At 43.2% G+C, this 72,089-nt stretch overlaps 2 long non-coding RNA genes across 2 annotated transcripts; both read right to left on the bottom strand.

The window, feature by feature from the left end:
* Positions 1 to 8,516: 8,516 nt before the first annotated feature.
* On the bottom strand, positions 8,517 to 38,009 carry LOC132831432 (uncharacterized). Its single transcript, XR_009646495.1, has 3 exons — positions 37,938 to 38,009; positions 12,608 to 12,677; positions 8,517 to 8,584 (listed from the first exon to the last, which is right to left on the bottom strand). It is a non-coding gene; the product is annotated as an uncharacterized LOC132831432 (long non-coding RNA).
* Positions 38,010 to 51,395: 13,386 nt separating this feature from the next.
* On the bottom strand, positions 51,396 to 59,028 carry LOC132831163 (uncharacterized). The gene is made up of 3 exons (XR_009646479.1): positions 58,962 to 59,028; positions 56,459 to 56,563; positions 51,396 to 51,482 (listed from the first exon to the last, which is right to left on the bottom strand). It is a non-coding gene; the product is annotated as an uncharacterized LOC132831163 (long non-coding RNA).
* Between the last annotated feature and the right edge of the window lie 13,061 nt (positions 59,029 to 72,089).

The following is a 72,089-nucleotide window of genomic DNA, read 5'->3' on the forward strand; positions in this document are numbered from 1 at the left end:
TATTAAATTGAAAAAGGAGACAGACGTGCAGAGATTTTTTTGGAAGGCATTGCTTTTTCATTCAAATATCTCGGATGTTCAAGAGGTCTATGTAGCTGTTCATTGGTTCTCTTGTCCAGATACTAATTTATAATTCATATCGCTTTTATTGTGCCCAGAGTTTTTAGATTTGTATTGGATTAAGAAGTAAACGAGGAGCTATTAAAATGAGAACTTGAGTGAATAGAAAGCACAGTAAATTTATATTACCGAGGAAACAGAGAGTATTTGCTCCAAATAAGCAGACATTTTTTTCTTATGTCGAAAGTGTGGTGGTGGAAAAGTACAGCCGACCAGGCAGCATCCATGGAGCTGGAGATTCATGATAGAACATAGAACATAGAACAATACAGCACAGAACAGGCCCTTTGGCCCACGATGTTGTGCCGAACATTTGGCCTAGCTTAAGCACCTATCCATGTACCTATCCAATTGCTGCTTAAAGGTCACCAATGATTCTGAGTCTGCCACTCCCACAGGCAGCGCATTCCATGCACCCACCACTCTCTGCATGAAGAACATACCCCTGACATTCCCCCATACCTTCCACCCTTCATCTTAAATTTATGTCCCCTTGTAACACTCTGTTGTACCTGGGGAAAATGTCTCTGACTGTCTACTCTGTCTATTCCTCTGATCATCTTATAAACCTCTATCAAGTCACCCCTCATCCTTTGCCGTTCCAATGAGAAAAGGCTTAGCACTCTCAACCTATCCTCGTACGTCCTATTCTCCATTCCAGGCAACATCCTGGTAAATCTTCTCTGCACCCTCTCCAAAGCTTCCAATTCTTTCCTAATGTGAGGCGATCGGAACTGCACACAGTACTCCAAATGTGGCCTAACCAAGATCCTGTACAGCTACAACATCACTTCACGACTCTTGAATTCAAGCCCTCTGCTAATGAACGCTAATACACCATAGGCCTTCTTACAAGCTCTATCCACCTGAATGGCAACTTTCAAAGATCTATGAACATAGACCCCAAGATCCCTCTGCTCCTCCACCTTACTAAGAACCCCACTGTTAACCCTGTATACCGCATTCTTATTTGTCCTTCCAAAATGGACAACCTCACACTTGACAGGGTTGAACTCCATCTGCCACTCCTCAGCCCAGCTCTGCATCATATCTAAGTCCCTTTGCAGCCGACAACAGCTCTCCTCACTGTCCACAACTCCACCAATCTTCGTATCATCTGCAAATTGACTGACTCACCTTTCGACTCCCTCTTCCAAGTCATTAATAAAAATTACAAACAGCAGAGGACACAGAACTGATCCCTGCGGAACTCCACTTGTAACTGGGCTCCAGGCTGAATATTTACCATCTACCACCACTCTCTGACTTTGACCAGTTAGCCAGTTTTCTATCAAACTGGCCAAATTTCACTCTATCACATGCCTCCTGACTTTCTGCATAAGCCTACCATGGGGAACCTTATCAAATGTCTTATTAAAATCCATGTGCACTACATCCACTGCTCTACCCTCATCCACATGATTGGTCACCACCTCAAAGAATTCAATAAGGTGATGAAGGCTTATGCCTGAAACGTGGTTTCTGCTGCTCCTCAGATGCTGCCTGACATACTTTGCTATTCCAGCACCACCAAAGACATATTTCACATGAACACACTCCGATATTGTCAAAGCATGTCAAATTTACATTCAATATGAATAGGTGAATGGAAAACAAAAAAAAAGAAAATTCACGAATGAACATTAATTAGAAATTTAATTTGATCAAAGGTCATAACAATAATTAGACGAATTGCAATTTTTAATAACAAACCTAGGTAATTAGCTGACTAATGAATAATTGGAAGTGGCATTTATTTATTTCACAAATGAAGAAAGCGACTTGCTTTACACGTTTGAAATACTGCAGAATGACAATGTATGTGTTCGAAATGTTTGAATCAAGCTCTTTTGAACAAAAAAACCTGATCACTTATGATCACTTCGCCTTTTCACCTTTAAGACCACAACATTCTCAAATATTTTCCACGAATTTAGAACCAGCAGAACTAGTTAATTTCTTTTCTTGAGAACTCGAAGTGAATAAACAGCAGATACTGTGAATTAGTGATTCAATGCGAGCATTCGACTGAAGACAACATTCCTTCTTTCCAAAAATATATAACTTACAAAAATCCAAAATTTATTGTTATTTTTGAATGAAACAATAAAGAGATGTTAATTCTTTATCATTTGACTTTGTTGCATGAAAAATCCTTAAGTCTTATTGTGATTCCAAACATGATAAATCTTAGCATTGAAGTGAAATATAATTAAATGAATTCAACTATGTTTCCACAGGTAAAATAAAAATTGATATTAACAATGATTGTGACATTGTACCCTGCAAAATCTTTACACAGTTCACGTACTGTGCCGTAATTCCACACTTGCACAATGTACTGGATTGAATGAATATTAAAAATTATTAGATAACAACAACAATTAAATCAGCAAAGTCTATCAATGTATTAAGTAATAACGAGAAACCTCATTTTGCTATGGGACTGAGCGATGTCTGGAAATGAACTGGAATTAATTCAGTGAAAAGTAATTACAGTTCCTTGTATTTTAAGGCTGAGATTAAGGCTGATCATTCTAATGAGCAAACATCAGATATTTGCAATGATGTTGGGTGGGAAGTCATTGGTTCTGTTGTGAGATAGGTGACCTGCAAAATAAATGCATTTTCACACTGTAGTATTAGTACTAAGAAACAATGGATTAAATTTAAATGTGAATCTTACTATATTTGTTCAAAAGGCTTTCTTAAAAATTGTGCCATTATTGAAATGACAATGTCTTGATAATTAGTGTTGTCCATGAAGAAGTAAAACGATTCAATATTTCAAAAGCACTTTGCTGTGATGTTGATTGAATATTTATTAAGATCAGTAACCTGAGGAATAGGAAGGACCTAGTTTTATGGACTGAAGAAAACAATGAGCCATGCAGTGATTATTGCACAAGATTCTTGTTTTGTAATACAAAAATATACATTCTACAAGAATTGTGAATTTCCATCCACTGAACTCCTTGTAGAGATGAGTTACATTGATTTATATGATTAATATGATGATGAATGTTTAAACATTTGTGTCAGAATTAGGAAGAGAATTAGTAGATCATGAAAGTAAACAGGAAATTGAACAAACAATGTAGTCAACAACATGTGGGATATAAAGCAATTTTAATCATTTTGTCATTATTGTACAATGATGAATAACGTCGGAATAGAAACGACAAAAAACAATCGACCTGATCAAAGCTGTTCTTTTCTTACAATGAAATGAAAGCAATAATCATTTTGTAGCACACGTGATTTGAAAAAGCAGTCCTTTGATATAAAACATACCTTTTTTCAAAAATGTAGGAATTTCACAAATTTGAAATGAAGCGTTTGTTGAATTTGCAACAAAAATGGTTATAATTTGAATTGTCTGCTGCAAACAACAAAAAGCTTAAAAATTGTTAGAATGACAAAACTTTTGTTCCCAATGTTCTTGTATTACAGTCAATGTCCATGATAAAGTTGAATTATTGGTTGAAACAATATAAATCATCGTTGACGACTGGACTGAAATATAAGGTATCAATTGCACCTACTGCAGGGAATAGTAGTCAAATGCTTACTGTTGTTATTAGTCTCAGGAACAATAAGGTATTTACTTAGTAATCAGGTGGTGATAAGGAACTTTGTGTTGCTTTATGAGCACTGTTTTGTGTTAACATTGATTTCAATAAAATTGAGGAATTTACATGAAATAGGAACAGACTGATATTTGGGTGTGAAGGATCTTGTTTAAGATTAGACATCTTTAAATATTTACTAGAATTGCTGAGCAAAACACACTTAAGACATCATGCAATAAATGAGGTAAGTGAGAAATATGTAAAGTCAATTTTCAAACGAACACACCCTGATATTTTCACAGCATTTCAATCTTACATTCAACATAAATAGGTGAGTGGAAAACTAATCATTTCACACAATTCACAAACAGATCAATAACTAAAAATTGATAAATAATAGCAAGTGGCATTTGTTTATTTTACTGAAGAAGAACGATATTATTTTCTAATAATTGTAGCACTGGAGAATCAAGTTCTATGTGTTGCCCGAACTAAGCTCTTCAGAACAAAACAAAATCAATGAATATAATTCCTTTGTATATTTCATCTTTATGATTGCAACATTCTCAAATATTTTCCAAAGAATATTGATTGAGTGGAATTAGATACATTCTGTTATTAGTGACCTGAAGAAAGTAAATAACAATTACTGTGATTATTGGAATTAACAACAGATGGAAGCATATCGAATATTGATTTGAAAGGCAATTCAATTGATTCTTAGATATTTTCGAATCAGAATTCTGTACAAGGTGGGAATTGAAACTGTGCCTACTGGTGTGGTAGCAGAGACAGTAACAGAGCTGCACAAGATTCCTTCATAATGTTCCCAACCATAATGGGCAAGGCGACAATCACATGCTTGTTACAAATTCTAAGCTAAAATGTTGTGTAATTACTGCAATCAATAATCTTTTTCAAAAATCCTGTTAGATAAATTTATATTTTGAGTGCACTTTGCTCTGATGTCAATTGTATATTCATTAATACTAATAAACTGAAAATTAAAATGTAAAAGGTGGCTTTAATAATTAAAAAACACTCAGCAAGAATTGATTTTATTTTTAGAGTCATGTCTATTTAATTAATGTAATTTTTACCATGATAAATGTTGAGACATTTATGTCAGAATTAGGAAGAAAATAATTAGGCCAGGAAAGGGAGTATTATTGTGAAGGAAAGGTCGTGTTAATGACGTTTGGTCCCAGAAGTCATTTTGTACCAAATGACTGATAATTGTGTGATTATTTTTCATTGAAAACTAATGTTGGAAGAAAAAGAAACTATCTCAACATTTATATAGCAGTTGTTTTTTCTTCTTATGAAATTAAATAAATATTGTTTTGGAGGTCATAGGATTTGAAAAATAGAAACAACCGTTTAATGTGAGATTTGAGCTTAAGAATCGTTCTTTTCACCCCAGTGTAGTGTTTCCAATAAATTAAAATTTAGTGTTTGTTGAACTAAAGAACAAATGGATGTACCTACATTGTTTTCTTGCACACATAAAAACTAAAACAATTTTAACATGGAAATTATATTGCTCTGAAAGTAATAATTTCACACAAAGTCAGTGTTTGTATTGAATTGAAGTGTCATCATAGCTGCAGGAGTGTTTTCCACTGAATGAAGACTCAGAAGGCAGGCAGAACTCTGGGAAGTGGGAGATGTTTATCTATGCTGCAACCAGTTAACATAGAACATAGAATATTACAGTGCAGTACAGGCCCTCCGGCCCTCGATGTTGCGCCGATCTGTCATACCAATCTGAAGCCCATCCAACCTACATTATTCCATGTACCTCCATATGCTTGTTCAATGACAACTTAAATGTACTTAAAGTTGGCGAATCTTCTACAGTTGCCGGCAAAGCATTCCATAGGAGTAAGTGAGGACTGCAGATGCTGGAAATCAGAACTGAAAATGTGTTGCTGGAAAAGTGCAGCAGGTCAGGCAGCATCCAAGGAACAGGAGAATCGATGTTTCGGGCATAACCCTTCTTCAGGAATGAGGAAAGTGTGTCCAGCAGGCTAAGATAAAAGGTAGGGAGGAGGGACTTGGGGGAGGGGCGTTGGAAATGCAATAGGTGGAAGGAGGTCAAGTTGAGGGTATAAGGCCGGAATGGGTTGAGGGCGGAGAGGTCAGGAAAAGATTGCAGATTAGGAAGGCGGTGCTGAGTTCGAGGGATTTGACTGAGACAAGGTGGGGGGAGGTGAAATGAGGAAACTGGAGAAATCTGAGTTCATCCCTTGTGGTTGGAGGGTTTCTAGGCGGAAGATGAGGCGCTCTTCCTCTAACCGTCATGTTGCAATGGTCTGGCGATGGAGAAGTCAAAGGACCTGCATGACCTTGGTGGAGTGGGAGGGGGAGTTGAAGTGTTGAGTTGGTTGGTCCGGGTGTCCCAGAGGTGTTCTCTGAAACATCCTGCAAGTAGGCGGCCTATCTCCCCAATATAGAGGAGGCTACATTGGGTGCAGCGGATACAATAAATGATGTGTGTTGAGGTGCAGGTGAATTTGTGGCAGATATGGAAGGATCCCTTAGGGTCTTGGAGGGAAATAAGGGGGAGGTGTGGGCGCATGTTTTGCATTTCTTGCGGTTTCAGGGGAAGGTGCCAGGAGTGGAGGTTGGGTTGGTGGGGGGTGTGGACCTGACGAGGGAGTCACGGAGGGAGTGGTCTTTTCGGAACGCTGATAGGGGAGGGGAGGGAAATATGTCCCTGGTGGTGGGGTCCATTTGGAGGTGGCGAAAAAGCATTCCATACCCTTACTACGCTCTGAGTAAAGAAACTACCTCTGATATTTGTTCTATATCTATCACCCCTCAATTTAAAGTTATGCCCCCTTGTGCTCCCCATCACTATACTTGGAAAATGCTCTCCCTGTCCACCTTATCTAACCCTCTGATTATCTTATATGTCTCGATTAAGTCACCTCTCAACCTTCTTCTTTCCAACAAAAACAGCCTCAAGTCCCTCAGCCTTTCCTCATAAGACCTTCTCTCCATACCAGGGAGCATCCTAGTAAATCTCCTCTGCACCCTTTCCAAAGCTTCCACATCCTTCTTATAATGAAGTGACCAGAACTGTACACAATACTCCAAGTGCAGCCGCAGCAGAGCTTTGTATAGCTGCAGCATAACCTCATGGTTCCAGAACTCGATATCTCTATTAATAAAAGCTAAAACACTGTATGCCTTCTTAACAACCCTGTCAACCTAGGTGGCAAATTTCAAGGATCTGTGTACCTGCACACTGAGATCTCTCTGCTCATCTACACTACCAAGAATCTTACCATTAGCCCAGTACTTTGCATTACAGTTACTCCAACCGAAGTGAATCACCTCACACTTGTCCACATTAAATTCCATTTGCCAACTCTCAGCCCAGCTCAGCAGCTTATCTATGTCTCTCTGTAACCTACAACATCCTTCCTCATTATCCACAACTCCACTGACTTTAGTGTTGTCTGCAAATTTACCAACCCACCCTTCTACGCCCTCAGCCAGGTCGTTTATAAAAATGACGAACAGCAGTGGACCCAACACCGACCCTTGCGGTACACGCCGGTAACTGGACTCCGGGATGAACATTTCCCATCAACCACCACCCTCTGTCTTCTTTCAGCAAGCCAATTACTGTTCCAAACTGCTGTATCTCCCACAATCCCATTCCTCTGCATTTTGTGTAGACTACTGTGGGGGACCTTATCGAACGCCTTGCTGCGATCATCCCCCAAGGCCAATCTCAGAATGTAGGTCCATGACACACTGTAACGTGTACAGTAAAAGCAGTAATTGTACACACTTGCTGTATTACAATGGCCACATGCAATGTGGTTACAGTCCTTCCCTCGTTATACAGACACCCGATCCTGTAGAACACCTAATCTCAGATGGACATTGTTATGGATAGCCCCAGCTTCCTATTGTTTCATGATGTTTAAAAGGTCCTAAAACCTCCTGGCATTGGTATCTCTCAATGTATCTTATTTCTTCAGTTTACAAAGTTAATTATTACACTCCTTCCAGCCTCACACTCTGCCTTGTCCACAATTCTCAAGAATCTGCAATTAGAAGTTTTTTTAATGTTTTGAACAACTTTAAAATAGTAACTGTTTCTGACAAATGAACCCTGTCTGTTGCCATGATAGCTGCTGTGAAAGTTAACTGGGCTGTATCCTGCAGCTGGTGTTTATTCATTCACTGGGACAATTATTCTTTCATTAATGAAGGTCAGGGTTGGTCGTTTTTCTGTATCTGGCATGTTCTTATTACTGTCTGGAATATAACTGTCTGGACTGGCATACTTATGGACTTGGAGTAGGATTTTACAAAAGATTATTTTCTTTCATCAAGATTGGAACAGACTGTTAGTTTATCTCTCCTCCACCATCTTGTGTTCTAATTCTAAAGCAGGTTGCGTCTTTTTGTTTGTCGGACATTTCGTATGAGCCAACATAGGCCATTCTATTCCAGATGGGGCAGGGCACCCCTACAACAGCAAATCAACCAGGATTTCAGTATTAAAATACAAATCTGCATTCGCTACCATTAGGGAACAATACCGTGTAATATGCTTACGTCACTGAGACTTAATTCCACACTTAAAGCCAAATATACGGGATTTCATCAGTGATTAAATATTAGATATAAGGAAAAATTTGTCTTAAAACAGGTCACTGCAAACTAAAATAATTAGAAACTTCATATTGCGATCTGTAACATGTAGAAATGAACATTAATGATTGGAGTCTAAAACAATTAGACGTATCGTCATTTGTAATGCCGAATATTAATCCAATGATTTCTGTGAACATTCAAATGAGAAGGCATCAGATATTTCCTGTGAGTGTTGGATGAGGAATCATTGCTTGGTTCATGGTTGTGTTGACCTGAAAAAAAAAGTCCATTTTCCTTTGTAAAATTGGCACGAAGAAATAATGGTATAGATTGAAATGTGAATCTCATGATATTTGTTATTAAACTTAAACAGAATTATTGTGTGATGTTGGTCTAACAATGAATTGGTAATTTATTTTAGAACTCTGACACATTAAATGATTCAATATTTCCAAACGAGTTTGCTCTGATATCGATGACACAGTAATTAGTATCAGTGAGCTGAAAACTAGAATGCTGGGATGATGTTTTGGAAAATACATTCGATATGCAGTTATTATTGATCAGAACTGTTTTGTCATTCAACATTCTCAGATACTCCTGCAATCTGTACTTGCTGTCTCAGCTTTTCTTACAATACATAATCCATTCAATTTTCCATGTCATCAACATTCAGACATTTGTGTCAGCATTACAAAGAAAATAAATCGATAAGGAACATGGGTATTATAGCGAAATACAGTCAACAGCATTTATAGAGGAAATGTTTCAATCGTGTCTCTGAGTAAACACGTGAAAAGGTTTAATGGGGATCTGTTCACAATGTACTTAGCTACAATTACATTTTCTTAACATGATGACTGGAGGGAACTTATCAGAAAACTCGCCTATATTTAGGAATTCCTTCATCTCGATACATGTTACTATCAGCATCCTCAGTCACAAATAATGAAGTGTGATTATTGGCATGGGAACATGTGGTGTGTAAATTATAAGAAGGTATCTCTTGCATATCTTTGGGATGATGTGATAGCGTAATGTCTGCTGTGTTTACTTATCCTGAGACCAATATGATACTGAGAAAAGGTTTTTCACTGAACAATTATTAGGTGGCCTTGAAGATCATCTTATGGCTTTATGTGCAGTGATTACTTTGATTTCAAGAGCTTTGATATATTTTTTCATGATTAGATTACTTACAGTGTGGAAACAGGCCCTCTGGCGAAACAAGTCCACACGGACCTACTGAAGCGCAACCCACCCAGACCCATTCCCTTACATTTACGCCTTCACCTAACACTATGGGTAATTTAGCATGGCCAATTCACCTAACCTGCACATTTTTGGATTGTGGGAGGAAACCGGAGCACCCAGAGGAAACCCACACAGACGCCGGGAGAATGTGCAAGCTCCACACAGTCAGTCACCTGAGGCGGGCACTGAACCCGGGTCTCTGGCACTGTGAGGCAGCAGTGCTAACCACTGTGCCACCCAATGGTTAATAGTTTTGTGACAAATGTCTACATGTGGTCATTAGCTGGATTCAAAGCATTCAATGTGTTGGTGCAAAAACCCTTCATTGTTGACATTTTCAAGAGAGGTATATAATGCTCAGGCATTGGCTGGAAGTCAAGGTGTAAGAAAATTTGGGTCATCCTGGAACTGATTGATTCTCGCTGCTGTTTGACTTAGTTTGATTAATTTTGTGTTTGTCCCGATTTATCTGGTTGTAGGTGAATTTAGAATGTATAATTTCTGTCCAAGGGTCACTTCACATCACTGGAGACTGAAAATATAGTTCACATACCGTGATAACAATGATTTGATAATTAAATTGTGTGTTTTAACAGATAAAATGGTTTATGTTTTCCAGTAGTTGTTAGATTTTGATTAGATATTTATTAAAATAGATAAACTGAGAATTGTAATCCTGTTGCAGGATTATTGAATTGTTAAAAGGTACATATGTAGAGTGTTTTTGGAATGATTTGGTGGGGCCAATGTTGGATTGGGCTGTACAAAGTTTAAAAAATCAAGCACAACCAGGTTATGAACCAACAGGTTTATTTTGAAGAACTAGCTTTCAGAGCGCTGCTCCTTCATCAGTTGGTTGAAGGAGCAGCACTCCGAAAGCTAGCGCTTCCAAATAAACCTCTTGGACCATAACCTGGTTTTGTGTGATTATTTAACTTTGTTTTTTGGAAGGAATTGTTTTTTTTCTTTCAAATATACAGGCTGTTCAAGAATTCTATCTAGCCTTCCATGGCTTTCTTTTAGAGACCACACATTTATGGTATTAAGTATCTCGGCTCTATCGTAAAAATTAGTATTGTGACAATTGAAGGAAAAATAAATATACATATCATGCGCTTATTGTAAATTCATGAAAAATACAACTGCTGAATATGTTTAAAGCAATTTTTCTGATAATGAAAAGATAGTTAGAATGCTCTGCAGCAGATGGAATCACCAAAAAAATTCATTCACTGTGACTATTCAGCTGCAGGCAGCTCCCCTTCATTTCACAATTGTACAACTTCCAACAATTCAAAATGTACTCTGATTGATAAAGGGAAGAACAAACACATGTAAGTTTTTTTCTCGTGTTTACAAAAAAAGTCACGATTTTGAATATTTTTAGCTTTAAATTATTTAACCCTTGCTGAGATCAGAAATACAACAAACCTTTACGTTGAAGAAAAATATAATCAAATCATATCAAAATATACGTCGATATTCACAATAATTGGGAGATTGAACACTGCAACATCTTTCCATCAGTTGATGTACTGAGCCATAATTCCACTTTTATATCCCTTACTGGATTGATCAGTTATTAGATATTAGCAATAACTAAATTATTAATATGCTGTCAGTGAACTGAATATTAAAGAGAAATCTCACATTGCTGTTTGAACATACAATCTGCTGAAATAAACAGTAATTATTGGCGAAATGTCATTAGATATCTCTTAATCAATGAGGCTATGGTTACTTTGATTGTTGAAATGAGTGGCATTCAGATATTTCCAATGAGCATTGGATGGAAAATCACTCTTTTTGGTATAGACGTGAAAAAAAATTATTGGAGTATTGTCAATAAGAAATATAGTATTAAATTATGATGTGTATCTCACCTTACTGAATTTTTTCAAGTTTTCTAAAAGGTTTCTAGTCCAATCATCAGTTTAAAAGGGGTCATTTTCGTTCAGCAGATCAGTAACTGCAAACATTTTCAACACATCTCAATCAAATCTGATAATTCAGAAAAAAATACCAAAGCATTACCTGTGTGAATGACAAACTATATCTTTAGATAAGAGTCAAGTTCATTCTCAACTTATTTTATTCCTATTTTTGACACAAGTGAATAAATATTGATTAGATTAAATGTCATATGTGTTAGATATGAGTTTTCTCTCAAAGAGCTGTGCAACACAGGAATGGGCCCTTTGGCCCATAACGTTGTGCTGAACATAATGCAAAATAAACTCACCCCTTCTGTCTATCCTTGGTCCATATCCTTCCAAATTATCTAAAGAACATTTAAAAAAGCCCTAATATATCTGCCTCCACCACCAACCCTGGAAGTTCATTCCAGGCACCTACCACTCCCTTTGTAAAAAACATGCCCCTTGAACTGTCTCCCCTAACCTTAAACGCATGTCACTTACTTTTGACGTTTCAACTCTGGGAAAACATTTTGACTGTCAGCCCTATTTCCGTATCTCCTGATTGTATAGACTTGCATCAATTCTTCCTCCATCCTCCGCCACTCCACAAAAAAAAACAACATGAGTTTTTCTCATGTCTCCAAATCCAGGCAGCATCCTGGTAAACGCCCTCTGTACCCTCTCCAAAGCCTCCATACCCGTCCTATGATGTGGCGAATAGAAGTGAATACAATACTTTAAGTATGCCTTAACCAAAGTCTTATAAATGTGCAACATGCCATCCTGACTCGTGTAACCAGTTCCATGACCAATAAAGGCAAGCATGCCATTTGCCTTCCTGACCACCCTATCTACTTGCATGGTCACTTTCAGGGAGCCATGGTCTTGAACGCCAAGATCCCTTTGAACAACAAAGCTGTTCAGGGTCCTGCCATTACCTACTTTTCCTTAATATTTGAGCTCCCAAAGTGAAACACCTCACAGTTGCATGGATTAAACTTTGCCTTTAATTTCTCTGCCCATATCTGCAATTTATCTTTTTCCTGCTGCATTCTTTGACAACCCTCTACATTATCCACAACTGCCCTGAACTTTGTATCGTCAACAAACTTATGAACTCACCAAATTAGATTTTAATCCATGTCACTTACATATATTTGTCCCGCAAACAGAAGGGTTCCAGTGCAGATCCCTGTGGGAAAAAGACAGAAAATGAGGAAAATGCAGAATTCTTGAATAAATGAAGTTTCTTTCAATGACAAAACTATTCTGATGAATAATCTCTGAAGGTATGATTTTTGTTTTGAAATTAAACCAATATTTTAATTCTCAGTTTACTGATCTTAATGAACATCCAGTACAAACTGCTTTGAAAATATTGAATCATTTTAAGTGTTGAGTTCCAACATTAATTATTCTTTAATTGTAATGTCAACTATCACACCATCATGAGAGTTGAATCTATTATTTCTTAGTGCCAGTATCATGATGAAATATTTACACTCGTTTCAGGTCAACACACCTGCAATCAAGCAAAGTTTTCTCACCCAACACTCATAGTAACTATCTCATTCTCTTTCATTTGAATTCTCATATTAGTTAAATGATTATTAATCAGTCTTATCAATTAAGAGATGGCTAACTAGTTTTCACATCAATATTTCAGTTCTTTCCAACATATTGCATAATTACATTGCAATAAGGGGTTTCTCATCATTCTTAAATTTGTTATCAGCTATTTTTGTTTCTGATTTTCTGTATCCACAGTTTTTTGCGTTCTTGTATTGATTGTATTTCATTTCAATGCTAACATTTCTATATTTCTGATTGTTACAATAAGAGCTAAATATTTTTCATGGTAAACATTGGATTAATTTCACGTGTTTCTTGTGTATACAAACCACAATTAACAAACGTTTGCTCTATTCTTTTACAATAAATCTTGAATTCTTAGAAATCACAATTTTGTGAAAATGATGGACATTATCTTTCGCTTAATAGTCACATTGAATGACTAATGCTTTATTTCCAAGTCATGTGCATTACAAAGCAGTTTAATTTTGAGTACATGAATAAGTGCTTCAAACATATTTAATTACTTGATTATCATGAGATTTATATTTAAGATCATTGTCGTTTCGTTCCAACATTTTTAGAAATTACTAATTCCTTTTATCGGTCCATTACAAACTGGAATTGTCTAATACAATCCTAGTCTGATTATCACAATAAATATTTGAGCAGTTTACCTGTGAGTAACCACAGTAAGTATGTGATTATAGTCCTGCCCTTCTTGCATAGGAACATTATGTAGAGCTCTGGTAATGTCTGTACTGAAAGACCAGGAGGTATGGATTCAATTCTAACCTTCAACAGAGATGTGTCAAAGCACATCAGAGTTGATTAGAAAATATCTTAGTGTCTACTGAATTGTTTTTCAATCCAACATTTTCTCAACTAGTATCTGTTGTTCATTGTAATGTACACAATATCGTGAATTTATTTGCTTCCGTTCACTGACTAAACTATGAATGTTATTATGCTGCTTCTAAGTACCTCTCAACTTTTAATAACTTTGCAGTCATAAAGATTCTACAGTGTAAATTATATTTAAGGTAAGTGGGAAAGATTTAAAAGGGATCTGAGGGGCAACTTTTTTCACAAAGTGTATTTGGCTCACATGGAATGAGCTGTGAGAGGAAAGGCGGTGGCTGGTACACTTATAACATCTAAAAGACTTTTGGACAGTTACATGGATAGAAAACGTCCAGCGGGATATGGAACAAACACAGGAAAATGGGGCTAGTTTAGTTTAGGGAACCTGGCCGGGCTGCCTGAATGACCTGTTTCCGTGCTGTATCAAGCTAGCATTATACAATTCAAACCTGACTGCGATGGGTAAAGGAGAGAACAAACGGGTGTTGATTCTATTTTGTGTTCATAAAAAAGTGACATGAATTTTAAATAATTTTGTCACAAGGAATAGTTCACTCTTATTGTGATCAGCAGTACAATCAATGTGAGCATTGAAGTCAAATATAATTAAATCGATTCAACTGTGTTTATATGGTTATAATAAAAATTGATATTCACAATCATTGTGACTTTGTACACTGCCATATTTTCACATTACTTCATGTACTGAGCCATTATTACACATTTATACCCCCTACTGAATTGAACAATAATTAGATGTTAGCAACACTTAGATTTTGAAAATCTATCAGTGCACTTTGAAGACGGAGAAATTGATGTAATTTTATCCTGATCGATGATCCAACATTTGTGTCTGAAACAGGAAGAGAGTAAGGAGATAACCAAAGTGAATGTCAGAGTGACCACAAGATACAGTCCATGACATTTGTTAGAAAAAGGAATTTGCATAATTTCATGGTTATTGAAAGTTAATAATTAATTCCCTCAGCAGGTACTGAAGCAGTCCAAGTCCAAGTACAACAAGATCTGGACAATATCCAGGTTTGGGCTGACAAGGGGCAAGTAACATACATCCCACACAAATGCAGGCAATGACCATCTCGTATAAGAAATAACCTAACCACCATCGCTTGACATTCGGTGGTGTTGCCATCACTGAACACCCACTCTCAACATCCTGGGAATAATTATTGATCAGAAACTGAATTAGTCTCACCACATAAACACAGTGGCTACAAGAGTAATTTAACTGCTGTCTCCTGAAAGCCTGTCTAACAGCTAGCAGACACAAGTCAGGAGTGTGATGGAATACTCGCCACTTGCCTGGATAGTGCTGGCCTAACAACACTCAAGAAACTTGATACCATCCGGAACAAAGCAGCCCGCTTGATTGGCACAGCATCCACAAGTATCTACCCCCCCCCCCCCCCCACCACCACTGATGCTCCGTAGCAGCAGTATATACTATCTACAAGATGCACTGCAGGAAATCAGTAACCAGCATCTTTCAAACCCATGGCCACTTCCATCGAGAAGGACAAGGGTAGCAGCTAGATGGAAATACAACTATCTTCAAGTTCCCTGATAAGGTACTAATCACCTTGAATTGGAAATATATAGCTGTTCCTTCACTGTCGCTGGGAAAAAATCCTGCAAATCCCCACCCCAAGGTATTATATAGAACATAGAACATAGAAAAATACAGCACAGTACAGGCCCTTCGGCCCTCTATGTTGCGCCGACCGAAGCCTACCTAAGCTACACTAGCCCAATAACCTCCATATGCTTACCTAATGCCCGCTTACATGACCATAAAGAGGGAGAGTCCACCACTGCTACTGGCAGGGCATTCCATGAACTCACAACCCGCTGAATAAAGAATCTACCCCTAACATCTGTCCTATACCTACCACCCCTTAATTTAAAGCTGTGTCCCCTAGTAACAGCTGACTCCATTAGTGGAAAAAGGTTTTCACTGTCAACCCTATCTAAACCCCTAATCATCTTGTACACCTCTACCAAATCTCCCCTAAACCTTCTTTTCTCCAATGAGAACAGCCCCAAGTGCCTCAGCCTTTCCTCACAGTGTTGTGCTGTACACCCACAGCAGGTAGAGTGCAGCGGCTCAAGAAGACAGCTCACCACCAATTTCTCAAGGGCAACTAGAGATGGGGAATAAATGCTGGGCCCAGCCAGTGACACCCACATCACATCAAATAAATATTTTTAAAATGTCTACAAGATCAAAACAGCTCCACACTGTCCTAGCTGCAATCTCTGCCCCTTATTGAAAAAGATAAAAGAATCTGACCTTGCTCAACTTTCTCATCAAAACCAAGTACAGTATTCACCCCAGCCCTCTCTTATATGAACCAGCAGCATTTCACCACCAACGGTAGATCCTCTTAAAATATTTTGTCAGTAACTTTTAATGAACTGGTTACTACAATTACAATGCAATCTGTACAAACAGATTAAATACCTTTTATGCAACAACAAATTTTCGAGCAACTTTTCTCGATCTCTGTCATTCTTTTTAGTTCGATGAGGTAGGGAGGGATGGAAACACGACAGTGATATAAGATATATGTAATACAGTGAGACAGGGAAGCTAGTATGGCTCATGTCGACTCTTAGACCCCACACAGTGAAGCAACACGTTCACTGCACAATAAACATAACATAACATTTCAACCCCACTCACACCCGGCGTGACAGAAATAAAATGTGGATCGGTTGGACAGGATAGGTTTGTTACAGTTAGAGTTTGGGAGAGTGAGGGGTGACATGACTGAAGTATCTAACATACTGAATGGTTTGATAAGGTGGATGTGGAAAGGATGTTTCCACGTGTGAGTCATTCCTGAACTAGAGAGAACTGCTTTAAAATTGGGTTCACCCTTTCAGGACAGCGATGATGATATTTGTTTCCCAACAGAGGGCTGTGCAAATTTGGAACTCTCTGCCTCAGAAGGTGTGCTCACTGAGTACTTTTAAGACACAGGTTGATAGATTCTTGTTAAGGGACGTTGGGGGGAGATGGAATATAAATTACTAACAGATCAGGCCTGGTCTTATTGAATGGTTGGGCAGGCTCGAGGGGCCGAATAGTCACCTTCTGCTTCTCTCTCACATGATCCAAGGACTGAGAGCTTTGTTGAAAATTCATTCACTGGGATGTAGGTGCCACTGGCTGAGGGCAGCATTTATTACCCAGAGGGCAGGTAAGGGCCAACCACATTGCTGTAAGGAGTCACATGTAGGCCAGACCAGGTAAGGATGGAAGCTTCCTTCCCTAAAGGACATCAGTGACCCAGACAATGGAGAATAATTTCATCAATCGACTCATAATTCTAGATGGTTATTAAATTCAAGTTACACATCTGCTGTGGTGGGATTCGAATGAGGGACTCCAGAATATTCACTGGGTCTCTGCATTAACAGTTCAGCAACGATACCACAGGACTGTTACCGAGCTACAAAGGGTGGGAACCAAAACCTTGATCAACAGGGAGAATTAAGGAGCGTTGCAGGGAATGGGGGAAGAGAATGACCAAGTTTAGGTTCAAGGCAACTGAAACTAAAGCCACCAACAGGGAGGAGAACAAAGTAAGAAACCCTCACACAGCTGGAATTGGATAAGTGCAGATACCTCAGGGAGGTGTGGAACTACACAGGGAGGACAGGGTGAAGGCACGGGTAGGTTTAAAAGCAGTGAACCAAATATTGAAAATATCTTTCTGAACATGATGTAGATCAGGTTAAAACTGAGGTAGGTGTCTGACACAACTTGCTGCAAGGACACAGACAGTAGAATCTGAGGTGATCATGAGGTAATAGAGGTAGAATGTGGGAGACAAGCTGGGACTGTATTGGAGTAGTCACGGTGACAGAGAACAAATGCTGGATGCAGGGTTTCAGCAGCTGATGGACTGACGCTGAGGTGAGCCATCGGAAACTGAGCAAGTGACCACCATCTAATAGGACAGAGATACTGATCCATCAGCCTGAAACTGACTGACCACGTGGCTGTCAGTGTCTCCAATACAAGTGAATGGAAACATTGCTCAGAGCCTGTTTCTGTAACATTCTACACAACCTGGAAATAAAAAAATGAATAATTAGCTGAAAACAAGGCAACTGCTCTGTTAGAGTCTAAACTATTCAATGTTCAGTTACTGAACATTATTGATTCACAGAATAGTCTAACCTGCACAATCACAGTAAAAGGGGAAAGTAAACAATATTCTTGGCAAAGACATAATGTAACAACTGCTTGTATAAAACAGCTGAGAACAAAGGACTGAATCCTCCACAAACTGACAAACACAGATACCATCGGTTTATAGATAGACAATGAAATTCTTCAGAAAAACACTTCCCTGCCTATGGTGTGTGAACTGCCACTTATTTCCTTTGAATAGAATGTCTGTTTCCCCTCAGAAAAGCAGGTGTGTCGCGCACTTACAGACTGACTTGCAGACAAAGGAAACCTGATCTGAGACTCGCAGGTTAATGAAGCTATTAGTGACAGTCCATTGCACACAACAAGAGCTTAGACCACAGCAGATTCTAGTGAAACCAACAATGCAATGAAAAAGGTGAATTAGTCTTTATAATCATGCAGCCTCTCTCAATCAAATATTCCTAGTCAACTTCCAAACATTTTTAAACTATAAAAACCAATGTATACATATTTATTTCCTTCCCTAATTTCCTCGAAAGATATATCTAATTATTCTCTTCAAAGTACATTTTAAATGGTCAATTCATAATCACAATTCATTTCCAATTATTCTTAGAGCAAAACAACTTGCAAACTAAAATAGTTTTCACGTCAATAATGACACTGGAAACTTTGTTATGTAGTTTAACCACATTTCCAAATATTGTTTTGGTTCATTATTGCAGTGAAGCTAAAATTAAAGTCTATTTATTTTCTCTGATATCCTTCCATTACTTTATTCCCTAATAACAATGCCCATGGTGTAATGGGTGACAAACATTAAAATAAAATCGAATTTTCATTGCAAGAACTGGTACAAATGATCACATATTATTCAGTTCATTCATTGTCATTGATGTTAAGAGTTATTTTTACTGTATGATCATGTTAAATTCACTTAAATAATCACAGTACAATTCTCACCTCTATAGACCTGTAAAGTGAATGTCAAGTTATAAATATTTCAAGTAAAACCAAATTCACATTTTGTTCTGTTTTATTCCAGGAAGGACTGGATGGGTTACATTATTATGAGAAACAGGAACAAGTGAAGGTGGTGACTCTCAGGCGTGCGGCCTTAAAGCTAAAGGGCCAGGTAGTAGTTACAGTGGGGGATGTACCTAGTGCCCTGCTCTCCTCAGAAGGCAGTGAGGATGGTGACACTGGGTAGAACGGGTTAGATGATGAAGCGCCCACGTATCGACAGAGGGACAGCAATGGGTGGGATGACCCACCACCCTGTAAGGCCCAGAAGGCCGTGTCTATGGCACCACTGTGCATCAAAGCTCAACTTGGCTAGACAGTAGGGAGCAACAAAGGGAACTGACAGAAACCAAACCTTAACCGTTTACCCCGCTGAATGACAGGTGTTGGTGAATGAACACCCAGCCTGATAGAGAAATGGTATTAATCGTCCTTATTGAGACAATATGGATGAATTAATTGAGGTACACAGTCTCACCGAAGATGGTGTCAGCCAAGATCTCTCAGGCCAAGATGCCCTGACGTGTACAGCAGAAACTGTCCCTACAATGAGAGGGTGGGGGTGTGAGCCGGTCCCCCCAGTGCACAGCCGATCAGTGGCTCCAGGCATTTACAGATATTACAGGGACACACTGGGGAGGGGACAGGCTGAATGGGCTAAAATAACCTTGGTGACTCAGGGCCCCAAGGGTAATATCGAGGATCATACAGAGAGGAAGCCTGAGGTGTGTAAGGACCATGGGGGATTACCAAACCCCAACCTGTGATGATGAAATAGGTTTGATGTGTTTAAAAGATGACATGGGACCCCATTTAACTGTAATTATAAACATGGGACTCCCAGTGGGAGATAATTCTAACCAAATGCTGAATTGATCATGAGAACTGAGGCAAACGCAGCAACACAGAGGAATAGTTTCAATACAGGGAGGGTAATCAGACCCACAATGTTACAAGGGAAGCAGGAAAGGGCACATAGACAAGGAACGTAGGCAGAGAGAGGGAGATAGATGTTCACATTGTATGTGGCCTGTGTTCACGTAGGCACATGCATAGCCCATGAATATTTATTGATGCTGTGTTCGCTGTATTAATAAATATTAATACAGGAGCAGCTATATCAGTTACCGATATGGATTTGCCCCCACCCTCTCAATTACTAAAATGAGAGCAGTTGGAGAGGGAATCGAGGAAGCTGGATAAAATAAACCTGTCCCGATGCAGATCACTGATATGGCAAAATATATTCAGATCTGGGAGTGTGAAACTGAGGAAGGGACCATTCTGGGAGTTGCCATTTTAGAACAGTTAGGAGCAACTAGTGATGTAGAGACACAAACTGTAATATGGGAACAACCTGGCCAGGCCCGGGACAGGAAGCAAAGGAGAGGCGACATCTCCAGGGTAGATACCTTGCAGGGAGACTGGAATAGTCAGGGAATCTGGGGAGTTATAGCTAGGACCCAAACAGCAGTGTGGGGAACTCAAACAGGAATGTGGGTTGTTATCTGTAGATCCTGTAAAGATCGAGGGCCTTCTCACTCTCCACACAAACAGGATCCCATTAAAGCTGGAGCTGAGGAGGCAGTAATTGTGACAGTGACAGATTGAGAGAAGCAGGGAACAGTCAGACCGACAGTATCCCAGACTAATTCACTGAATCCAGACGGCTCATCCCACCTCACTATTGATTATACCTCCCTCAGTAAATCCGCCACTAAAGAGTATCCGACAGTAGCAAACCACACCACTGTATTTAATGGATTGAAATCGCAACAGGATATAGTCTCAGCCCTTGATATTGTGAATGCGTTCTGGTCCATAATGGCAGAATAAGCTGGTGTTTACTATCAAAGGAAAACAGTACACCTGGATCCAGTTATCTCAGGGATCCCATAATATTCCAGTATATCCCACCGATATATGGCTGATGGAGTTAGTCTATTTAATCTTACCAACACCTCATCACCTCAGTTGGTGAGAAAGAACATATCCAAATATTAAACATTGTATTGTGTCAGTTCAGGCAGGCCGGGCTTAAAATTAACCCACAGAGAGTGCAACTGGGAAGGTAGGTAGAGGCGTACATGGCACATCATATCAGGGAGATCAAATCAGGAAGGCAGAGGGGATAATCCCAGTGGAACGAAAGACCATGATTTTAAAACTATCCATCTGCACATCGCGAAGGGGTCAGGCAAACTTTAGATTGTTTAATTATTGGAGGCCTTTTGTGGAGGCCAGAATTGACAGAACCATCACAAGCCCTGACAGAAACACTGACATTAGCCAGGGGTCAGGGAGTCAGCATATACACAGACAGTCAGCATGCCTTTGGTATTGTTCATGACCATGTGTTGGCCTGGGCTGGGTGAGGGTATATCACCCTGTCTGGGGGCCACATAGAGCATGAGGAACCGGTCAGAGAGTTAGTGGGAGCAGCTAACCTTCCCAGTGAAGCAGCATTAATGAAGATTAGAGCTCACAGGGAAGTGCAAACCCCACACCAACGGGGCAGTGAGTATGTTGCTAAGACAAGTAAAATACTGACTGAAACAGTGCAGACATTTGAGGAGATGGCAGTGATAGTAGCTGCAGAAGTGAGAGAGGAAGGTTGAAATATATTCCCAGAAACAGTCCCACAACAGGAGAAAGAGGAATGGGAAAAGGGTGGGGCAGTAATAGGACAAGACAGAGTCTGGATGATCCAGCAGTGCCACTGCACAGTGTAAGACAAACTTTACCATATCATGGACTGGCCCATATGGGGAAGGATACAATGCAATATCAGATGCTCCACTACAGGGGGAGGCCTGGAACAGGGAGAGATACAGCAGCTTTTTGTTGAGGGGGTGTAGTCTTGTACACACTATATGAGCCAGGGAAAGCAATCAGGTTAAAATAGAGGCAGCAGCAGGGACCCAGGGGCCCATGGGAACAATCACCGATTTTACATACACCCCCATCCCAATCTCAGGGAAGGAGATCCTGCTGGGTCTTAATAAACAGGTTTACGCAGTGGGTGGAAGCATTCCCCTGCAGATTCTGACCAAGGGACACATGTTACGGGGAACATAGTTAAACAGCCCTGTGGCCTGTTTGGTACTGAACGGAAATCCCGTCTCCCATGCCACCCCCAGAGCTCAGGGACAGCAGAAGGAATGAAGCAGACACCGAAAGCTAGTCTGACTAAGGCCCTCCCAGAGACAGGCAGAGATGGGTTAGAGTACTCCCCACCATCCTAATTAAAATAACATCAACCCCAGCAAATGGAACAAGGCAGTCCCCCTTTGTATTAGTGACCGGACGGACTACGCAGGTGCCACAGGGTGTGGCATTGGGAGTGCCCGAGATGTCCAATGGCAAGGATAGGGTCAAACAATTCTTGAATGAACTGGCAAAGCAACTGCATGAGGTGAGAGGGGAAGTTGTAGAGGGACAGAGAATCAGAAACTGGGAAAGGGAGCACAGAAATATCTGAGCTGACATTCCAAACCCAGGAGATCGGGTCGGGAGAAAATATTACCGGAACGCATGAAGGAAACCCAGCTGTACTTGGCTGGGGAAGCCACAGAGTTCTCGAGAGTGAACTCTCCCACCATGCTTAAGTAAGGAGCGCTAAATAAAGGTTACCGCGCTGCTAAACTCAGGCTCCTCTTTGATACTTCTCCCAGCAACAGTTGTGCAGAGGCATGTCGCTGGCTGGAGGTCTGTGGCTAGTGCCTCTGTTCCACAAGGATCAGAACTGGGACATCTGTTGTTTGCAACATATATCAGTGATTAGCAAGAAAATGTAAACAACTGAATTAGCAAGTTTGTGGATGGTACAATTGATGAAGCTGTGAACAGTGAAGAATGTTGTCAAAGGACACAGCAAGAAAGATCAGTCAGAAGGTTATACGGAGAAATTACAGATAGATCTGATTTGGACAAATGTGTGGTGATGCATTTTGGAAGGCACATTGCAAGAGGAATGTATACACTAAACGGAAGGGCCCTGAGCAGCATTGATATACAGAGGGATCTTCAGGTGCACGTTCACAGCTCCCTGAAAGTGGTGAAGGAGGTGGATGGCAGGCTTGCCTTCATCTGTCAGGGGAGTGATTATAAAACTGTAATCAGGCCACCTTTGGGGTATTGTGTGCCATTTGATCACCGCATAAGTAGGATGTGGAGGCTTTGGAGAGGTTGAAAACAGGTATACCAGGATGTTGTCTGGATTGGGAGAAGTTGGAACGACTTGGATTGCTGTCACTAGAAAGTCAGTGGCTGCGGGGTGACCCAAGAGGCACAGAGTGAATAATCTGAATCTTTTTCCAAGGTGGAAATGACAAATTCTAGAGGCCGTAGGTTTAAGGAGACAGGGCGTATGTTTAAAGGAGATGAAAACCAAAACAACTGCAGATGCTGTAAACCAGAAACAAAAACATCTTTGTGAAAAGTTCAGCAGGTCTAGCAGCATCTGTGAAGAGAAATCAGCGATAATGTTTCTGAGGAAGGGTGACCAGACCCTAATCATTAACTGATTTCTCTTCACAGATGCTGCATGACCTGCTGAGTATTTCCAACAACATCTGTGCAAGTTTAAAAGAAGTTATGTCAGGCCAGTTTCTGATGCAGAAGGTGGTCAGTGACTAGAATGTACTTGCCTGAGAGATGGTAAAAGCAGAAACAATCACAATGATTAAGAGGCATTTGGGCAGACACATAAGCAGGCATGGGGTGGCAGGGATATGGACCATGTACAGGGAAATGGAATTAGTTTGGAATGGCATCATGATCCGTACAGACATAGTGGGCCGATTATCCCAGTGCTGTCCTGTTCTGTTTTCCGGGGGGTAGAATGTGTGGAGCGAGAGATAATATTTTGAGTGGAATATGTCTCTTCTTTAGAACACACAGTAAGTTGATGCATTTTGAGAGAAGCAATGTGGAAAGGGAATATATATTTGATTGTAACAGGGAGCAGGACAGCAGGATGGGGGGCAATGTGTACAAGTCATTAAAGGAGAGAGAACATAAAGTGTTTTGAGTAAACGTATAGGACGCTGGGCTTCATTAATGGAACGAATGATAACAAACTCATGGAAAAGATGCTGGTCATTGACAAAGCTCTAGTTAGGTCACAGTCAATCATTGCATCCAATTCTGGTCACCAGATTCCTGGTCAGAATGGGGAAGTTAAAATACCACAGAGGGGCCAGTTTCATACTTTGCTTTCTTTCAGGATGCATTGGCGACTCAAGGGTTAAACATTCTCCTGCCAAAGGACTTACTGCTGCATTGTAAGAGTACGAGGCCTGTACTCTTACAATACAGACAGAACACCTCAGTAGGTGGAGGAGGACTGTACCTTCGAAATAGAACGCATTGCAGCCACACATGTGGATTCCCCCCGTTATCCCAGACAGAGGAATTTGCCCTTTCCAGACAAGACTGAGAGCCCTGGGCACAACCCTGTTAAACTGCCTCCCACTCCCATTGTCTTACCTCCCCTCCATATTAGCATAGGTAAGTGAATCCCCATTTACTGAAGGAAGAACCCTTCTGCCTTAATCTCTTCCCATCAACACATAATCATGAGCAATACAATAATCAGTTTCTGTAATCCATTCACAGTTTATCCCAGTACATCGCCATTCATCAAGCTTTGTAAGGTCATAATTACCTACTTTAAACTATGTAATGGCAATCGCCCATGTGACTGATATGCCTTTGTCTAATTCCTATTAAATATACTGTCTCTGTGGGTAAGGCAGAGATTCGTGAAGAAGAGTCTCTCCAAGTAGACACTCAGCTACTTTAGAGACATTTTGAAACTCCCGCCAGCTGTCCAATAATAAAACTACTGCTGTTGTGCAGAAAACTTGTCTCATCCGGATTTGTGGAACAAATTAGACATCAATATTGAATGATATGAGTGATCTTCAGAGTGTGGAGTACAGACTTACTGGTTTGGTTCACTGATGAAGAAAATGCAGTCAGTGAATTGATTTGAAGGAATTTGTATTTTCTTTGAAGTAAACAAGTTGAATATATTTTTGATAGAGCTATATAAGATTACAACACACCTAGATATAGCAGACAAAAAATATCTGTATTCAATAGGTGATCGCACAAGAATTAAGATCAGATGTAAAGTTTTGATACAGCGGGAGATGAGCAAGTGTTTCTGCTGACTGTATTGGCTGGAAATATGCAGAACATGCTGCCTGTTATGGTGGTGCAAGCAGAGAAGATGAATGATTGATAAAAACAATTATATCAGATCTGAGGGAAATAAAATTGCAGAGTTTGGGGGACGTAGGGGGAATGAGAATATTGGATTCTGCTACAGAGAGCCAGCTTGGATTTGATGGGCCTCTCTCTGTGCTGTAATGCATTTTATGTGGACCTACTTAACTTGCTCTGGTCACCGATTAAGTTGTCATTGAGGTAAATTTGCTCAGTGTTCCTACTCAGACCAACACAGGCTGTCCTTCCACAGCAGGAGATAATGTTTACTGCTTTATACTGGGTTCTGGGAGGGGGCGGGGCAGGGGGGCGGTGAGTGGGGTGTGTAACGGTGTGTATAACAGTCCACCAGCACTTATCTGAAATCAAAACACTAGTGCAGCCACACTAGGGACAGACTCTGGAAATGTGGGGAATGCCAGAAGGGAATTCTTTACCCATTCCCACCTGGAAACTGGCCAAACCAGTCAGACTGGAGAGAAGCTGTTCACCTGCTCTGTGTGTGTGTGTGTGTGGGGGGGGGGGGGGGGGGGGGAAGGGATTCACTCAGGCATCCTTCCTGCTGGGACACCAAGGAATTTACTCATAACCACAACTTGTAGGACTTTCTTTTTCTCTTTTCACACCAAGTAATGAACAATGGTATTGGCAGTCCATAAAGTTTTTTGCATATAGAGAACTTAGCTTTGGAAATGTTCACAGCAGTGTGGAACATGTCCAGATTCACACTGGGTAGAGACTTTTATTTTCCTTTATTCATTCACAGGATGAGGGTATCGCTGGCCCGGCAGCATTTCCTGCCCATCCCTAATTGCCCAGAGGGCAGGTATGAATCAACCCCATTGCTGTTTATATTGATATTAATCAACATGAATGTCAGACTAGATTAATTATCATCAAACTCAAATCCATTTGATATTCACATATTTACAATCAGTGTTCAATTCACCAAATGTAGCTGAAGATAATAATCTTCAAGTGATTCTAACAGAGAAAATACCTGAATACTTGTTTAGCAAAAACCTGTTGTGTTTAGATAGTAATAATTTTACAAAGTAAGGTGACTTGAGAATAATGGAAGTAGTTGATTGTTGGGTAACTGATAATCTTGTTTTAATCTGAAGTTAATTTAGGATTAGTTAACAAATGGCAGGGAATCCCAGCCCCACGGAGTGCACATCCAGTTCCATGTGGGAAAACCAGGACACTTCGTGTATCAGCGACAACCACAAGAACACAGACGTGACACTGGAAATGTCAGGAACACGAGTTAATCCATGGTTAAAGTACTTCACACTCACTCCTAGTCCCCACGTTGATGTGTTCTCACCAGAGAGGGTACAGAGGAGATTGATCAGAATGTTTCCATGATTGGAGAATGTCTGCTCTGAGGAAAGGTTGGATAAGTTGGGGATGTTTTCAGAGGATGAGCTGAGATTTAATTGAAGTGATAAGATGCTGAGGAATCCAGATCGAGTGAATAGGAAGGAGCTATTCATAACAGAGAGGTCAGAAACTGGAGGTTTTAGATTGAAACTAATTCACAGAAAAAGGGGAGTGAATGGTGGGGGGCAGGAACTCACTGATGGGGTGGTAGAGGCAGTAGCCAGCATCACATTAGAATAAAAGGACATGGATGTAACTGAAACCCTGGAACATGCAGGGCTATGGACTAAAGTCTGCAGAATGGGATCATTGTGATTTGACATTTCTCCAGAATATTAAACTCAAGTCCAATTTGAGAATTTATGAATATCATCCGACCTGAATTCCAAACTTCAGACTAAATTTGTCAGTAAGTTCCAGCACAGATCAAGGTTACTTAGTCCATCCTGTATGTGTTGGCTGTAATAGAACGACCCAGGCTTTACAGCGTTCTGTACTCACCAATGACAGCAACAATTTCAGACTGTGTACTCTGCCCTCTATGTTGCTATAATCTGTTTCTTCAATGTATATCTTTGACAGCTGCTCACCTTGTTTCCTTGTTTCTTTCCCAGCCCTAACTCCATTCCCCGTGGCCTTGAGGGACTACCATTTCTGCTGTTTAATCTCTCCTGCCTTCCCCCAAGTGACAGACTGTCTTTTTGTCCTTGTCTCACTCCCACCTTGCTCACAACCTGTTACATTTCTGATGGTTCCCAAACCTCTGTAACTTTCACTGGGCCCCTGGGTCAATGGCACGAGTTTTGAATTTTCTTCCTCATGAGATAATCAGAAATCTTTCCGGTTGCAGTTTGCCCCAGATTTTATTTTGGAAAAAAAAAGAGCATTTGTGTCAGAGTCAAGTGTTTGTGAGCCTTCATCCACAATCCTGAGCACTTAGACATAATCTATGACCCTCCCACAGATGTGCAGATTTGCTGGATTGGCCGTGCTGACATGGCCTATAGTGTGTCGGTTAGGTGGGTTGGTTGAGCCATGCTAAATGTGGGGTTATGGAGGTAGGGGCATGGAGGTAGGGTCATTGCAGACTCGATGGACCGAATAGTCTCTTTGTGCGCCTCAGGGAGTCTGTGATTCTAACTAGTTGTGATTGTCGACACGTTTTCCTCATGCCAGGTTCATTCAGCTCAGGTACACACGCTGCCTTTGTGCTTCTGTTGGCTCTCGCTCAATCCTTTCCTTCTGCTTTACAGCAATTTCACACTGTATGTGAGGGAGAGAATGAATTTGTCAATACAAATACTCCAACCGAAACCCGCACAGGTCAGGACCTGTTTCTGCTGCCGCTCACAGGGAACAGGAAAATAAAGGTTCAGTCATACATCGTACAAGGACACAGAGGTTACAATCACCAGGAACGGGTACACAGCTCAAAAATCTTTTCTCAAGAAATAAAGGACGCTGGAGAGACAGCCTGGTACAAGTAAGAAGCTTTGTGTCTGTATTTTCAGAGATTTGAGGTTGAAATCATTGGATTTGAAGCATGTTTCATTGCCCCAGGTCATCAAAGGTGCTATTTAAATGTGCATCTTTCTTTCTGTCTTTTTGTCCGAGTTAACAATCTGAACCATCTCCTGGGCAGTTAGAATGGATGACAAATGCTGCTCAAGCAAGTGATGCCGTGATCCCATGAACAAACAAAACAAATCCAGTCGCTGTGGTTAGTTGTGAGCTCGCTGGTGTTATTGGAAGGTTTGTGGGGTAAAGGGAGAAGAATGGCATTCAGTGAGGTGTTCCTTTGGAGAGCTGATGAGCCAATCAGCCTCCTTTTGTACAGTAACAATTCTGTGAATAATTAATTCTGAGCCCTCTAAGGAAATATCAGAGCAGGGTTTGTAAAGCAGTCAGATTGAATGAGTGTCTCGGTGAACACAAGTGAGACACAGGTACAGAGAGGTTTTGGGATGGATTAAATTAAATTTTATACATTTGCACAGTCATCAACATTACAGCAGTTAAAAATGGGAGTGATCAAGAGAGTGGAATTAGAGCAGCAAATAAATCTTCAACATTTATGTAGCTAAAGGGGATGCTGGGTAAAGATACTGTAGTTAGTGCTTATTTTATTCCAGGCACACCAGCCAGGAGCACATCCTTCCTGTATCTATCCTATCGAGCTCTTGACGATTTTGTTCATTTGAAGTGTTTCATGTTTGGATACTCCAGAGAAGACAGCTTCAAGCTCCTCAATCTCTCCTACTAGGGCAATGCTGCTGCTAGAATTCAATTCACTGGGGCATGTAACTGGCTGCTTCATGGACTGAAACTGGCAATTGAGACAGAAAGGTTACTGAGTGGTGAGCACTGCTGCCACACAGCATCAGGGACCCAGGTTTTATTTCAGCCAGATGCGACTGTCTGGAGTTTACACGTTCTCACAGTGTCTGTGTGGGTTTCCTAGGGTGCTCGAGCTTCCTCCCACAGTCCAAAGATGTGTAGGTTAGGTGAATTGCCTATGCTAAATTGCCCACAGTGTCCATGTATGTGCCGGTTAGGCCATTAGCCATGGGAAATGCAGGGTTACAGGGACAGGGTGGGTCTGAATGGGATGCTCATCATAGGTTGGTGTGGACTCGATGGATGAATAACCTGTTTATGCACTATAGGGACTCTATTCTATTCTCATGAAGAAGAATGTACTTATCTCAATGTGTTGCAAATCTGTGGCATTCCCTCTTCAAAATACGGTGGATGCAAAGACAATGAGCAGATTTAATGAAGAGATACAGATGTTGAATTTGCAATGAGATGAAGGGTGAAAGAGAGCAGGTGGGAAAACCCAGCTGAGACCGAGGTGAGCTCAATCATCACCGTATTAAATGGTGGAGCTGGTTCGAAGGGCTGTATTGCCTCTCCTGTGCCCAACGCTTATCTTCTTACGGTAATAACTGGAAAGCTGAATCCAAAACTCACCACCTTCACCATAGGAGATTTTTGGAAAAAGCAGGATAGTCAGGTGGATTAGCATTCCAAACTTAGATAGTGAGGAAGCATGTAGGAGATAATGATTTTGCAATTTTAAACTGAGGGGAGACAGTGATTTATGGGTTTAGACTGTGAGGACATTCACACCGTCCAGAATACTCTGTTGTGAATACCTATCCTGTACTTTATTACAAAGCCAAGGTCTCTGACAATGAAACGCAAAATACCCAGGAAACTTCGCCTCACCTCGTAATCTGATAAAAGACTTCGGATAAATCTGGTTGAATTTAGAACACAGCTGGAAAGATTGAAGATTAAATCCACTCCAAGATCCAGTGCTTAAACAAAGGAGACTACAATAGCCAACTCCTGCCTCATCCTAATGTAAACTGGAAGCAAAGACTTTACCGTGGGAAAGTTGACCGACAGTGGGGGAGCTTTTCAAAGTGCTCAGCAAAAGTATATATCAGGGAAAAGGAAAGATTGTAGGAAAAGGAGTAATCTGCTATGAGTGGCTCAGGAAATAAGGGAGTCTATCAAATTGTAATAGAAAACATACAAGGAGAAAGACCAAGGAGAAACTAGGAGATTAGAAAAACTTTAAAGATCAACAGAAAGCTAGATGGGATTGGGGGAGAAAAGTGATGAGTAGCTATCCCCAGGGCCGGAATAGCAGCTTACACTGCTAGAGGGGAACCTATTGTGTGGGGATATGTGGCCTTTCATTGTTGAAGCACTTCACTGTTACCATGGAGATAATCCTGATCACGTTACAAATCACAGCACACTCCAAAAGCTTGTACTTCCAAATAAACCTGTTGGACTATAACCTAGTGTTGTGTGATTTATAAGTTTGTCCACCCCATCCCAACACCGGCTCCTCCATATCAGAATCCTGATCGACATCCACACTGAAACTGAAGTGCCTGTCAGGTACTTGAGGGAGCCACAGGGGTGTATGTTTTAACCACAAAGTGCGAACCTGAACTCGACTTTCTAACTGACCGTTGCAATGGAGATAATACTGAGAGAGAGAGAGTCTCTATTCAAAGTCCCAAACCACAAAAGGTATAAGAATGGGAGCTTTACATTGGATAGGTGGGGCTTTACCTGATGCTGCCTGGAGGTGTTTTACATGTACACTATCCAGGTAACTGCCATGTCTCATCAATAAAGACTCTAAGAAGACCTCTCAAAGTTCTGTACCTAGTTATCCCTATCCAGCAGGATTTAGGAATATGAGTACACAGCAGTCAGTCTTCACAGTGGAGGATACGAAGAACATGCCAGTAATTGATAAGGAGACTGAGGAAGGTGAGGAACTAGAAACAACCATTATCACGAGAGTGTTAGAGCTGGGCAAGCTAATGGAGCTAAAGGTAGATAAGTCTCATTGCCCTGATGGAATACATCCCAGGATACCAACAGAGTTAGTGGGAGAAATAGCAGATGCACTTCGAGTCATAGCATCCTGCAGCAGAGACAGGCCCTTTGGCCCAAACTGGCCCATGCTGACCAGAATGTCCATCCACACTAACCCCATTTCCCTGCACTTGGCCCATCTGCTTCTGAACCTTTCCTATCCATGTTTCGTCCAAATGTCTTTTACCTGTTGTGACAGTGTACCCACCTCAATCACTTCCACTGGCAGCTCATTCCATATAGATACCACCATCTGTGTAAAACAGTTGCCCCTCAGCTTCCCTTCTATTCTTTCCCCTCCAACTGATGCCCTCCAGTCCTTAATTCCCTGGGAAAAAGACTGAGTGCATTCACCTTATCCTTGCCCCTCATGGTCTTATACACTTCTAGAACAGTATCCACTCAGTTTCCTCTGCTCTAAACAAAACAATCCTCGCTTGTCCAACCTCTCCCTATAACTCAGGCCCCTGAGCCCTGACAACATCCTTTTAAATTGTTCTGCACCTTTTACAGTTTAATAACTGAAACCTACACTGCATTCATAATATTTCCAGTGTTTCCCCACGGCGCTGGAACCGACGGGACAACGCCAATGGATTACAATCCATGATCGAGAATGAACTCCTTTACAACAATCCCGTTTTCATAGTGTTTCCCAAGGTGCAGGTATCCTTGTGTCTTTCAGGTTGCATGGTTAATTAAAGACTTGTCCTTCTACAAAGCAAAGCTGTGGCTTAATTGTTCCTGGGAGATGTGCCATGATTTTTCAGACTTTCAAAAACAAAAACTCTTTCTCCACAGTCACCACCCTAACACGGACTTGGCTGTACCTCAGTATTTTTTCCAGTCACACTCTTATTTGGAATATTCGCCCACGGACAGAATACACACCTTTCCTTCCACATGAAAAGGCCAATGAATATTCAAATCGGCACGGATCAAGTAACTATCAAAACTGAACATGAAGTTCAATTTGAATTTCTCATCCACAAATCCACCCTTTCAGGACCCAACAACTGAGAAAACAACTCACTATATTAATACAGGATGGATCTTTATTAGACAATTATAGTATTAAATTGTAGTTTCATGTTTCCCAAAGTTTTAACTCTCAGTCTAACAATTTCTCTTTCTTCTGTGAACTGAAATCCGAACCAATCCCCTCACTCCTTTCCTCCACACCCAGTTCTCACACACTCTCTCCTCTCTTTGAATTCAGTTTCCTAGATCTTGTCTGCGGACTAAGAACCAAATCAATGAGTCTGACTCTGAGTCCAGCAGGGTGGGGGCGTTCTTGGTGAATCCTCTGATGACAACCATCCTGCATGCACTGCTTCCTGCACACTCTGGCCAAAACCTGTCTTACTAAAATGAACCAAATTAGAACTCGAATTGCAGGCCCATCTTTGTCACTTTCCATAAAAACCCTGAATCTTCACAAAAGAGTTCTGATAACTTTCTGCAAAATGCTGCACCACTGATAGTCTGATCACATCTCAGGGTACCAGGAAATAGGCCATTCCCCTGGGTCCTGCTGCCAGAGGGAGGAAGATGCCAATGACAGATTAATCCCTCACAACCACAGCCTCCTTCCCAGGCACTGTGCATACTCCCACAATAGGCCAGCACTGTGCCCATACACTGGTCTCCCCTCCTACAGCACGTGTTCCCGATCATACAGGAGTCCGGGAGACTGACAGCAGCTGCTGCCCAATATATCAGAATCCCTACAGTATGGAAACTGGCCCTTCCGCCAAACAAGTCCATACCGACCCTCCAAACAGTAACTTACACAGACCCATTCCCCTACCCTAAATTTACCCCTGACTAATGTAACTAATACTATGGACAATTTAGAATGGCCAATTCACCTGTCCTGCCCATCTTTGGATTGTGGGAGGAAACTGGAACACCCGGAGGAAACCCGCTCAGACATGGGGAGAATGCACAAACTCTGGGTTTGGCTGGAATCAAAACCGGGTACCTGGTGCTGTGAGGCAGCAATGGTAACCACTGAGCCGTCTCTATGGACGGGAAGGGGCGGAGCTGGAGAACTGGGGTAATGGGATTGTAAACAATGAATGAATGTGGACGACACTGGGGGATGGACAGGTCAGTGAGGGACAGGAGCAGTGCAGCAGCAGGAGGGAATCCTGGACAAACTGAGCAATGGGAGAGTCTGACAGGAGAGAAACTGCAGGAAGGTTCTGTTTAGAGGCTGAGGCAGGGACAGCTGGGAGACAGTATGGCCTGGTGGCTTGGGCAGGTTTTCTAATCAGCCTCTTCAAAGATGCTGTTCCTCAACGCTGAGCCTGACCCTCCTGGTCCAGAGGTAAGGACACTGCCACCATTTCCTGGTGGGCAAGGGATATGGGGACTGCCTTTCAAAAGGTTTCAAAAACCGGTGTTGGTGACATTAACAAGACTCAATACACAGTCACTGACAAAATGCTGGTGTACATGAACTTCATCCAGAATATTAACACCTATAACTGGGTAACGCAGACCCCGATGTACAGAGTTAAATCCTGGATATTAATAACAGCTTTGTGCATGGGAAATCATGGATCATGAATCTGACTCAGTTATTTTGAACAAATAACAAAGAGGATTGCTGAGGTCAGAGCATGGACATGATCTACATGGACTTCAGTAAGGCGTTCCTCATGGGAGACTGGTCAGCAAGGTTAGATCGTACGGAGTACAGAACTGGCCCGAAGGTAGAAGGCAGAGGGTACTTTTCAGGCTGGAGGCCTGTGACCAGTGGAGTGTCACAAGGATCGGTGCTGGATCCACGTTTCGTCATTTATATCCATGATTTGGATGTGAACATAAGAGATATTATAAATAAGTTTGCGGATGACACCAAAATGGGAGGTGTGGTAGACAGGGAAAAAGATCAGAGTACAAGGGGATCTGGATCAGATGGGTGATGGGCTGAGGAGTTCAGTTTAGAAAAATGCGAACTGCTGCATTTTGGAAAAGCAAACTTTAGCAGGACGTATACAGTTAATATAAGTTCCAGGGGAGTGCTGCTAAACAAAGTGCCCTTGGAGTGCAGCTTCATAGTTCCTTAACAGTAGAATAGCAAGTAGATAGGATAGTGAAGGTGGCAGTTGGTCTGCTTGTCTTTATCGGTCAGAGTGTTTAGTATAGGGGTTGGGAGGTCATATTGCGGCTGTACAGGACATTGATTCGGCAACTTTTGTAATATTCCATGCAATTCTGGTCTCCTTCCTGTCAGATGGATGTTCTCAAAATTGAAAGGGGTCAGAAAAGAATTATAGGATGTTTCCAGGGTTGGATAGGCTGCTTTCCCTGGACCGTCAGAGGCTGAACGGTGACCTGAAGGAGACTTTTAATATCAGGCCGGGCATGGATAGGGTAAATAGACAAGATATTTTCCCTGCCGGGGGTGGCGGGGGGGGGGGGGAGGGAGTACAGAACTAGGGGACTGGGAGGGGAGGGTAGACAGAGAGGGTGGGTGGATCGAGAGGGTTGGGACAGAAATGGGTGGGGACAGAGAGGGGGGGCACAGAAATGGATGGGGCCACAAAACAGGATTCGAGAGGAGGGGAACAGACGGGGGGGGAAACAGAGGGGGCGACCGACAAAGAGGGGGAACAGACTGAGGGCGGGGGGGCAACCGACAGAGGGGGGAAAAGAGACGGCTGTGCGACCAACAAGGGGGCGACTGACAGAGGGTGTGACAGATTGTGGGACAGATCAAAGGGGGGGATGCACGACCGACGATGTGGGGGGGCCGACAAAGGGGGGGTAAAAGAGAGTGGGGGGAGACGGGGGGGAACACAGAGGGGGAAGATGGAGAGTTATTTTATAGATCTACTACTCAACCCTGTTTGTGTTTTCTCCTCCTCACCTTAATTCCCTCTGAAGGGCTCAGAACAACTGCATAGTTCCTGGAAAGTGGGGTTTCAGGGAGATCAGGTGCTGAATGTGGCATTTGGGACACTGACCTTTAATGGAATGCGCTGGTCAATAAATGGACTCTGGTTCGACTCCACTGTCTGTATGGTGTTTGCACATTCTCCCTGTGTGTCTGCGTGGGCTTCCTCTGGGTGCTCTCAATTTCCTCCCACAAATCCAAAGCCATGCAGGTTAGCTGGATTAGCTTTGGGTAATGCTCGGTTACTGAGTTAGTGTGGAATGCTGTTCCGATGATTGGTATGGTCTCATGGGCCGAAAGGCCTGCTTCCACACTGTGGGGATTCTGTCACTGAGTATAGGGATTAGGAGGTCACGGTGTGGCTGAGTAGGGCATTGGTCAGGCCACTGTTAGAATACTGCATTCAATTGTAGTCTCCCTGATTTCAGAAAGATGTTACCAGAAAAGTACTCAACCTCTTAATGGCAAGTTCCGGGGAAGTGATGACAAACAAACAGACCGTGCAGTGTGGGTTGATAGTTCCTTGAAAGTGTGGTTGAAGGTAGACAGGTCGGTGAAGGTGGTGTGCGGTATGCTAGCTGTTATTGGGCAGTGCATTGAGGATAGGAGTTGGGAGATCATGTTTCAGTTGTACAGTTTATTGGCTCAGCCACTTTTGGAATCCCCAGACTGCTTTCAATTCCAGCCTCCCTGTTACAGGAAAGATGTTGGGAAACTTGCACGAGTTCAGAAAAGTTTTACTAGGGTGTTGCCAGTATTGGAACATTTGAACCATAGGGAGAGGCTGAATTGGCTGAGGCTATTTCCCTGCAGCACTGGACACTTTAGGTGGCTTTACTGAACTTTATAAAATTATGAGGGGCAATGATAGGGTGACTAGTCATGGTTTATATTTTTCCCCCAGAGTAGGGGAGACCAAACAAATGTGAATCTTTTTTTCAAGGTGGAAATGACACATTCTAGAGGAGAGATGGCAAGTTTAAATGATATGAAAACCGAAACAACTGAAGATGCTGTAAACCAGGAAGAGAAACAGAAGTTTCTGGAAAAGCTCAGCAGGTCTAGCAGCAGGTGTGAAAAGAAATTAGAGTTAACGTATCTGAGGAAGGGTGACCAGACCCGAAACTTTAACTGAGTTTTCTTCACAGATGCTGCATGACCTGCTGAGCATTTCAACATCAGTGCAAGTTTAAAGGGAGTAGTTTGGAGTATATACCTGAGAGGAACTTTATGAAGTTTATAAATTGAAGAGAGACCACATCTGGGATTAATGACAGAAGTTTTGGTCCTTTTACTTAAGGAAATACATTTCATCAGAGGCATTTCACAGAAACCTGACTGGGATGATCCATCGTTTGCAGGGACTATCTTTTAAGAAAAGGCTGAAGTAGTTGGGACTCCACTCACTGGATTTGGGAACAATGAGAGGGGATCTCATTGTAACATGAAGGATTCTTAAGGAGTTTGACAGGGTAAATACTGAGAGGATATTTCCCATCATGAGGGAGCCTGGAACCAGATTTTGGGTCAGTCACGGAATCATGGATTCTGTTTTAGATTCGTCAAGTTTAAGGCAACACCGACACAGGTAAGGGGTTTCAGTAGCAATGGAGCTGGGGTGAGGTGGAGACAAGCAACATTTTAGAGATTGGAATTCCTGGTGTTTGTGATTGTGTAGATGCCTAATCAGAAGGTCACCTTGGGGTTACAGATATGACAGCAATATTGTGAAGAGTGTAGCTCTGCCTCAGACAGTTCCCAGGGAGAGGGAGGGGCTCAGCAGGAAGGGAAAGGAATTTGTAATAGCAACTGAAGGCAATGAGTTTAACCACTACAATGTTTCATTGGAGCAAACTGCAGCTAATCGCGTAGTGGGAGTGTGATAAGCAGTTTGATAACTGAGTAATGGAGAGGGATGATGGGGAGGGAGAGCTGGGCATTGTCAGTGTACATGTGAAACCTAACACGGTCCTTTTGGACGATGTCACCTCTTGGCAGTATGCAGGTGAGATACAGGAGGGACCAAGGAGAGATCCTTGAGGGACACCATATACAAGGAATTCAGAAAGGAAAGGGAGAGTGGAGATGGAATCGGTGTTTGCAACAACGGTGAGGTCAAATATTAGTTTGTAGCAGAATGGGTGAGAAGGACACAACCAGAAAAGACAGACAGATAGAACAAGGAACAATATCTGTGATTTGGTAGGAGGAGTGATGATGAGGAGCAGCCCAACTCCAAAAACACTATGTCTACATTAGTGACGTCACCCAACTCCACCCTAGCCTCAGCTCATTTATTGAAATACTTGTCCATCCCTGTGTTATCTCCAGACTTCATTATAAAACACATTCATGGCCAGCCTCCCACGTTCAACGTACATGAAATCTCAAGAGTATCTAAAACCCTACTGTCCAAGTGCTCACTTGTACCAAAACTTGTTGATCCATCAACAAGCAAAAATTTAAAATTCTCACCCTTGATGTAATTCCTGGCTGTGAACATCCCTGTCTCCCTGCACCACACAACCTGTGAGATCCCGACAACTCATTTCCTTTCAGACTCCCAACGATGTGTTTATTCATTGCTTCACCTGTCTGGCTGTTTCTGCTGTTGCCAAGGCAACACGGTCTGGAATTCCCACCCTAACCCTCTCAGACCTGCTTTCCTCCTTAAAGGTATTACCGGAAACCTGTTTATTTGGCAATTCTTTTGATCACCTGACCTAATATCCCCATCTGTGGCCTTATGTCAGAAGCTCTCAATAGTATTTCTGTGGAATTATACACATGATTATAAAAACAAACTGTTGTTGATTTGCACATACATTGTCAACTCTTCACTGTCGCTGAGTGAATAATCTAACAGCTCTTACCCAACCACATTGTGGGAGCACCTTCACCACACGAACTGCAGCTGTACAGGACGTCAAACATCACCTTCTGCACAGACAATGGGGCTTTGGCACTGATCACTGGGATCTGTGGAGAGAGAAACACACGGTTGATATTTCAGGGAGTGTAAAATGCATTATAGGGAGGGAAAATGGAGCAGAATTTGGATTTTCAAATTTGTGTTTTACAATGTGCACTAAGTTCTGTAAAACCTTTCATTCCATACCGTGAAAATTTCCTCCTCTTCCTGGTCAATACGTCTTTCCTTTCCCCTGCCCTGCACCTTCACACATCTCCAATGCCTTGGCCACAACAACACTGTGCTGTCAGTGAGGTTTATCACGTGGTTGAGTATTGTACCGCCCCTCATTCACTCCGATTGGTTGAAGGACCAACTGGCACATCCTGGTCCTCGAGTCCCCGTCCCCCCACTCTTCTTGGTCCTGCGCTGACATCAATAATCCGAGGCCCATTGTGAGCTGGAGCATGCTCAGTGCTTCCTGCTTTTGCTGCTGTTCATCAGGTGCGAGAGAGAGAGGGCTCATCCCTGTTTCTCCTGATGTCAGACAATAACAACAACTACCTGCATTGTATGGAGCCTTTCACATTGACAAATCTGCTAAAATGCTTCACGGATGATGGAATCGTAGATTAAAGAGAACGATTTTTAGATACATCTTTAAGGCGGACAAGAGGGGGTTAGGGAGGATATTCCAAAGGTGTGTCTCCTCGGCAGCTCCAATTGTGGAGTGATATAGGTGGGCAACAGCTTACACTGGAGACTGTTAGTGGCTAACCATAGGCTAACAACCTCATGTCGTAGCCCCCCACCCCACACACCAGGCCTTGCTCTCACAGCCTGCCATTACACACTACCTATGGTAAGCCACTAAACAAACAGTCTCCATTAACAGCTAGTCACCCTCCCCCGGCCATATCGTTATCCACTCCTTTATCCAACCGTTCTTCTCACTCTATCCCCACCTATCCTTTACTCCTTTTATCCTCCCCCCACACTATCTTCTGCAAATAAACTGAATTTTTTTCTCAGTAACACCTGTTCTGTGGAAGGGACACCGGATCTTAAACTTTAACTCTGATTTCTCTTCACAGATGCTGCCAGACCTTTTCCAGAACCTCCTGGTTGTTGTTTCTGATTTACATCTTCCGCAGTTCTTTTGGTTTTAATTTACCGGGAGTTTGTAATTCAGGTCCTACAGCCTCTGTCCCAGTCTCTGCTGTCTCTCCCACCCCCACCCAGTGACACTGCACCTGCACAGCTCATGGACAGGTGTTGTCTTGCTGGCCACACCCCTCATTCACTCCCATTGGCTGCAGGACCACACAGCCTCTCCTCCCATTGGTCTGGAACTGCCGTCAAGCCGGGCACCATTGTCATGAGAGTGGACGGCTAATCCCTCTCTCTGCCCTGGGATGAGCTTCATCATTCACAGTGAATGGGGCAGTATCACAGAGCACAGGGCCTGGGGGCTATTGGAGATGCTGCAAATCTGTCCCAAGTCCCCTCCCATGAGCCCATAGCCTCCCAAATCTTTCCTTAAAAAGTAAAATTCCAAGTCTGTTTCAGAATACCTGCTGAATCTGTGTCGTTCAGACTGTTCCAGATGCTCAGAACTTACTGAGTAAAATAGTGTTCACATTTTCACCTTGTATTATTTGCCAATTACTTGAAAGTAGTTACTAAAAATTGTGACAGCGTTACCAATTCCTCTCTCTCTTTGCAAATTCAAGACCTTGGAACCTAATCTGCACCAGATCAAAATCACTGCTTCACCTTCTCAGCTCCAAGGATAATTATCTGTGCTTCAGCTAGCTCTGCACAAAAGAGAGGAATGCATCTTAATTTATTAAGATCAAAGAAACAGACCTCCGGTCCAATTCGTCTGTGCCAACGAGGAATCCTAAACTAATGGATTCCCATTTACCATCTATTGGTCTGTATCCATCAAAACCCTTCCTATTCATGTACCAAATTGGAAGCCTTTTAAATGTTGTGATTTTATCAGCCTCCACTACTTCATCTGGTAGCTCCTCCCATACACACACCACACTCAGCTTGAAAACGTCGCCAGTTCGATCCCTTTTAAATCTATGCCGTCTCAACTTAAACCCATGTGCTCTAGTTTTGGACCCACCTAACCTGAGGAAACAGGACCCCGGCTGCTCACCTCATCCACGCCCCTCGTGATTTTATAAATCTCCATGAAGTCACCTCTCAGTCTTTGACTCTCCAGAGAAAATAGCCCCAGCCTATTCAGCCTCTCCCTGTAGCCCAAATCCTCCAATCCTGGCAACGTTTTTGTAAATCTTGTCCAAACCTTTTCAAATTTCACAACATCCTTCCCAGAACAGGGAAATTCAAACTGAAAACAGAATTCCAGAAATGGCTTAATCAACATCCTGTCCAGCCACAATATGACATCCCAGCTTCTGTATTCAATGCATTGACCAATAACGGAGAGTGTTAATGGAGTCCCATTTGCCAGCGGTTCACCCTTATCCCTCTAAAACCTACCTCTTCATGTACCCAATCAGACGCCTTTTAAATGCTGCAATTGTACTTGCCTCCACCCCTTCCTCTGGCAGTTCATTTCATATATGCAATGCCCTCAACATGAAAAAGATGCCCCTTAGATCCCTTTTAAATCTTTTCCCTCTCACCTTAAGCCTGTACCCTCTATTTCTGGACCCACCAAACTTGGGAAAAAGTCCCTGACTGCTCACCTTATCCGTGCCCTTTATGATTTTAAGACCACCTCTCAGCCTCCAACTCTCCAGCGAAAATAGTCCCAGCCTATTCAGCCTTTCCCAATAGCTCAAACCGTCCAACCCCGGGAAAGTACTTGCAAATGTTTTCTGAACCCTTTCAAGTTTCTCAACATTGTTCCAAGAACAGGAATATTGGAACTGAAAACAGAATTCCAGAAGGGCCTGAATCAGTGCCCTGTCCAGCCACAATATGACGTCACAACAGCTGCATTCAATGCATTGACCAATAACGGGGAGCGTACCAAATTCTGCATTCACTATCCCGCCTCCCTGTGACTCTACTTTCAGGGAACTATGAACCTGCTTCCAGGGTCCCTTTGTTCAGCAATGTTCCCCAAGACTTTACCATTAAGTATAAGTCCTGCCCTGATTTGCCTTTCTAAAATACAACAGCTCACATTTATCTAAATAGAACTCCGTCTGCCATTCCTTGCTCCAATGGCCCATCTGATCAAGATCCTGTTGTATTCTGAACTAACCTTCTTCACTGTCCATGAGAACTCGAATTTTGGTGTCTTCTGTAAACCTACTGACCATACCTCATATATTCACATCCAAGTCATTTATTTAAGGGCCCAATTATCCATCCTTGCAGCACACTGCTGCTCACAAACCTCCAGTCCGCAAAGCAACCCTCCATCATCCTCTGTCTCCTACCTTCAAGGTAGTTTTGTAATGGCTTGCTCTCTCTGCATTCCATGTTATCTAACCCTGCTAACCAGTCTGCTTTGTGGAACCTTGTTGAATGTCCATATAAACAGCATTCACTGCCTGCCTTAATCAATTTTCTTTGTCACTTCAAAACACTCACTCAAGTTAGTGAGACCCAATTGTGCATGTACAAAGCCACATTGACTCTCCCTGATCATTTGTCCCGCTGCGCCTTCCTTGTTCGGTCCACACCCTCCCACCAACCCACGCTCCACACACTTGACCCTCCCTTACCACCATAGGAGATGTAAAACATGCAGCCACACCTCCCTAAGACCTCTGTCCAAGACCCCAAAAGGATCTTTTCACATCAGGCAGAGATTTGCCTGCACATCCCAAAACCTCATATACTGCATCTGCTCACTATGGGAAATTTAACATGGTTCATCCAACTAACCTACACATCTTTGAACTGTGGGAGCAAACTGGAACACCCGAAGGAAATCTTCACAGACACTGGGGAGAATGTGCCAACTCCAACACAGACAGTTGCCCGAGGCTGGAATCAAACCCAGGTCCCTGGTGCTGAGGAAGCAGCACGAACCACTGAGCCACAATACTGTGGGATCTTCGGTGCTGATGCGCTGCCCCACTGATACCTCAGTCACTCACCCTGCCTCATTTTCTAAGAGGCAGTGATGATGGAGTGAAATTATCACTAGACAATTAATTCAGAGACCCCGATAACGTTCCGGGGACAAGGGTTTGAGTCCCATCACGGCAGATTTTGGAACGTGAATTCAATAAATATCTGGAAAAAATAATCTAGTGACGACAGGAATCCATTGTCAATTGTTGGAAAAACCAATGTGTTTCACTCATGACCTTTAGGGAAGGAAAATGCCATCCTTACCTGGTCTGGTCTGCATGGGACTCCAGACATATAGCAACGTGGTCGACACTTAACTGCCCTCTGGGTAAACGCAGCAATAAATGCTGGCCGAGCCAGTGACTGCCTCATCCTGTGAATGAATAAAGAAAACAGATCAGGTTTTGTCCTTCTTTAGAAGGTACATCCTACAAACTCAATCAGAAACGTTCTCGCACACACTGAACAAATACCTTTCCATCCAAGCCCTTAACCTACAGCACTCCGAGGTTATGTTGGTAAAGTTAAAACCACTTATCATTGCATCCATATTATTCTTACAGATAACTGAGGTCACCTGGTAAAATTGTGTCTCAATTCCCCACTGACTATTGGGAGAGAGTCTATAATACAATCCAAGTAAGATGGTCATCCCTTTCTTATTTCTCAGTACCACCCAAATAACTTGCCTGGATGTACTCCCAGAAATATCCTCCTGAAGCCCAGCTATAATGTTATCCCTAATCAAAAACACCTCTCTCCCTGCTCTGTTGCCCCCTTTCTATCCTTGCAATAGCATCTATACCCTGGAACATTAAGCTGCTAGTCCTATCCATCCCTGAGTGATGCCTCTGTAATTGCTGTAATATCCCAGTCACATGTTCAAAACCATACCCTGAGCCCACCTGCCTGACCTGCCAGGTCTCTTGCACTGAAATAAATGCAGTGTAACTGGTCTGTCCCACCTCATTCTGTGACTTGCTCTTGCCTGCCTTGACAGTCTGACTGGTGAACAGTACCAGCCTCAGACTCACCTCTTTTCTCACTATCTCTTTGGGATTACCCCGTCTCCCTCACTGGTTTAATGCCTCCCGAGTGGCACTAGCAAATCTCCCTGCTCGTCAGGACCCCATGCTTTCCCCTTCCTATGCCATTGGTACCAATGTACAATGTCCTCCCACTGGTTATTCTCTCTTTTGAGAATATTCTGCTCCCTCTGAGAGATATCCTTGACACTGGCACCAGGGCAGCACCACCCCATTCTGATGTCTCACTGTCACCTGCAGATACGGCAGACTGTGCCCCTGACTAGAGAGTCCCCTATCACCATCGATCGTGTGGAACTGGATATACCTCACATTATGTTAGAAGCCAGTCTCAGTACCAGTAACTTGGCTGTCAGTGCTACATTCCCCTGAAAGTTTATTACCACCTACATTTTCCAAAACAGTATAATTGTCTGAGATGGGGATAGCCACAGGAGACTCCTGCAGTACCTACCTTCCCCTCTTAGCTTTTCTGGAGGTAACCCACCTACCTGACTGTATCTGCAGTATCCTGCAATCCTGAGACTGCCGCCTATCACCCCCCCCCCCCCCCCCCGGCTCCTGTCAATTCCTCACTGCCTTTAATCACTCCTCCACCAATCCATGTGATCCAATAGGATTTGCAATCACACTTCTTGCAGACATAATCATCAGGATCATTGAAACTCTCCCTAATCTCCCACATCCGACAGGAACAGCACGCCACTCTACAACAGGCCATCTCTCCACCTTAACAATCTACAGACCAAGACAAAGGCACAGTGTAACTGCTCGAAAAATACTGCCCGAGAATAACTTAATGCTTACGTTTTGTATCTTAAACATTTAATCAAGAGACCATAAGACATTAAAAAGAAATCCTCACCTTACTCACTATTGTAGATTTAATAAAATAAAACCGACTAAGATTGATATTTGAAGAGACTGAAACTCACTGAGCTGATCCCCGGCTCTGAGTACTTCCAAGGGTGAGGTCTCTCTGAGGGCAGCTGTGAAATGTCACTGTTTCTCTTCTCTGCCCACTCCATTTCCAGAGAGGTTTTTAACTTCACAGCAAGTCAGCTCAGAGAGGTCACTGCTTGGTTTTATTCACTGGAGGGTGCCTTTGCTGCCCAGACCAGTATTTCTTGGCCCCATTTACTTGTCTTGGAGAAAGTGGTGGTTAACCGCCTCCCTGAAATGCTGCAGTCCATGTACATCACAGTGATGTTTGGACAACAGTCCCCCTCTGGCCCCACAACCCTCCCTGTCTCTGTAATCCCCCTCCAGCTTCACCACCCTCCCTGTCTCTGTAATCCCCCTCCAGCCCCACAACCCTCCCTGTCTCTGTAATCCCCCTCCGGCTTCACCACCCTCCCTGTCTCTGTAATCCCCCTCCAGCCCCACAACTCTCCCTGTCTCTGTAATCCCCCTCCGGCTTCACCACCCTCCCTGTCTCTGTAATCCCCCTCCAGCCCCACAACTCTCCCTGTCTCTGTAATCCCCCTCCGGCTTCACCACCCTCCCTGTCTCTGTAATCCCCCTCCAGCCCCACAACTCTCCCTGTCTCTGTAATCCACCTCCGGCTTCAGAAATTACATGTCCGTGGCATAAGTTTTTATTTGGATTCGTTTTTGTTTAATAAACCACCTCCCCCCTCCACAAAAAGGTGACATATTTCACCCCCAAACAAATTTCTGATGATTGACCTTTTGGAGAGGCCGACACATGGACACCGCAGTATTTTATCTCACATTGTACACGTAGAATGATGGAACTTGCTTTTAAATATTGCTAAAAAAGGAAGGCAATGGCTTAATGGTATTCCTGCCAGATGATTGAAATGTACAGTGTTCCGAGGATTAGGGATAGAATCCCAACATGGCTGGTGGCAGCATCGGAATCCAATACAATCGAGAATGAAAAGGCGAATGATGACCATGAAACTATTGTCAAATGTTAGAAAACCCATCTGGTTCACTCATGTCCTGTCGGGAAGGAAACTGTCACCCTCACCTGGTCTGGCCGACATGTGACTCCAGACCCACAGCAATGTGGTTAACTCTCAACTGCCCTCAGGAAAAATACATTAAAAACTGTTAACAAATACCCCGCAGGTATGACTTAAAAACTGGCTGTTCCCAATGGGACCATGTGAATTTCTGAACGGCCTGAACTAAAACGGAGTTTCAGCTTCACCTTCTCCCCGTCTCCCCTCACTCTGTTTACACCCAACTCCAGAACACTCTCATTGAGCCAAGCAGCCCTCACAGTGCAGCCCTGTCATTTTCATTGCCTGCTCACACCTACACTGCCCTCAGCCTCCTGTACTGTTCCAATGCATCTCAATGGGAGCTCAGGGACAGCACCTCAATTCAGCCCTTTGTAACCCCAGAGTCAACATGGACCTCAGCAGTTTCTGAATGAACAGACAGTTGTCAGAAGCTGGAACATCCCACCTGAAAAGATACTGGAATTTGAGTCTAAAAGGAGTTTTAATGGGAAGTTTGCAGGTAATTGAAAATATCAAGTTTACAGGTTAACATCATGAAGTGGGTGATTGGGTCTAAATCTGAGAGTTCTTACAAAGAGACGAGGTGGAATTTGGATAAATCTGTGCTCCCTCTCAGGGCAATATCTCCTTCCTCAGCTGCATGGCCCAGAACAGAACACATACCCAAAGGGTGTTCCAACCACGAATTTGTACATCTTTCTGCTTAACAAAAATATTGGAGATATTTTCCCACAAACAGAAGTGACAAACCTTTCTCCTTCCACAGTTAAATGCCAATGATATTCAGATCCTGATGACTCCATTGACTGTAAAAACTTACTTTTGAGATCCCAACCTCAATTATTCTGATTTACTATCCTATGAAATAAATTGACAAAACAAAACAGAATATAAAGACATACCTTTCTCTTGGTTTGTGCTTGATGTGTAAATGCCTCTCCTAAAATCACATGCCCCCCCTCCCCCTCCCCCATCCCAGAAAGAGGACATGTCCATGCCCCTCACTGTATCTTGCCCCCAATAAAGATGGCGGCCATATCCCAGGACCTATCACCACCTGAGGGCCGCAGCCATTTTCCCATCTGCTGCAAACGCGGGATTAAGAGTTTCTAATTCAGACTAACGACCCGTACAGAGTGTAATTAAAACTTCCCAGTCTGAAGTGACTGATTACCTCTGTCTCTGAGGCCACTCTCCCCTTCCCTGTTTGCCTCTCCCACATTCACCACCGGCCGAGTCACGTGACACTGCACAGGCGGAGTTACTGGTGACGTGTCATCCCACTGGCCACGCCCCTCATTCACTCCCATTGTTTGGATGACCAGCTGGTTCCACTTCGTCCACCAGTCCCACCACCTTTTCCTATTGGTGGAAAGCTGCCATCAATCAGCTGGACCCCATTGTGAGGTCAGTGGTGGGATCCTCCCCCTGCCTGAATCAAACCCGGAAGGTGGGTGGATGGGGTCAATCAGGAACAACAAGCAGGAGGTGCTGGGAAAGCTCAGCAGGTCTGGCAGCATCTGGGAACAGGAATCTGTCCAGTGGCCCTTCCTCAGAACCGATGGGAGCTGGGAAAATTAGAATCCTGACAGTGTGGAAACAGGCCATTCGGCCCAAAAGTCCACAGTGTCCCTCCGAATGGTATCCCACCCAGACCCATTCCCCTACCCTATTACTGTATATTTCTCCTGACTAATGCACCTAACCTACACATCCCTGAGCATTATGGGAAATTTAGCTTGGCCAATTCAACTAACCTGCAGATCTTTATACTGCAGGAGATAGGGGTTAAAGAGTAAATAATAGGTAGGGACAGAACCCAGAGAGAGACAGGAACATTTGGAAAGACAAAGGAGTGGATTACGATCTGGCTGGGAGGGTGCATAGCTGTTAATGGAGAGGACAGGAACCTGTGTCTGGCAGCATCTCAGTGGAGGTGGCGGAAATGGCGACTGATGATCGACGTTCTGCTGCAAAAACAGACCCCGAGCTTCCAGCTGCCTGTCACTATAACACACCTGGCCAACACCTCTGTCTCATGCTTACTGCAGTGTTCCAGTGAAGCCAGAACATACCAAAATACCAAATATTTCAAGGACTGCAATTTCCCCTCCCATGTGGTCAATACCATTCAATGTATCTCCTCCACTTCCTGCACCTCTGCCTTTGAAACCCACACCTCCAACTGCAACAAGGATAGAACACCCCGCAAGCTCCCCCCACCCACCCCAAGTCCTTAACTTCCACCCAGATACAACACATCAGCTTCTGCCATTTCCACCAGCTACAATCAGACCGCACCACCAGATTCTGAAGAGGTTTGACAGAATAAATACTGATGTGTCTGAGGGTAAATACTGAGGGGGGAGTCTGAAACCAGATTCTGAGCCAGTCACAGAATCAAGGGTCCTGTTTCGGATTCATCACGTTTAAGGCAACACAGACACGGGTAAGGGGTTTCAGTAGCAATGGAGCTGGAGTGAGGAGGGGACAAACAACGTTTAAGAGATTGGAATTCCTGGTGTTTGGGATTGTGTAACCGTCTAATCAGAAGGTCAGCTTCGCGTCAGAAACAACTGCAATATTATGAAGAGTGAACTGCAATATTGTGAAGAGTGTAGTTCTGCTGTATAGTTCTCAGTGAGAGGGAGGGGCTCAGCAGTAAGGGAAAGGAATTGGTCAGGCAACGGGTTTAACCATGACAATGTTTCATTGGAGGAAACTGCACCTAATCGAGTAGTGGGAATGTGGTTAGCAGCTTGATAACTGAGTAACAGTGGAGTAATGGAGAGGGATGACGGGGAGGGAGAGCTGGGCATTGTCAGTGTACATGTGAAACCCAACATGGTGCTTTTGCACAATGTCACCTCCTGTCAGTATGTAGAGGAGATACAAGAGGGGCCAAGGATAGATCCATGAGGGACACCAAATGCAAGGAATTCAGAAAGGAAAGGGAGAGTGGAGATGGAGCAGGACTTTTCAACAACCATGAGGTCAAATATTAGTTTTTCACAGAATGGGAGAGAAGGACATAACCAGAAAAGACAGAACAAGGAACAATATCTGTGAATCGGTGACGGAGACTGATGAGGAGGGGGAGAAAAGAGAGTTGGAAACTCTATGGTTTACTGAGATGAGGGTAAAAGGGTCAAGATGAGCTCTGATAAGGCTTGACCGGGATTGGAGAAAGTTTGGACAAAATCCGGGAACACCACGTGAGGCAGTTTGACTCAGTGGGAGGGAGGGAAGCAGCAGATCGGATTGTCTCAGTCTTAGTGACAGAGAAACTCCATGTGCTCCAAACTCTTGTTGTTGGAGAGAAGGATGGAGGAGACAGGATGATGGACAGTGTTTCACAAAGAAACAAAACCTGGGTAAGTGATATTTAAAGTGAGTGAACAAACCGAATGTATTTAACTTTTACCCAAAATATTAAAACCAATGACAGAAATCCTGGTTCGAATCCCAACTTGGCAGATGGTGGAATCTGAATTCAAGAAAAAATAACTGGAATTAGGAATCTCCTGATCTCCATGGAACCATTGTCAATGGTGGAAAAATATCCTGCCAACCCCACAGTGGCCCAGCCAGCTACTCACTGTATTAATCACTGCAAAGTCTCAACAAAGGAATGAAACTGGATGGACCACTCAGCATCTGACAAGGCATCAGAAAATACCACCACAGAATCAGCCCTCTCGATGGTGCAACGTCCTCCAGACTAACATCTGGAGTTTGGTGTCAAAATGTGCAGAGCTGTCTCACAGACCAATCAAGGAACAGCCTGACATACTCATACTCATGGAATCAACTCTTACAGACAATGTTGAAAATGTGTTGCTGGAAAAGCGCAGCAGGTCAGACAGCATCAAAGGAGCAGGAGAATCGACGTTTCGGGCATGAGCCCTTCTTCAGGAGCCCTTTTACAGACAATGACCAGATACCACCATCACCGTCCCTAGATATCGAGAGTGTGGTGATGGAAAAGCACAACAGGTCAGGCAGCATCCGAGGAGCAGGAGAATCGACGTTTCGAGCATGAGCCCTTCATCAGCCTGACCTGCTGTGCTTTTCCAGCACCACACTCTCGACTCTGATCTCCAGCATCTGCAGTCTTCACTTTCTCCTGAAATCTCTGGATATGTCCTGTCCCACCAGCAGGACAGACCAGGCAGAGGTGGTGGCACAGACAGGGAGGATTTGCCCTCTGAGTACTCAGCATTGACTCCGGACACCAGGAAGTCTCATGGCTCCTGCTGATTACCACGCTCCGTCCTCCCTTGGCTAATGAATCACTTCTCCTTCATGTTGAACAACATTTGGAGGAAGCACTGAGGAAGTAAAATGGTGTCAAACGTACTCTGGGTACAGGATTTCAATGTCCACAATCGAGACTAGCTCTGCAACAGAATTACTGACTCAGCTGGTCAGGTCCTAAAGGATATAGCTGCTCAACTGAGTCTGCAGCAGGTGGTGAGGGAACCAACAACAGGGAAAAACATACTTGATCTCATTGTTATGAACTGACCAGCTACAGATACATCTGTCCATGACAGTATCGGTACGAGCGACCATTGCACATTCTTTTTGGAGACACAAGTCTTGGCTTAAAGTTGAGAAAAACTTCCATTGTGTTGAGTGACACTATCACCGTTCTAAATGGGACAGACTTTGATGAGATGTAGGAACGTAAATTGGATCTCCCTGAGGCACTGTGGGACATCAACAACAGCAGAACTGTACTCCAGCACAATCTGTAATCTCATGGGTTTGTAAATCCTGCTCTCACCCATCACAAAGGACAGGAAAGGAGGGCATGCCCAGAGCAGCACCAGGCATAACTAAAAATGAAGGGCCAACCTGGTGAAGCTACCAAACAGAACCATCTGCATATCAAACAGCATCAACAGCAAGCAACAGAGTTAAGTGATCCCACAACCAATGGATCAGATCAGAGCTCTGCAGTACTGCCACACCCAGTTGTAAACGGTGATGGACAATAAAACAACTCACTGCAGGAAACATCACAGATATCCTTACTGATGGAGGGGCCTCACACATCCATGCACCAGATAAGTCAACAGCATTTGCAGCCAGAAGTGGGATGCTCCATCTCAGCCTTCTCCAGTGGTTTCCAACATCACAGATGTGAGTTTTAAGCCAGTTTCATTCAGTTTGAATAACATCAAGAAGTGGTTAAGTAGTGCAAAGGCTACGGGCCCTGCCAATATCCTGGCAATAATACTAATGGCTTGTGCTCCAGAACTTGCCACCCGCCAAGCCAATTACCGCTCCAGCACTGGCATCTACTGACATTGTGGAACATTGCCCAGGCATGTTCAACAGAAAACACAGGGCAATCCAACCAAACCAATTTCCCTCCGTCCGTCCACACTCGATCAGCAGTAAAGTGATGGAAGATGTCACCAACAGGGCTACCAAGCAGCAGCTGCTCAGCAACAGCCAGCTGAGTGACACTCATTTCAGGCTCCACCATGGCCACTCAGCTCCCGATTGTGTTACCGCCTGATTCACAACCTGACAACCAGCTGAATCCCAGAGGTGTGGTGAGGTGAGGGGGACAAGACCACTATTTCGAGCTGATTCTAACATTGTATTAGCTCATATACTCTCATCCACCTTGTGTTATCTCCAGACTTCCTTATACAAACACACTCCTGGCCAACTTCCCACGTTCAACCTCCCTGTTATCTAAAGAAAAACTAAATCTCTGCCCAAGTACTTCCTCGTACCAAAACTTGTTGATCCATCAAAAGGCTGCTATTCATAATCAACAACATAGAGCCACAGAGATGTACAGCATGGAAACAGACCTTTCGACCCAACCTGTCCATGCCGAACAGATATCCCAACCCAATCTAGTCTCACCTGCCAGCATCCGGCCCACATCCCTCAATTTAAAATTCTCACCCTTGATATAATTCCTGGTTGTGATCATCCCTAGCTCACTGCATCACACACCCTTTGAGAACTCGACAACCCATTCTGTTCAAGATTCACAATGATCTGTTAATTCATTACCTCACCTGGGTGGCTGCTTTTACAGTTGCCAAAGCAACAAGGTCTGAAATTCACAGCCAAAACCTCACAGGTCTGCTTTCCTCCTTTAAGACATTCCTCAAAACCTACTTCTCTGGACTTGTCTAAAGTTTCCAATAATATTTTTGTGAAATTATAAGCATGATAATAAAACTACAAACTGTTCCTGATTTGGACATTATCTTCAAATCATCACTGTTGCTGTAATGAATACTCTGTAATGTCTCTTACCCAACCACATTGTGGAGCACCTTCACCACACAAACTGCAGCTGTACAAGAAAGTCAAACATCACCCTCTCCCCAGGCAACAGGGCTTTGGCATTAATCACTGGGATCTGTGGAAGGAGAAACACAGTTGATGTTTCAGGGAGTGCAAAACGGATTACAGGGAACGAAAATGCTGCAGAATTTATAGTCAGAAACGGAAGGAAAATACACTTGCTCATCGGAAAAAAAGAATTCTTGACTGTCAAAAATTTTCCAGAAAAAAATTGATAAGCAGCACACGGTCAGGGGCTGGGCGGCAGTGAAAAATTAACGTATAAAAATGTCTGTAAAAGAAATAGTAAAATACACCCATTGTTCGAGACTGAGGAAGCTAGACATTAACAAAGTGGTCATGAGGGAGCCCAGAGATGAAGCAGAACAGTATAAGCTGTTATGATCCCACAGTCATAGAGATGTATAGCGCCGACACAGACTCTTCGGTCTAACTCATCCATGACAACCAGGTATCCGAAACTAATCTATTCCCATTTGCCAGCACTTGGCCCATATCCCTGTAAACGCTTACTCATCATATCATGTGTCTATTTAGACGCCTTTAACAAGTTTTATCTGTACTAGCCTCCACCACTTCCTCTGGCAGCTCATTCCACCCACTGCATGAGAGTTGTCCTTTAGGCCCCTTTGAAATTTTATCCGTTCATCCTAAAGCAATGCCTCTACTTCTGGACACCATCACTCCAAGGAAAACACCTTGTTCATTTACTCCATTCATGCCCCTCTTGATAGTATAAACCTCCATAACATCACAGCTCAGCCTATTGCACTCCAGGGAAAACAGCCCAGCCTCCAACCTCAAATCCTCCAACACTAACAACATTCTTGGAAGTCTTTTTTGAAACCTTTCAAGTTTCACAGCACCCTTCTGATAGGAGGCAGGCCAGAACTGCACACAATATTCCAAACGTGGCCTAACGAATGCCCTGTACAGCAACATGACCTCCCACATCCTGTACTCAATGCTCGAACCAATAAAGGAATATAAACTGAACACCTTCTTCACCATCCTATCTGCCTGCAACTTGACTTGCAAGAAACTATGAACCTGCAGTCCAAGGTCTCTTTGTTCCGCAAACGTCTCCAGGGCCTGGCCATTCAGTGTATAAGTCCTGCACTGATTTGCTTTTCCAAAATGCAGCACCTCACATTTATCTAAATTAAACCCCATCTGATCAATATCTCATTGTAATCTGAGGTAACCTTCTTCATTATCCACAATACCTCCAATTTTGTATGACCTGCAAACTCATTTCCGATACCAAATCATTTAAATGAATGACAAAACAAATCCAGAAATAAACATCCATTTCTCTGAGTTTGAATGTGCTCTGTAAATCCTGCCCAATGACTCTGTACCACAGAAAGGCTGCACATGCGCCTGGCAGCGCCTTGCCCCCTACAAAGCTGGCAGTTCCGCATGTATCCAGTGAATTCTTGCCCCGAATAAAGATGGTGACGCGTACACATGCCTGCAGCCACACTGAGGCAATTCCCCATTTACTGAAAACACGAAACTGGGACGTTACAAAATATGTGTTTTCCGATGCGCACATTGTGTTTGTAAAACCTCTCCACTCACACAGAACCTCTCTCACCTCCTGCGGTTCCACAGACAGCCTTGATTTTTGCAGGTACCTATTCTCTGCCTGGTTACTCGTTTGTCCTTAGTGTATTTGTACAATCACTTTGGATTCTCCTTAAACCTATTTCCTAAAGCTATCTCATATCCCCTTTTTGCCCTCCTGGTTTACCTCGAGTATACTCCTACTGCCCCTATACTCCTCTAGGGATTCACACAAACACAGCTCTCTGTCCCTGCCAAATGCCTCCTTCATTTTCCTGACCAGGCCCTCAATTTCTTTCGACAGGCAGCATTCCCTACACCTACCAGCCTTGGCCTTAACAGGAACATACTGTCTATATACTCTCATTCTGGCAGGCCTGTGGAGGCAATAGCAGATGAGGACAGAGAAACAATCACTCCCAGTAAAGAGGCAATGTTGGGAAAGATAACAGCCTCAAGGTAGCTGGGTCTCCTGGCCCTGATGGAATGCATTCGAGGGACTAAAGGAGATGGGGGTGGGCGGGGGGGGGGGAAAGGATAACAAAGTCGTGATAATTCACTAAAATTTGTTGGATTCTGGGATGGTTTTGACAGACTGGAAGCTGCAAATTGGTGCCACTATTTTTCAAAAAGGACCTGTTAGCTTAACTTCTGCAGTGGAGAAAATGCTTGAATCTCTCAAGGAAGTAGTGGTGAGATATCTGGGTAGAAATTGTCTCATTTCGCAGACACAGCATGGATTCATGAAAGGCAGGTCACGTTTAATGGATTTACTGGAATTATTTGAGGATACAATGAGCGCGTTGGACAAGGTGGAACCGGTGGATGTGGTGTACCTGGATTTCCAGAAGGTATTCGATACGTTGCCACACAAAAGGCTGCTGTATAAGGTAAAGATGCACAGCATTATGGGTAATTATCATTGATACAGGATCGGTTCACCAACATAATAAAGAATGGGGATAAACGGGTGTTTGGATTAGTGTTGACACTACAACTGTTTGCAATTTACACAAATGTTTAGGAATTGAGGACCAAGTGTACGGTGTCAGAGTTCACATTTGATACAAAGATGAGTAAAGCAATGTCTGCAGAGTCCATTGCAAGTCTGCACAGGGATACAGATCAATTAAGTGAGTGGGTAAGGATCTGGCAAATGGAGTTCAATGTTGGGATATGTGAGGTCATCCATTTGGGTCGGACTAACAGCAAAATGGATGATGAAATGGTGAAAACATGCAGCAGGCTGCTGTGCAGAGGGAGCTGGGTGTCCTTGTGCATGAATCACAGGAAGCTGGTTTGCAGGTACAGCAGGTAATTAAGGCAGTGAAGGGAATATTGTCCTTCATTGCCAGAGGGATGGTTATGCTGCAGCTGTACAGGGGCTGGGGAGGCCACACCTGGAGTACTGTGTACAGGTTTGATCCCCTTACATTAGCAAGGATGTACTGGCACTAGAGGGAGTGCAGAGGAGGGTCACTAGTTTGAGTTGGGAGTTGAGAGGGTTGGTGTATGTGGAGAGATTGAGAAAACATGTTCTATACTCATTGTAATTTAGAAGAATGGGACGTTGGATAGGAAACAAATAAAATTATGAGGGGAGGAGATAAGACAGAAGCAGGGAGGCTATTTCCACTGGGGACGGGTCCAACTCCAGAGCCTCAAAATAAGGGGGAGCAGATTTAGGACTGAGATCAGGAGGAGCTTCTTCAGCTAAAGGGTTGTGAATCTGTGGCGTTCCCTGCTGACTGCAGCATTTGAATGCCTTTCAGGCAAAATGTAGATTTGTGAACAGGAAAGGAATTAAGGGTTATGGTGGGAGATCGGGAACGTGGAGCTGAGGCCATGAAAAGATCAGCCCTGATCTTATTGAATGGTAGAGCAGGCTGGAGGGGCCAGGTGAAAGTTCTTGCCTCGTGCCATCAAAATCAGCCTTTGTCCAATTCAGAACCTTAACATGTAGATCTGGTCTATTATTTTCTGTAACTATTTTAAAACTAGTAGAATTATCAGAGAATCCCAACAGTGTGGAAGCAGGTCATTCAGCCCATCACACTGATACTGACCCTGAGAGCCTCCTCACCTCCCCCAGTAACATTGCATTTCCCAGGGCCACCCAACCTACACATGCCTGAACATTACGGACAATTCAGCCTGGACAATCCACCCAACCTGCACATCCCTGAACACTGTGGACAATTCAGCCTGGATAATCCAACCTATCCTGCACATCCCTGAACACTGTGGACAATTCAGCCTGGATAATCCAACCTATCCTGCACATCTTTGGACTGTGGGAGGAAACCAGAGAACCCAGACAAAATCCATGCAGAATACCCCAATAAGGTGGTCATCCCTTTCTTATTTCCCAGTTCCAACGAAATAACTTCAATGGGCGTGCTCCCAGCAATATCTTCCCTAATCAAAAACATAATGCTATCCTGAATCAAAAATGCTACTCCCCCTCCTCTCTTGTCCCCCTTTCTATTCTTCCTATAGCATCTATACCCTGGAACATTAAGCTGCCAGTCCTATCCATCCCTGAGTGATACCTCTGTAGTTGCTATAATATCCCAGTGCCATGTTCAAAACCATACCCTGAGCTCATCTGCCTTCCCTGTCAGGCCTCTTCTATTGAAGTAAATGCAGTGCAACTGCTCAGTCCGACTTCATTCTGTGCCTTGCCCTTGCCTGCCTTGACTATTTGACTTCTGAACTGTACCAGTCTCAGACATACTCTTTCCTCACTATCTTATTGGGTTTACACCCACTCCCTCACTGGTTTAATGCCTCCCGAGTATCACTAATATCTCCCTGTCTGGATGTTAACACCTTCCAATTCAGGTACAATCCATCCTTCTTATGCAGGTCAACTCTACTCCAGAGGAGATCACAATGATCCAAAAAAATGTGAATCCTTTTCCCCTGCACCAGCTCCTTAGCCACTCATCCAGCATCTCCTCCTCCTCTGTAATATGGACATTTTTCAAGATGTCACCATTTATTTCCCCACATTCTATATCTCCCATGTACTTCTTCACAGTAAACACTGATGCAAAACACTGGTTTCCTATCTCGCCCATCGCCTGCAGCTCCACACAATGGCTGTCTTGCTGATCTTGGAGGGTCTCTATTTTCTCCCTAGTTAGCCTTTTTTTCTTCATGTATTTATAGAAGCCCTTCGGATTATTCTTAAACCTATTCGCCAAAGCTATCTCACGTCCCTTTTTTGCCTCCTGATTTCCCTCTTAATTATACCCCTACTGCCTTTATACTCAATTTTTTTGGATTGGAATAAATGCAAAATATAACAACCTGACAAAACAGACGAGGGCAGGACTTACACTCAATAAAAGTAGGGCCTGAGTAGTGATATGGGAACAAAGAGATCGAGGGCTTCACGTCTTTGAAGTTTGTGTTACATGTAGACAGGGTGGTTAATAAGGTGCTAAGCACACTTACCTTCATTGTTCAGACCTTGGAGTACAGGAGTTGGGACGTTATGTTGAGGATGTACAAGATGTTGGGGAGGCCTCTTCTGGAATACTCTGTCCAGTTCTGGTTGTGCTGTTATAGGAAGGATATTATTAAATTGGAGCAGGTTCAGAAGAGATTTACCAGCATGTTGCCATGAATGGAGGGATTGTGTTCTAAGGAGAGGCTGGATAGGCTGGGAATTTTTTCACTGGCGTACACGAGGTTGAGGCGTGAGCTTATTAGAGGTTTATAAAATTAGAAAGAGTGTAGACAGGGTGAATAGCCGGGGAGAGGGGATTCAAAACTCGGGTGCATTCATTTTGAGAAGAAATGAGAAAGATTTGAGAAAATACATGAAGGTTTTAATAAAAAAGATACACGTGTGGAATGAACTTCCAGAGGAAGTGGTAGCTGTGAATACAATTACAATATTTAAAAGACATTCAGATAAGTACATAAATAGGAAATATTTGGATGGATGTGGACCAAGCGGAGGCAGGTACAATTAGTTCAGTTTGGAATTATGGTCGGCATGGACTGGTTGGACCACAGGGCCTGTTTCCTTGCTGTATAACATTATGACTCTAATCCTCACGATCCCTAAATTCCTCCATCCTCAACTCGCCTGATCAATGTCACCTAAACCATCCTCACAACTCTTCCTTATTTATATAATTCCTCACTAGCCACAGAACGCTCCCTATCTCATGTCCTCCAGTTTCTCAAATCTCTGCGATATGTGCCTTTCTTTAGTTCCAACCTTGAGGATGCCTCATTCACTCCGATTGGATGGAGGACAAACTCGTACGACCTGGTCCTCCAGTACTGCCCTCTGGCCCTATTGGCCTGCGCTGACATCACTCACCTCACAATGGGCCCCGGATGATTGGTGGGATCCTCCCTCTCTCTGCTCTGGGATGAGCTTCAACATTCACAGTCAATGGGGCAGTATCACAGAGCACAGGGGCTGGGGGCTATTCAGCCCATTGGGGCTGTACTCTCTCCCTCTGGAGATGCTGCAAATCTGTCCCAATTCCCTTCCCATTTGCCCATAGCACCCCAAATCTTCCCTTAAAAAGTAAAATTCCAAATCTGTTTATGAATAATTGCTGAGTCTGTCCAGCTGCCGTTCAGACTATTCCAGATGCTCAGAACTTACTGAAGAACATAATGTTCACATATTCACTTATTATTTGCCAATTACCTGAAAATAGTTACTAAAATTGTGACATTGTTAACAATTCCCCTCTCTCTGCAAATTAAATATCTTAGAAACAAATTTGCAGCTGATCAAAATCACTGCTTAACCTTCTCAGCTCCAAGAACAATTATCTGTGCTTCTGCTAGCTCTCCACAAAAGAGGAACACATCTTATTTTCATTTATTAGTGTCATAGAGATGTACAGCACAGAAACAGACCTTTGGTCCAATTTGTCCATGCCAACTAGGAATCCTCAACAACTGGAGCCCCATTTGCCAGCGATTGGTCTGTATCACTTGAAACCCTTCCTATCCATGTACCCAATCGGATGCCTTTCAAATGTTGTAATTGTATCAGCCTCCACTACATCATCTGGCAGCTCATTCCACACACACACCACACTCAGTTTGAAAACTTTGCCCCTTAGATCCGTTTTAAATCTTTGCCCTCTCAACTTAAGCCCATGCGATTGTTTTGAACCCACCTAACTGGGGGGAAAAGACCGTGGCTGTTCACCGTATCCATGCCCCTCATGATTTTATAAATCCCCATGAAGTCACCTCTCAGTCTTTGACTCTCCAGGGAAATTAACCCTGGCCTATTCAGCCTCTCCCTGTAGCCCAAATCCTCCAATCCTAGCAAAGTCTTTGTAAATCTTGTCTGAACTCTTTCAAGATTCACAACATCCTTCCAGAACAGGGAATTTCGAACCTAAAACATAATTCCTGAAATGGCTTAATCAATGTCCTGTCCAGCCACAATTTGACGCTCCAGCTTCTGTACTCAATGCATTGACCAATAATATAAGCATACCAAACCCCACCTTCACTAGCCTGCCTATCTATGACTGTACTTTCAAGGAACAATGAACCTGCACTCCATGATCTCTATGTTCAGCAACATTCCAAGGACTTTACCATTAAGTGTATAAGTCCTGCCCTGATTTGCCTTTCCAAAATCCAACAGCTTACATTTGTCTCAATTGAACCCAGTCTGCCATTCCTCACCCCAATGGCCCATCTGGTCAAGATCCTGTTGCATTCTGAACTAACCTTCTTCATTGTCCACTACACCTCCAATTTTGGTGTCTTCTGTAAACCTACTGACCATATCTCATATTCACATCCAAGTCAATTATTTAAGGACCCAATATCCATTCCTGCAGCAAACTGCTGCTCACAGGCCTCCAGTCCACAAATCAACCCTCTGCACCACCCTCTGCCTCCTACCTTCAAGCCAGTTTTGTATCCAAATGGCTAGTTCTCTCAACATTTCATGTTATCTAACCTTGCTAACCAGTCTGCTTTGTGGAACATCGTTCAGTGTCCATATAGACAACGTTCACAATCTGCCTTCATCAATCATCTTTGTCACATCTTCAAAAAAAACTCAATCAAGTTAGAGAGAGAATTTCCCACACACAAAGCCATGCTATCTATCCCTAACCATTCCTCGTCTTTCCAAATACATGTAAATCCTGTCCCTCAGAATCCATTCCAACAACTTGCCTGCCACTGACTTCAGGCTCACTGTTCTCTTGTTCCCTGGCCTTTCCTTACCACCTTTTTAAATAATGGCACATGCCTTCCAGCACCTCACCTGTCACCAATGACAATATAAACATCTCAGGGAGGGGCACTGCTATCACATTCCTAGCTTTCCACAAATGTCTGGGATACACCTTAACAGGTCCCAGGGATTTATCCACCTCGATATGATTCAACACATCCAGTACTACCTCCTCTGTAATATGGTCAGGAGCCGGGCAGCAGTGGACAATTCATTTACTGAAAGGTCTGTGAACATAACAGTAAAATACTAAACAGAGCAAAAATACACTCAGAGACTGAGGAAGCTAGATAGTGAACAAGTGGACATCAAGGTGCTCAGAGGCGAATCGGAGCAGTTTTATGATCCCACAGTCAGAGATGTCTAGCACCGAAACAGACTCTTCAGTACAACCCATCTATGCCAACCAAATATTCGAACCTAATCTATTCCCATTTGCCAGCACTTGGCCGGCATCCCTCTGAACCCTTCCTATTCAACTGCCTTTGAAATGTTACATTTTTTGTTGCCCTTTAGGTCCCTGTTGAATTTTCCCCTCTCACCCTTAACCTATATCCTCTAGTTCTGGGCTCCACCACCCCAGGGTAAACACCTTGTCTATTTACGCTATCCATGCCCCTCACGATTATATAAATCTCTTCAAAATTACACCTCAGCCTATGACACTCCAGGGAAAATCGCCCCCGCTATTATGCCTCTCCCTGCAACTCAAATCCTCCAACCCTGGCAACATCCTTGAAAATCAATTCTCAAACCTTTCAAGTTTCAGTGCCTCCTTCTGATAATAGGGAGACCAGAATTGCACACAATATTCCAAAAGTGGCCTAACCAATGTCCTGTCCAGCTCCTGTACTCAACGCTCTGACCAACAAAGGGAAGCATACCAAATGTCTTCTTCACTGTCTTATCGACCTGTGACTCTACTTTCAAGGAACTGTGAACCTGCATTCCAAGGTCTCTTTGTTCAGCAAGACTCTCCAAGACCTTACAATTCAGTGTGTGAGTCCTGCTCGGATTTGCTTTTCTAAAATGCAGCACCTCACATTTATCTAAATTAAACCCTATCTGCCACTCCCCAGCCCATTGGCCCATCTGATCAATATCCCATTGTATTCTGAGACAACCTTTATCACTGACCACAATACCAACAATTTTGGTGTCACCTGCAAACTTACTAACTGTACCGCCTCTATTCATATCCAAATCATTAAATGAATGACGAAACAAATCCACAGAAAAACAAAAATCCATTTCCCTGGGTGTGAATGTGCTCTGTGTAAATCCTGCCCATGACTCTCTATCAGGGAGAGCTGCACATACTCCCCTCTGAACTTTGCCCCCTACAAAGATGGCGGCTGCACGTGTCCAGTGAATCGTTGCCCCGAATAAAGATGGCGGCACTGACTCGAGTCAATCGCGAAATGAGGCATTTTCCGGTTTACTGCAAAAACGAGACTGTAAGTTTCAAATTAGTATTTTCCGATGTGCACCAAATGTTCGCAAAACCTCTCAGCCCAGACCAACACCATTTCCCTCCCGCTTGCTGCTGTTTATTTCTTTCCTTACCGACAGCTCTTCGCCCGCACAGCCGCGCTGTCCGCGAGGATGATCACGTGGTATAATCAAGTCCCGCCTCTCATTCACTCTGATTGGTCGGAGGGCCAACAGCCCCGCAGGTCCTCCAGCCCCGCCCCTGTCCTTCCATTGGTCCGCCGCTGACATCAATCATCCTGTGACCATTGTTGGCTGGAGCATGCGCACTGCTTCGTGGCTTTTGTTGCTCTGCATAAGTTACAAGATGAGGGACAAAGTTAAAAACACACAACCACCTGATGAAGCAGCAGCAGCGCTAGTGCTCCCAAATAAACCTGTTGTTCTGTGAATTTTAATTTTGTCCATCCCAATCCAACACCAGCACCTCCAAGTCACGAGTGAGGGAGGAATGTATAACATAAGAACTAGGAACAGGAGAAGGCCATCCTGCCCTTTGAGCTTGCTCTGCCATTCAATAAGATCATGGCTGATCATTTCGTGGACGCAGAACCATTTACCCAAGTTCTCACCGTATTCTTTAATTAATTATTTCTTTTTTGAAAAAAGCTACCTTAGCTTAAAAACGTTTACTGAACTAGCATCAACTACTTCCCTGGGCAATGAATTCCATTGAGGTTAAGAAGCTCCTTCTCAATTCAGTCCTAAATTTGCTGCCTCTAATCTTGAGGTGATGCCCTCTTGTCCTAGATTCACCTGCCAGTGGAAACATCCTCTCTACTTCTATTTTATCCATTTCATTCATTATTTTATATGTTTCCATTCTTCTGAATTCCAATGAGTATTATCCCAATCTACTCAGTTTCTGTTAAACCAACCCCCTCAACTCTGAAATCAACCTTGTTAACCTCCTCTACACCCACTCTAGTACCAGTACATCCTTTCTCAACGAAGGAGATAAAAACTACATGGAGTACTCCAGGTGTGGCCTCACCAGCACCCAATACAGCTGGAACATAACTCTGCTTTTAAACACAATCCCTTCCGCAAAGAAGGACAAAATTGCATTTGCTTTCTGAATTGATTGTTATACCTGGTGACCAACCTTCATGCAGAAGGATACTCAGGTACCTCTGCTTAGCAAATAATGCAACTTTTTAAAATTCAAGTAATAATCTGTTTTTAATTTACTCCAACCAAACAGTTTGACATTACATTTATGAACATTATATTCCATATGACCGACCATTGCCCACTCAATCAATGTATCTATGTTCCTCTGCAAAGTTTCACAGTCCTCCACACACTTTGTCCTGCTACTCATCTTAGTGTCATATGCAAACTTTGATACCCTACATGTGGTCCCCAACTCCAAATCATCTGTATCAATTCTAAAGATTCGCAGTCCCAACACTGATCCCTGAGGCACACCACTAGTCACTGATTGCCAGCCAGGATAATATGCATTTATCCCCAGACTTTGCTTCCTGTTAGTCAACCAATCTTCTATCCATGCTAATACTATACCCCTAATGCCATGCCCCCTTATATTATGCAACAGCCTCTTGAACAGCACCTTGTTGAAGGTCTTTTGGAAATCCAGGTACACAGTATCCACTGGGTTCCCGTTGTCCACCTTGCTCGAAATGTCTTCATAGAATTCCAAAAGATTTGTTAAGCATGACCAATGGGATAATTTCTATCGAGTCCCTGCTATTTCTTCCTTGATAATAGATCAAAACATCTTTCCCACTACAGAGAAGAAGCTATCTAGGGTATAATTACCCATCTTTTGTCCACCTCCTTTTAAAAATAGTGGTGTCACTTTTGCTGCTTTCCAATCTGCTGGGACTGCCACAAAGTCCAGTGAAGTTTGGAAAATTACTGTCAGTGCATTTGCTATTTCTCCTGGGATACATTCTGTCACGGCCAAGAGAATTTTCTATTATTAGCTCAATTACCTCCAACAGTCCAAAACTAGCTGTTCTGTAATAATGATAGTTTCCAAATCCTCACCTACCTTTGTCTCTTTGTTATTTACTGGAAAGATATTATGTCTTCCACTGTGACATCCCATAACTAAATGCTCCTTCTCTTTTTTCCGAAGGACCAACATTTACTTTAGCCACTCTTTTCTCATTATGTATGTTTATAGAAACGTTTGCTATCTGTCTTTGTAGTCTCTGCTAGTTTATTTTTCTCATGTTCTATCTTACATATCTTTGTAGCTCTTCTGTGGCTTTCTGTTGACCTTTAAAGTTTTCCCAGTTCTAGTTTCATGCTGGTTTTGGCCACTTTGTATGCCTTTCAATTTGATCACTTTCCTTAGATACCCATCGTAGAGAACACCTTTTCTTACAGTCCTTCCATTTCACTGGAATATACCTTTGCTGAGGACTTTGTAAAATGTCTTTGAAAATCTTCCACTGCTCATCAACTGTCCCACCATAAAATCTTTGTTTCCAGTCTACATTATCCAGGTTCTTCCTCATTCTATTGTAGTTCCCCATGTCCAAGCACAGGACCCAGGTATTAGGTTTTATCTTCACACTCTCCATATGTATTAAATTCAACCATACAGTGATCACTTCTTCCGAGAGGATCCCTAACTCTGAGATCACTAATTATTCCTGTCTCATTGCAGAGGGCCAGATCTTGGATAGCTTGCTCCCTTGTAGATCCATTTCATACTCTTCAAGTAAAAAAAAATCACCCACAATAATAACCATACCATTTTTACAGGCATTAGTTATTTCTTTGTTTATTGCCCATCCCAATATGATGTTATTATTTGGTGGCCTATACACTGCGCCTATCAGTGACTTGTTAGAATTTTGAATGCATCATTCCTGTTTCTCCTAATGTACAGCAAAAACAACAACTACTTGCATTGTATGGAATCTTTCACAATGGCAAATCTCCTAAGGTGCTTCATGGATGATCAAAACATTGATTAAGGAGAATGATTTAAAAAAATCTTAAAGGAGAATAGAAAAGGTTAGGGAGGCTATTTGACAGATTGCTGCCCTTGACAGCTACAATTGTGGAGTGATGCAGGTGGGGTGGGTTGGAAAAGGAACATGCAAAGGGGAAATGGAGGAGTGCAGGCAGTGTATAAGGTCTTAAGGACAGAGGAGGTTCCAGACTGAGTCTGTCTGTCATAGACAGTATGGCTGCCTCATGGAGTTTGAAGCACTGCAATGGGTCCATGCAAGTCATATTAGTCAAGGATAGTATAACGGTGGCTGAGAGTACTTTTGATGAGGACTCGCCTCCTGAGGTAGTGTGGGCTGAGGTTAGAATCAGGAGAGGAGAGGACACACTGCTTGGAGTTTTTTTATAGGCCTCCACAGAGTTCCAGGGAAGTGGAAGAGAGGATTAGCAAAATTATTCTGGGTAAGAGCAAAAGTACCAGGGTGGGCATTATGGGGGACTTTAGCTTCCCCAACATTGACTGGGAATGCTATAACTCTAGTACGTTGGATGATCAATTTTTGTCCAGTGTGTACAGGAGGGTTTCCTGACACAGTATGTCGAAGGGCCAACAACAGGGGAGGCCATATTGGATCTGGTGCTTGGTAATGAACCAGACCAGATGTTTGATTTAGTTTTAGGTGAGCACTTTGGAGCGAGTGACCACAATTCAGATACGTTTAGTTTAGCGATGGAAAGGGACAGGTGCATGCCACAGGCAAGAGTTATCAATGGGGCAAGGACAATTAAAGCATTAGGCAGGAATTAGGATGCATAGAATGGGTAGCAAAATGCAGGGGATGCAGACAATGAAAAATGTGGAGCTGGTTTAAGGAACAGATATTGCATGTCCTTGATAGGTATGTCTCTGTCAGGCAGGGAGGAAGTGATAAGATAAGGGAACCGTAGTTTACTACAGAAATTGCATCTCTTGTGAAGAAGAAGAAGGCTTATGTGTTGATGAGGCAAGATGATTCAGATGAGGAGATGGAGAGTTACAGATCAGCTAGGAAGGATTTAAAGAGAGAGTTAAGAAGAGCAAAGAGAGGACACAAGCAGTCTTTAGCAAATAGAATAAAGTAGAACCCTAAAGCTTTCTATAGGTATGTGAGGAATAAAATGATGATTAGGGTAGGAATCGGTCCAATCAAAGACAGAAGTGGGAAGTTGAGTGTGTACCCTGTGGAGATTGGAGAGGTGCAAACGAACATTTCTCATTGGTTTTCACTCAGGAAAAGGAGACTATTGTAGAGGAGAAGAATGTGGTACGATATTTAAGACTAGAAAGGATCGAGATTAGTTAGAAACAGGTGTTATCAATCCTAGAAGGAGTGAAAGTAGACAAGTCCCCTAGGCCGGATGGGATTTATCCGAGGATTCTCTGGGAAGATAGATCAGAGCATTTGGCTTTGATATTTGAGTCGTCATTGTCTACAGATTTGGTACCAGAGGACTGGAGAATTCCAAGTGTTGTGCCTTTGTTCAAGAAGGGCAGTAGAGATTACTCAGATAATTATACACCAGTGAGCCTGACTTCTGTTGTAGGAAGGGTTTTGGAAAGGATTATAAGAGATAAGATTTATAATCATCTTGCAAACAACAATTTAGTTTCAGATAATCAACATGGTTACATCAAGGGCAGTTCGTGTCTTGTGAACCTCAGAGTTTTTTGAGAAGGTGACCAAGCATGTAGATGAGGGTAGGGCAATTGACGTGGTATACATGGACTTCAGTAAAGCTTTTGATAAGGTTCCACATGGTAGGCTGTTGGAGAAAATGCAGATACATGGAAATGAGGGTGATTCAGCAGTGTGGATTAGAAACTGGTTTCTAAAGGAAGACAGCGAGTGGTGGTTGATGGAAAATATTCAACTGGAGTCCAGTTACTAGTGGTGTGCCACAAAGATCTGTTTTGGGACCACAGCTGTTTGTCATTTTTTAGAAATGACTTAGATGCAGGCATAGGTGGATGGATTAGTAAATTTGCTGATGACACTAAAGTCGGTGGACTAGTGGACAGTGTTACAGGTTGCAGGGGGACTTGGAAAAACTGCAGACTTGGGCTGAGAGGTGGCAAATGGAGTTCAATGCAGCTAAATATGAGGTGATGCACTTTGAGAAGAATAACCGGAAGGCAGAGTACTGGGTCAATGGAAAGATTCTTTGTAGTGTGGATGTGCAGAGGGATGTTGGAGTCCATGTACATGGATCTCTGAAAGTTGCCACCCAGGTGGATAGTACTGTTAAGACGGCATACGGTGTGTTAAGTTTTATTCATAGAGTAATTGAGTTCCAGAGCCGCAATATCATGCTGCAAATATACAAAATGCTGGTGCGGCCGCACTTGGAATATTGTGTGCAGTTCTGGTCCCCATATTTCGGGAAGGACTGGAGGAATTGGAAAAGGTGCAGAGGAGATTAACCAGGATGTTGCCTAGTCTGGAGGGAAGGTCTTATGAGGAAAGGCTGAGAGACTTGAACCTATTCTCCTTGGCAAGAAGAAGGCAAGAGGGGATTTGATAGAGACATACAAGATGATCAGAGCTTAGATAGGGTAGACAGTGGAAGTCTTTTTCTAGGATGATGATGTCAGTGTGCACGAGGGGGCATAAGAGCAAATGAGGAGTGATAGATTTAAGACAGATGTCAGAGGCAGGTTCTTTACTCAGAGAGTGGTAAGGGCGTGGAATGTACTACCTGCTAATGTAGACAACTCAGCCACATCAGGAAGATTTAAACAATCCTTAGATAAGCACATGGGTGATTTTAGAATAGTATACGGGCACGAGCTGAGAACAGTTCACAGGTTGGCGCAACATCACGGACCGAAGGGCCTGTTCTGTGCTGTATTGTTCTATGACTATTGTGCTACAAGAGATTTCTGCTGTCCTAAACAGAGTGACGGATCTTATATTGTGGGCTTACGAAACATCACTGATCTCTACCAAACATGTACAAGGTAGAGCTAGGGCAATAATAAGATGCTGCAAAAGGAGGGGAACAGGTAACTGCATACAAAACCCTGCTCCTTCTCATCTATTTTCACCTCCAAAACTGAGTGTGTTGCAGAAAAGCACCTCCATATCCCACCACAACACTTTGCCCCACAGTCGTGGTATCTGGCTGTGCACTAAGGAGTGGAACAGTCTGTACTGGGACCCACTGGGGTCCTGAAACACTTCGTAAAGATTAAAATCATCTCAGCATTGAGAGCCCCACGACATTGTATGCATTTTCTATTGTTTTTAATCTGTTCCTGACTTCCCTTGTTTTCCAATGAACCTGTTCAAAGTTGTTATTACACACACCTGCACCAGCTGCAAATTGAACTCAGGTCTCTCCGTCCAAGATTCGGGATATTTTCACACAACACAAGGCATCAGTTCTCACTTCCCTGTCCTTCAGCCTGCTGAGTTCCGCCTGAATCAACTCTGCAATTGGGAGGAAGGGGCGGAACTGAAGGACCGAACAGAGGCCCGTCCGCCAACCAGAGTGAGTGAGGGCGGGGCCAATGCATTCTCGGGAATGATTGGTCAGAAAGCAACCTGTTTTGCATGATTGTGATCATTCTCACTCCATAGTGGGGCATTAAACCTCTCTCATAAATCAATGTGAGATTTTAAGATGTAGTTGAAATGTAAATCTGATAACGTACATATTTCCAATCGATTCACACAACTAGAGTAAGAAACTTATTTTCACACTCCCAGAACAATTGATAATTTACAAACCTGGCCAGTATGGTTAAGTTAGACCAAACAATCTGCTTGCATGCTAGACATTTCTATGTCTCTATCTCGACAATAAATTTGTTAATGACAAATATTTCACCCATGATTCTGTGCAGATATGAATATTCTCTATAAACTCACCGATAATCTCAGACACATGCGCAGTTTGGTGCCTATGTAGCGCATGCGCAGTGTCACATTGATCAGGACAGAGAGAGACATGGAGCTGCTTTCTCCGGCAGCGGCTGCGATCGGCTTCAGAGAGCGGCGCTCAGAGCCGGTGTAAGGGAACCTCGCTGGGAGAAAGGAGCGGAGAGAATTCACAAGTCCCGGATACAGGTTAAAAAAAACCGAAAAAGCCCCTCCAGGCCCGGGAAGGAGGTGGCGGTCTCTGATCGGGGAAAGGGCCCAGGGTCACGGCCGCCATTTGTTTGAGGGAAGAGGGAGCGCTCTAGGCCGCCATTTTGAGAAGGTCAAGGTGCAGGAGGGCGGGGCTACCGGGGTCTGTAGAACAATCAGAGGAAAGGGAAGCCCCATTGTTATTGATGAATTCCATGAACACAGCGTCACTGGGCGGTCCCGCAGGAATCTCCTCTCTCAGTCCCTGCTGTGATGTTTCACCCCAATCACAACCAGCAGCTCTCCTCCTCTCTCAGCTCCCCTTCTGTCCTTCCTGCAGCATCTGTCCCCTGGGGCATTGAGCTGCCTGTCCTGTCCCTCCCTCAGCTGCTGTTCTGTAATATCCCAGTCCCATCTTAGATTACTTCACTAAAGACATGAAACATTTAATTCACATTCAATCATTTGCAATGGTGGGATTTGAACCTGTGTCCAGAGAACATTTGGTGAGTTTCTGGATAAATTGCCACACATCATGCCACTAGGCTCTCACTTCACCTGTTCACAGGTTGCACATCCAGTGCAACATGAATCGAAACCCTATCTTTTTGCACAATTGTTTGATCCTGAACTCTGGTGATATCACTCAGTATCCCTCCATGTGGGGTCCCTCACCGTGTGGGTCTAATTGCTGCCTCTATCAACGTCTCTTACTCTTGCAGCTACTCCAGATCGTGAGCCAACAGAATTTTCCACTCCAGAGAGATGAGGCAGTACAGGCCCGGAATGGAGACTGGCATTTTGCAGATCTCTGTGGGCTCAGTGCCATTCTACATGTATAACCCTCACAAGTATCAGTCTAATTTCCCATTCTGCCTATTTGTGTGTCTTCTACAGATACTTAGGGAGTTCGTGACTCAAGAGACTTGCCAACTGCTGGTTGGGAAGATGATTGGTCAGCCAGAGAGACAAAGGTCAGGGAGGTTGGGAGCCTTCAATAAATCCTGCCGCCAGGTAAGATCACTCACAGTGCACAGAGCAGAGAGCAGTGAGAGGGCTCCAAACATCAGCTAACAGGACATGACAGATATAGTGCTGGAGGGGGAGCACAGTATAGACACCCCTCAGGCTCAATCACCACCCCTACTTTACGTTTTTATTGTACTGAGACAGCATCTGGAGTTCCCAGTTTTCAATCCAGGCGTGTGCTGTCTTGGTGAGCACCAGGACAACAGAGGGGAATGCAGGCCTTCAAAGAGATAGTGGTAATGCTGCCTGGGATCTTTGTGTTCCCTAATCCCTCTCCAACACTGTATCTATGTCTCGTCTTGTGGATCAGTGTCTTCAATCATTCTAACACCTATAACAGTTCCTATCTCTGTCATGTCCTCTCCTCTCACCAATTTCTTGACATATTTGAAACGTCCAGTCCAGATCCCATCCACATCGCTGTAACTTGCGTCAGTTTCTACAACATGCCTTGTCTCGATAGTCTCCTCCTCCAACAACCGAAGACATTGGGTTTGTTTCTGTGCTGCATGATTCTTTATTCGAGGTTTCCTAAAAGGAATGAGTTAGCCCATTTCCCTTCAAACCTTCCCCTCTCCATATACCTACCCAAGTGTCTTTTCCATGTTGTAATTGTACTTATTTTTACCATTTCCTCTGGCAGTCCATTCCGTCTATGCACCATCCTCTGTGGAAAATGTTGCTCCTCAGCTCCCTCTTTAAATTCTTGCTCTCTCACATCACATTTATGCCTCTAGCTTTGGACTCACCTACCCTTGGCAATTCACGTTAGTTAGGCCCTACATTGTTTCATAAACCTTCATAAGGTCAACCTGTGGCCTTATTGATGACAGTGTTACTAATATCTCCAAATCATGTACTCAATGCGCTGGCCAATGAAGGCAAGTGTGCCAAATGCTGCTTTCCCCCACCCTGTCCCCCTGTGATGTCACTTCCAAGAAACAATGTAACTGCATCCCTTGGACTCTCTCTGTTCGACCACACTGTCTAGGGCCCGAACATTAACTGTGTTAGTCCTCCCTGGTTTGTCTGAACTAAATCCAACACCTGAATTAAACTCCATCTTTCATTCCTTGGCCCACTGGCCCAGTTGATTAACATCCCCTTCGATATCTATATCCCCTGCCCACTCTTCCACTAATCTTGGTATCCAGAGACTCCTATACTTTCACTCAAATTGTGTATGTAAATGGTGCACAACAGTGATTCCAGCACCAATCCTTACAGCACACTACTGGTCAGAGGCCTCCAGTCTGAACAACAACCCTCTGTCACTCACTGTCATCCCATTGTGTATCCAGTTGGCTAGCTCTCCCTGAGCCCTTGTGACTTACCGTTACTAACCAAGATATTATGCTACACCCTGACCAAGGGTTGCCGAAGCCAGAAACAACGTCTGTTGCTCTGCCGTGATCTATCTTTTTGGTCACATCTTGAACAAACTCAAGTCAAGTTTGTGAGACATGTTTTCCCACGCACAAAGCCATGCTGGCTGTCTGTAATCAGTCCATATCTTCCAAATGCATGTAATTCCTACCTCTCAGAATGACCTCCAACAACTGACTCACCCTGATGCCTGGCTCATCAGTCTGTAGTTCCCTGGCTTCCTCTTGCAGCCTTTCTTAATTAATGACACAACATTATAATCATAGTCAGAGAGTCATACCGCACTGTTTGGTTAACGCTAACCATACTCTAAAACTGATCTCATCCCACCTGCCTGTTCCTTGATCATATCCCTTCAAACCTTTCCTATTCCTGTCCTAATTCTAATGTCTTTTAAACATTGTAATTTGCCGCACATTCACCCCTTCCTTGGGAAGTTCATTCCACACGCATCCCACCCGCTGTGTAACAATGTGACCCTCGCGTCTTTTTTTTAAATGTCTCTCCTCTAAACTTAAGAATGTAGTGCCTTGTCTTGAAACTCCCCTGACCATGGAAAAGACAACTCCCATTAACTCTTTCTATCCCCCTCATTATTTTATAAACTTCTATGAGGTCATCTGTCAACATTCAGGTTTCAATGAAAAAATACCAACCTACCCAGCCTTTCTTTATAACTGAAACCTTCCATAACCAGCCACATCCCAGTAAATCTCATCTGAACCCTCTCCAGCTTAATAGTATCCTTCCTCTAACTGGGCGACCAGAGTTGGACACAGCATTCCAGAAGAGGACTCACCAATAGTCTGTATAATCTCAATGCGACTTCCCAACTCCTAAATCCAAAGGACAGAGCAATGAAAGCAAGTGTGGCAAGCACCTTTTTAACCATCCTATCTCTCCATGTTGCAAACTTCAAAGAAATATGTACCTGTACCTCGATGTCCCTCTGGTCTACGACACTCCCGAAGGTCCTACCATTAATTGTATAAGCCCTGCCCGTGTTTGTTGTACCAAATGCATTCCCTCACATTTATTCAGATTGAACTTCATGTACAGTTTTTTCAGCCATTCACACATTTCATCAGGATGCCTTTTGTAATCTCAGAAAACCTTCTTCACTGTCCACAATTCCACCTTCCAGTCTACCTGCCTCTCACACATGGTACAAATATCTCTGCTAGGGTCCCTACAATGTCTTCACCAGCTTCCCACAATGTCCTGAGCTACATTTGATCAGGTCCTGGGGATTTATCTACCTTTGTGTTTTAAAACTTCCAGCACCTCCTCTTCGATAATGTGGACTCATTTCAAGACATTGGCTCATAGAGATGTACAGCATGGAAACAGATCCTTCGGACCAACTCCTGCATGACGTATCTAGTCACATTTGCCAGAACTTTGCCAATATCCCTCTAAACCCTTCCTACTCATACACCCATCCACATGCCTTTTAAATGTATTTCTATCAGTCTCCACTATTTCCTCGGCAGCTTATTCCATACACTCTACAGGAACCAGTTGTCCTTTAGCTCCCTTTGAAACGTTCCCCTTGCACTTTAAAGCTATTCCCTGTTGGTTTAGAATCCCCCAGCCCTTGGGAAAAGACCTTGTCGATTGACCCTATCGCTGACCATCATGATTTTAAACACCTTTATCAGGTAACTCCTCAGCCTCCCATGTTCAAGTGAAAAACAGCCCCAGCTTATTCAGGCTTTTCCCTGAAGCACAAACCCTCCAACCCTGGCAACATCCTTGGTCATTTCTTCTGATCCCTCTCATGTTCCATAACGTCCTTCCTGTGGCGTTGAGACCAGAATTGCACACAGTGTTCCAATAATAGTCAGGACAAACACTGTTTAGTTCCCTGAGCTCCCCAGTCTTTATCCACAGCAAG

The sequence above is a fragment of the Hemiscyllium ocellatum genome, chromosome 33 (genome assembly GCF_020745735.1).
Source record: "Hemiscyllium ocellatum isolate sHemOce1 chromosome 33, sHemOce1.pat.X.cur, whole genome shotgun sequence".
NCBI classification, from domain to species: domain Eukaryota; kingdom Metazoa; phylum Chordata; class Chondrichthyes; order Orectolobiformes; family Hemiscylliidae; genus Hemiscyllium; species Hemiscyllium ocellatum.